Source organism: Drosophila suzukii, unplaced genomic scaffold (assembly GCF_043229965.1).
Source record: "Drosophila suzukii unplaced genomic scaffold, CBGP_Dsuzu_IsoJpt1.0 scf_4, whole genome shotgun sequence".
Taxonomy (NCBI): domain Eukaryota; kingdom Metazoa; phylum Arthropoda; class Insecta; order Diptera; family Drosophilidae; genus Drosophila; species Drosophila suzukii.
In genome coordinates, this window is record NW_027255927.1 from 4,619,268 (window position 1) to 4,691,356 (window position 72,089).

At 45.4% G+C, this 72,089-nt stretch overlaps 2 protein-coding genes across 2 annotated transcripts; both read left to right on the forward strand.

Annotated features, from left to right (window-relative positions):
* Positions 1-35,032: 35,032 nt before the first annotated feature.
* On the forward strand, positions 35,033-35,734 carry LOC139354921 (uncharacterized). Its single transcript, XM_070999170.1, has one exon. It carries the CDS (start codon positions 35,033-35,035, stop codon positions 35,732-35,734), a length of 702 nt encoding a protein of 233 aa, XP_070855271.1.
* Positions 35,735-41,997: 6,263 nt separating this feature from the next.
* LOC139354922 (uncharacterized) lies at positions 41,998-43,083 on the forward strand. The gene has a single exon (XM_070999171.1). The coding sequence runs from the start codon at positions 41,998-42,000 to the stop codon at positions 43,081-43,083; it is 1,086 nt and encodes a 361-aa protein (XP_070855272.1).
* Positions 43,084-72,089: the final 29,006 nt, after the last annotated feature.

Consider the following 72,089-nt stretch of genomic DNA (forward strand, 5'->3'; position numbering starts at 1 on the left):
GCAGATCGACAGGAAGGCCAAAATTGCCCTATTTGTTGTCGCGATCAAGGGCTAAGAGAAGAGCATTTAATCAAATCCACGGCTGGAAATATTAAATAATAAATAAATTCACCTAGTGTGGGTACGCGTAAGGGCGGTAACATGTAAAAAACAAGGTAGAACGCTATCGTCGAGTACCTCGACTATCAGATACCCGTTACTCAGCTAAAATGACCACAGGGAAATGGAGATATGCAAGCAGCAAAGCGAGATTAAAATGCGCCACCTACCGGCGGTAGACAGATTGAAGCGTTATGGGCGGTAGAGTGGGCGTGGTAAATTTTTTTTTGGATCAATCGATAGGTATTGACGAGACCAATACATTTCAGTTAATATTTTATATCTAGCAAGCAAATTGTGGGCGTCACAGGTTTATGCGGTTTGTGGGCGTAAAAGTGGGCGTGGCAGACATTTTTTTTGGGTCAATCGACAGGTATTAATAAGAATAATGCATTTGAGTTAAAATTTTTATTCTAGCATCAAAACAGTTTTGAGCGGTTTGTGGGCGTTAGAGTGGGCGTGGCACTCTGCTGAAACAAACTTGCGTAAGAAGCTCAGGAATCTGCACGCCAAGTCTCAATAGCCTAGGTCTTATAGTTTCCGAGATCTCAGCGTTCATCCGGATTACAGACAGACGGACAGACGGACATGGCTAGATCGACTCGGCTAGTGATCCTGATCAAGAATATATATACTTTATGGGGTCGGAAACGCTTCCTTCTGTTACAAACTTTCCGACGAATCTAGTATACCCTTTTACTCTAAGAATAACGGGTATAATTAGTTGATGTCAAATATATTCCAATAAATTTGTTATATAAATTTTAAGTTTAAGTGAAATTTGGAATTTTGCCAACAATTAACACATTATATCGTTGTGACTAGAGCTGTAGTAATTAGTTTTATATTTGTACCACTAAGGATGTCGGCCAATAAAAAAATTAAATAAATCATCAATGATGTGATTGGTGTGTTGCCCGAGTATGTTAGTTAGAGGCAAAGTAACCTCACAACAGTTTATAAGCAAAACCTAGCAGTTGCAAAGCGTTTACGAATGATGGGACAATACTGCAAAGCATAAAATTAGAGGTGTCGCCAAGGAATGGTTAGATGCACAGACTGTACTTACAGCGCCCATTTAAAAGATTGTCTAAGCGTGGTAAACCCAACACATGTTCATGATGTTAAGGCGACATGACAGAAAACTCATCGAATTACTCGAATATTTATACATTATGATGGCAATCGGATGACGAGCATATATCGATGAGCCATCTATGAATTCTTACATTATTAAAGCTATGTAGCTATGAACCAACAAACTTGTTCAGAACTATTCAGGTCTCTGGAAAATACGAAAACGGTGCAAGCACTGCAGCAAGAAAGGGCCTCTTCTCAGTCTGTTTGCACGAAAGAAGAGGATTAGCCCAAAGGACTAACTAGCTTAAATTATAGCCCAATGGGTCACATATCTGCTAAGTGTAAGTATATTTACCTACGCACTTATGAACGCATTCACATTGTATTTTATGCCATACTTCCTTTCGACTTACTCATGGGCAGAGATTGGGAGATCTGGATCGATAATGATAGTAGAGTAAGAAGAAATCAATTTTAATATAAGCGCTGATGTCAGTAGCAATGAGGCTGTACCGAACCCACTCTATGATCGTTGTCCACCTTCCCCACTCTGTCTTCGTTTTGACCGGTATGCTCAGGGAGATGGGTGTGGGTTTGTGTTAAGAGGGAACCAAAGTCTCACAGAACTAACAGCGGTAGACAGAGAAACATGGCTCAGACAGGAGGAACGTGGAGGCCCAGATGCTAATTGCCTCCTTTTATACCCACCCTACCTGTGAAGTCGGCGCCGGTGATATATTCGGCCGAGCTCCAACTTGAAACATCACGCGGGGTAACGCCGGCGATCCTTGGGGCAGCTTGTGGCTTGACGCTGATGAAACAAATCCAGGCGTGGCAAGGATGACAGATCCACCTCACGGGTTGTGTGGTATGGTAATCTTTAATGCAGATTCTTATTGGACGCTGAAGAAACGTGTGATCCAGGCGTAGCACTGATGAAATATTCTTTCGGAATTTATGTTTCGCTAATTAACCGCGATACCAACTTCTTGGTGTGCGCAGAGGGAGGACTCTAAATACTTCCGACAATTCCAAGAATTCGCAAGTGGTCGCTGGTTACTGCTATTTTCCGGAAATTACGGTTCGATATTGTCAATATTCCGTTCCAATTATCTTACCCCCAATATTAGGAATATTATTGTATTGGGTCGTACTGATCCACAAAATTCCTAGAAATTCCAACGTAGCCGAAAAATATACTGTCTCTCTCAACCACAGTTTTGATGCGTGACTAACAATAAAAGCTGAAAAGCAGATGTCCCTGGCATGGAATTTACCAAGCTCTTTGCCGTCCATGTCTTCCAGGACATTGATTGATTATTGATTGACAAAGTTTCTCCTTAACTTGCGCTTTTGTTCCGACTGGGGCCTGCTTCGATTTGCTTAGATTATTGTCTATGCTTGCACGAATTTTCGGAAACTTGTCAGTCCTTGGAAGGTTGATATCATTCTCGGCGAGTAAGCCTAACTTGCGCAACAAAGATCATATGTTGCCAAAGACAATCTGGTTAGGTAATATACTAATAGACTGATGGATGGAGTTTCGAAGTGAGCAATTGATGCTGTTGAGGAAAACATCCCATTCGCGCTGGTCCGAGCGGATGTAGGCTCGGGCACGTTTCGCAGTTGCGCACGTTGATTACCATGTGTGACCAGTAAAAACGACACCGAATGCGCTCTAGGCACTTAGTCATTCCACTATGCGCAGATGATGGTTGATCATGAGCGGCTTACATGACGCTTTGGCGCAACGACTCGGGTACGATCAATTTCCAACAATCTTCTGGTGAAGTGTGGATCCAATTGGGAAATGCTGCATGGTGATAGATGAAGTCATCGACTACTTGAAAGTAGGGTAGCTATGAGGACGAGAATTTTTTCCGGAGTGCAGAATATTCTTCCGATTGGAATTCGAGTTCTGTTATTGTATAGTAACGTTGGGCATTTTTGAGCTTCTTGGACATGAACGCCGTTGGTCGTTCACAACCGGTGTATTGATTGCTATTAGTTGTGTTAATTGGCCTCCTTGTAGTTAGTATAATCCATGTTGAACCCGTAGAGAAAAATGCATTGTTTTAGTCTCCGTGGCCAACGGCCGCGTGAAGATCTTTTTTGTATTGTTGTCAAATCGAGAATAACCTACAGCTAGCTATTCGCGGCTGCACTGCCTGCAAACATTGGCAGCGGCCGTCTGGAAGTATATGCTCACAATTGTATTTGGGCTGGTAGCACCGAGAGCGCGAGAGAAGTTGTATATGTATGCCTTGTATGTGTCTGCACTCAGGCCATGGGAATATGCTGACGCTAGCACTTCCCATAAGTTGGGCTCTGAGGCGTATTCATATATCGGCTGGCCGCACAAGTTTAGCGGTCGGCACTTTTGTATTTTTTTAAGTACACTGTAACACAATGTTCGTGTCGGTACAGTGGGTACTCGATACAATGATACATGCATATTACATCTCCCTCCGTTTGAAAAATAACGTAATATAATGAAGTTATTTTCTAAAGAATATGTTTTTTTTTTTTAACGTAATAAAATGAAATTATTTCTAGTTATGAAATTATCTTCTAGAACTTATATATTTGAAAATGTAAAAATTATAGAAATTATCTTGTATCGTAGAGGAAATATATAAAGTTGGAAAACATTAATTATTCAAAACAAAATTTTGGTATAATCAGAAAATATTGACATCTTGTTTTTTGTTTTTTATTTTTTTTTTTAAAGTAAGTCTATGAATTTATTTTCTTATTTTCTTAAGTGAACATTATATTTGATAATAATATTTTTTTTTTTTTAGGTGTTATTTAATTTTTTCTTTTCGAATCAGAAAGTATTATTATTTATTTTCTTTTCTTTTTAAGGTTGGTATTGTATTTTTAATTTATGTATGGCCATACGTGATATATATAAGAGAATTAAAGTGATTAAGAATTACAAATTTTTAGTCCATCCTTATGTACTGTTTGTTTCTTATTTTTATTGTTTGAAATTACTATGTTATCTCTTTCTTCTATACTTTCAACCTGATACGGTCCAGTATACTTAAAGTCTAACTTATGCCCTTATTGCCCCCTTGAAATCACTCACTGTGCGCAAGCTGGAACGGAGTGGGACTGAACTCCTGTCTAGGCTCATCTTGGAAGTGGCTGGGACGAGTGCATTTGAGGGAAAGTTTAACTGCTGGAGAGACTCTGCTGTTGGGCTTTCATAGATCCGAGACGAGCCGTCCAGACTCAATATTTTTGTAGCGAGCCGAGTAGCTGCCATTCAAGAGCAAACTGAGTCAGTGGAGTGGCGATATGTTCCAACTTCTTTTAATCCAGCTGACACTCTCTCCCGATGTGCTTTCCTGCTGAGCTCAACGGGTCTCCTCTCTGGGCTCATGGACTAAAATTTCTTTGTGGCCTCAAAGTTGACTGGCCGACCCCAATCATTGCTGAAAAGCCACCGCTTGAGGTTCGCCGGAGGATTCTACTAATAAAATCTCCATACGAAGACATAGTGGCCAGTTCAAAATTTGCCAATTCCTTTGCTGCCCTTCACAGAATTTTCGGATAAGTTTAGTAATCGTATCCGTCACCCTACGCTCACGGTGTATGACCTTCAGGCGGTACTCTCCTGTTGCTTTGTATTGTTCAGCGCTCACATTTATGGGGTGACATCAAATCATTGCAATCAAAGGGATTGGTTCACTCCTCCAGCTCGCTCGCATCTCTTTCGCCATTCATTGATCAATTTGGGTTTCTTATAGTGGATGGCCGGCTAAGAAATACTTCGCTGGATTTTATTGGGCATCATCCAATTATATTACCACGGAGTCATTCGGCCACTATTGCCATTCTTGCTCACTTTCATGAACGGCATAATTCGATCCCAGTATTGGCCTATTGGGGGAGGAAGACGGTGATGAAGGCGGTAAACAAATGTATTAGATGCTTTCGAATGAAGCCTCGAGTAGTGGAGCATATAGTAGCGGATCTCCCAAAGGAACGACTTGATGGATCTCAAGCATTCAAAGTCACTGGCATTGACTTTTGCGGGCCATTTCTCTACAAGTCATGCTACGTTTGTGTCTTCATTTGTTTCGACACAAAGGCTATTCATTTGGAGTTGATCAAGGATCTCTCTACAATATTGTTTCTACATGGCCTCAAACGATTTATATGCACTAGAAGAAGGCCGCGGCAGATTTGGTCTGATAATGCACCAACTTTGTTGGCGCTCGCAATAAGCTGCTCGAAGTAAGGCGCCTATTCCTCTGCAGTGATCATCAGAGAGCTACATTGGACTTTTGCCTAGCGGAGGCTATTGATTTCTGTTTCATTCCTCCTAGGTCGCCACACTTTGGCGGTCTTTGGAAAACGGCTGTGAAGATCGCTAAGCATCATTTCTACCTCGCTGTTGGCACTGCTGTTTTAGCTTTTGAGGAGTTGTGTCATATTTCGGCGGTTGTTAGTTCATGACCATTAGTCTCGATTTCAGAAAACCCCGCTGATCTGGATGTATTAACCCCAGCACATTTTTTGAATGGTGGTTCGCCTCCCTCTCGTAGAGCCGGATGTGACCATTCTTAGCTTCAATCGCTTGGATGAATGGCAACGCGCGGCTTACTTGCAGCAGATCTTTTGGTCCCGATGGAAGGAAGAATACTTAACACTACTGCAGCAGCGCTCCAAGTGGCGCATCCCAAAACCTGGACTGTTTGTCGATGACTTAGTTCTGGTCAAGGACGAAAACTTGCCTCTCATGATGTGGCCCTCGCCAGAGTGATCGAGCTTCTGTTCGGTGGAGATGGTGTTTCTCGAGTTGCCGTTCTGAAGACAGCATCAGGAGTGACAAAGCGAGCAGTAATCAAGCTGTGTCTGCTACCCCTTAAGGATGATGTTGAAACCCAGGCTTTCAACGGGGGGAGTATGTCGGGTCACGCAGCCGTAGCTGCTAATTAACGTCTTAATTCGATCTCTTAAATTAATTACATCGCGAAAGGTATCTATCTCTATCTAGCTCTCTCATTTTTGTGTACTTGCATTCTTGGGCCTAGCATTCCACTGGCTGTCCCTTTGTAAAATCAGTACGAATTCTGATCTCTACTTTAAACGCATTCTCGTCTCGCCTGCTGTACTCTCTTTCGCTAATAAATTGTTAACAAGCATAAAGCAACCCGAAATTTCGTATTTTAATTTTGCAATGACTAACAAAAAGCTTATTAGTTCAACAGCCGCCTTAACATTATTTAGGTACTTGGCCATTGGGCCGCTTTCTCCGTTTGACCGTGATCCACGTGCTTGATCTTATAGTTCTATAAGTCTCGCTTAGGATTGCCACGTAAGTATGTTATTGTGAGGAGATCCTGGGACACTTTGCAGTGACTAAACCTTAGCATCTAATTTTTTTAGCCGGGCATTCAAGGGTGCCAGACGAGTGGTTTGTTGGGCGATCCTATGTTCTGCGATTGGATGTGTATCGAGCTATGTTATGGAGAGCTACTTTGAGTTTCTGTGGAGTGGTGGCATCACACTATGCTGAAATTTCAATACATAACTTAAGCTCGTTTATAAAAAATAAAATTTTTTGTTATGACTAATAACCTTAACACACCGCAAGTTTTGCCAACATGAACAGAACATGATAACTTACAATGTGGGGTTTTTCCCAGATTGTGGACAATTGACACAAATTTAATGGGGCAGTCAAAGATCTTTATAAGAGGAAGACTGTATGTTGAAATATTCTTTTTGTAAGTCATTAAACATTTCGGTTTATTTGGATTTAGTCCCAAACGATTCTGTTTAAATTTCGCGATCTTGGTTAGTTCGATATTACACAGATCAGTGCACTTAAGAACACAGTTTAATGGTCGACTCAACTATAGTTTAACATCGACAGCAAACATGTGGATTATACACAACGATAGCTTCTCTGTGAGATCATTCATGCAGATTGCAAACAGCAGGCCAAAGACTGATCGTTAAGTGACTCCACGTTTAACAGGCAAAAGGATGAGGACTTAGAAGGTGCTTACTAAAGTGTGAGGTCAAAAGTTTTTAGAGGTCGAAAAAAAACCTCGACTATCAGATAACCGTTACTCAGCTAAAGGGTCCAAAGGGAAATGGAGATATGCCACCGAGCTGACATGCGCCACCTACCCGTGATCTCAATATGTGAGCGGTAGACAGATTTAAGCGTTATGGGCGTTAGATTTGGCGTTGCAAACTTTTTTTGGATCAATCGATAGGTATTGACGAGACCAATACATTTCAGTTACAATTTTTTATATAGCATGAAAATTGTGGGCGCCACAGGTTTGGTCGGTTTGTGGGCGTTAGAGTGGTCGTGGCAATCTTTTTTTGGATCAATCGATAGGTATTGACGATACCAATACATTTCAGTTAAAATTTTTTATCTTGCACGAAAGTTTTGGGCGCCAGGCTTGGGCGGCTTGTGGGCTTTAACGTAGGGGTGGCATATTTGCGTAACAAACTTGCGCTGCGTACAAGGCTACGGAATCTAAATCTGAGATTTCAATCCTCTCTGTGATAGTTTCCGAGATATCCGCGTTCATATTTACGATTTTTTGAAGTTTGTGGGCGATTTGTGGGCGTTAAAGTGGGCGTGGCACGCTACAGAAACAAACTTGCGCTGCCTAAGAAGCTCAGGAATCTGCATGCCTAGTCCCAATAGCCTAGCTCTTATCGTTTCCGAGATCCCAGCGTTCCGGACAGACGGACATTGCTAGATCGACTCGGTTAGTGATCCTGATCATATATATACTTTTCGACGAATCTAGTATACCCTTTTACTCTACGAGTAACGGGTATAATTATACAATCTTGTCAATTTGGTGCAAAGATTGTCATGGCTTACACTGTCAAGAGCTTTGCTAAAATCAAGATGAGTTAGAAAAGTCAAATTGCTGTCGTCCAGTTATTGTCTGATGTCTTCAATGATTTTAATAAAGGCCGATGTGGAACTTCTTTATTTTTAAATTCTGACTGTTCCTGCAAATACTTGTTTTTTTGATCCGCTATACGGTCTTCAAAATCTTTCGATAGAAGTTGTAATAGTCGTGTTCATACATGTTAGGTTAGGTTAGGTTAGGTTAGAGCGGCTGTCGGACTACAGTCTGACACCTCTGACCTCTGACAATGGACCCATCGTGATACTGCATGATCTCGATTTTCCTCCTCTAGGGTCCCATATCTTATATGTTTCAACCATTGTTAAGTTAATCAGCATGTCTTCCACCCTGAAGATTTTATAAAACCGCTTATGTTTTTAAGATTGATCTCCGATATTTCGGTAAGATCGTCGATGAAGAGGTTTCCTAAGTGTTTCAGTCTGAGTCTACATAGGGCTGGGCGGTAGGTGTTCTACCGTTTCCTCTTCTTCTTCATCCCTGTAGCTTCTACAGAAGTCACACAGTTGGCATGTCTGTCTCACACGAGCCAGTGGTCTGTAAGAGCTCGAACTAGCATGCCACACTCTGTGCGGCTGAATTTGAGCAGTTCCGAGGTTTCCTTACCGTTTATCACAGGCCGTGTCTGGTGAGAGATACGACACTGTGGTGCGTTTTCCCAATGAGTGTTGGCTAGATAAAATAGTTTTTTATATTTAGCTTGCAAGTTGCCATGGGCATGATGACATTTTCCTTTCCTGGGAGGAGAGGCAGGATGGTGCCCTGCCTGGCTAACTCGTCCGCCGACGATATCCCGGTGACCCGGAACCCATACTAGGCTAATAGTAAATTGACTAGCCATCTCGTGGAGAGATCTGCGACAGTCTGCTATTGTTCGCGAGTTGGTGCTTGTCGAGTATATCGATTTAATAGCCGCTTAGCTGTCACTATATATATTTAGGTGTCCTCTTTGGAGGCTTATGTTCCCTAAACAGTAAAATGTTTCCTTTATAGCGTGGACCTCCGCTTGGAAGACGCTACTGTGGTCCGGGAGCCTGAAAGACTTCCTGATATTTAATTCTTCCGAGTATACACCTCCGCCAACGTGTCCATCTAATTTCGAGCCAGCTGTATTGCGTCCGTCGTGAACGGTCGACCCTGCTCCCATTCCTCTCTATCTGGAATCAGGGCTTCAAAGGGTGTGTTATTGTATTCAAGAGATTTGCATAGATCAGCATAGCATGACCATAAAATTGGGATTTATACTGCCCGGTATCCCTCAGTCAAATGGCTGCCGATTTGGCCCTTTCCATGCTTGTTAAGTCCAGGCTAGGGATCAAGATCGCATTCAGCGCTTCATTCGGGGTAGTTCGAAGGGCTCCACTAATATACCATGCCGCCATTCGCTGTACTTTGTTTAGGGGAGTCGAGATGCATTAATTATGTGGAGTGGTCCACCACAGAGCCACTCCATATAGTAGGATTGCCTTGACTACCGATGTGTATATCCAGTTGACTATTCTATTAGACATGCCCAATCTTAGCACAATTGCTTTTTTACAAGAGTAAAGGGCAATGGTCGCTCCCTTGCTTCTCTCCTGGTTATTTAAGCCCCATTTGAGATGCTTATCTAATACCAACCCCAAGTATCTGGTGTGATCGCTAAATAAGAGATTACAATTGTTTCAAATACGTGAGTTAAGTTGTGGCCTTTTGTATATATTTGAAAATAGAACAAGTTCCGTTTTCGAGGGACTTACCCCGAGTCCGTTCTTTTTCGTCCATTCCGATAGTATTTTCATACCCGTTACTCGTAGAGTAAAAGGGTATACTAGATTCGTCGGAAAGTATGTAACAGGCAGAAGGAAGCAAAAGTGCAGCAGACGCTTCTTTGCTGTGGTGTTGGTAGATTTGTGGAACTCTTTTGACATCTACAGCTGCAACCTCCACCACAGTAATGCCGCGTTTATGCAGCAGGGCGATGAGCCTCGCTTTTCTCGCACCATGCGAAGGCATAAGAGGGAAAGCTGGGACTCCACTGCTTTTCACTTGTTCCTGGAAATCCTGCGCTCCGGATTTCCCCTGTGGATGAGACCGAGTAAGACTCGGTCCTTGGTGATCTCGACGAAAGAGACCGATGGCTGGATCTTGGATCGAGGGATCGCTGCCTTTTCGCCTCAGCCCCTTCTTGGGTGGGCTTATCCTGACCGTAGTTAGGAATTCCTTGCCCTTCCTTACTCATTCTACCTTCTTTAGCAAATCAGGCGAAGGAGTGGCAATGTTGCTCCTATCATGAGAGCGCAGAGTCTGGGCGGCAGTCCGCCTTTCCGCTTATGTGTAATTGTTTGCGCTATGCCTACCGTTATTTTAGGCGCAGAAGCGCCCGTGGTGGAGGCATTCGCAGCTGGACTTCTGCCACCCAACAGCCCCAATTTGGGATGCGGCCCTTTCGGGACAGTGCTGGTGCGGATGTTGGAACCAGTGTTCAGCGTTATCGTCCGTATTACACCGTAGTCCGGCCCGGAGTGAGATGTTGTTTTGGGAGGGGAGGTGGGTAGGTGTTGTGTTAGGTATGGATTTGTGTAAAGCAACTATTTAGATCCAGCTGAACAATTCGCATCGTCGGTATTGCTTCGTTGCAGGATTCCCGCTGGCTGTCCGGGACTGTTTATTCACTGGGGTTTCCGTTTAAGATTACCTGTTTGACTTCCCCCACCAGCTTATTCACAGTTGGCCTCGAGAAAGGTCGTCCGCTATCCGCAACCTACGACCCGTTCGGTTACCCCAGCTAGGCGGCTTTAGAACCATCTCACAAGTTCCTTGGTCCGAGTTCCTACAGGTTATGGGAGTCAAAATTGAGGGAGCAACATTTTAAGATATTTTGGATCTATTTGATCTAGATCTATGGTATGAACTTATTTTTTTTGACAGAACCCCAAAACATCACATTCACAAGCACAGACAAAGTTAAAACAACACTCACAGTTGGAGTGTTGGTGTGCTCGGCTACAAATCGTAAAGTACTTCAGGTACATTTGATTGCATACATTTAGTGTTGGTATCGTCTACGTCAACTTTTTATCCACTTAGTTCTTATCATCCTTGATCTTTCCACATTATGTTGCCCGTTATTGCACAAATAATCTTAAAACAATAAAAAGCTTGCTCGGGGAGTTTATGACCTCACCCATTATTTTTCAACATTTTTTGAAAGTCCTGAACGGGTGTTTCTGTCGATTAGGAGAAGCTGGACAGCTGTTTTCTGGCGACTCTGAGAAGCAGTGGACGACAGCAGTTTTAACAGCGAATGTTAGATTTCTGCTGCTAAGACGCTTCTTTGCTGTGGTGTTGGTAGATTTGTGGAACTCTTTTGACATCTACAGCTGCAACCTCCACCACAGTAATGCCGGCCTGCTCAGTATCACTTAGGTCCACGTCCTCGATTGCAGGTCCATGCGCTCGCATCTCTCTGCTCAGCGAAGAATCGGTGGAGTAGCCGTCCCTGGCCCACCGGGGCCTTCAACTCCTCAGCAATAACCTGCTCGGCTGGGTTGCCGGCAGAGCTTCCAGCGGCGGAGTCGCCCTTGTAAATTATTATGTGTATGGCATTAAAACCGATGTTCAGCACTCCTGGAGCAGTCTCGATTGGAGCAACTGACTCCTTATTTAGGACCAACACCGCCTGGTTGACATCCCCTTCATGCTCCTCCACCTTGACGACTTTTTAGTCCTTCGTGGGGAGGTGCGGGTTGCATTCCTGCAACATGTAGAGGATGTCCTCCGGCGCCATGATCGCCGCTGGGAGCCAAATCCGAGCTGTCCGTCGCAGGCCACCACCTTGACGCTTCCCTGGTACCAGCCCGCGTCTATGCAGCAGGGCGATGAGCCTCGCTTTTCTCGCACCATGCGAAGGCATAAGAGGGAAAGCTGGGACTCCACTGCTTTTCACTTATTCCTGGAAATCCTGCGCTCCGGATTTCCCCTGTGGATGAGACCGAGTAAGACTCGGTCCTTGGTGATCTCGACGAAAGAGACCGATGGCTGGATCTTGGATCGAGGGATCGCTGCCTTTTCGCCTCAGCCCCTTCTTGGGTGGGCTTATCCTGACCGTAGTTAGGAATTCCTTGCCCTTCCTTACTCATTCTACCTTCTTTAGCAAATCAGGCGAAGGAGTGGCAATGTTGCTCCTATCATGAGAGCGCAGAGTCTGGGCGGCAGTCCGCCTTTCCGCTTATGTGTAATTATTTGCGCTATGCCTACCGTTATTTTAGGCGCAGAAGCGCCCGTGGTGGAGGCATTCGCAGCTGGACTTCTGCCACCCAACAACCCCAATTTGGGATGCGGCCCTTTCGGGACAGTGCTGGTGCGGATGTTGGAACCAGTGCTCAGCGCTATCGTCCGTATTACACCGTAGTCCGGCCCGGAGTGAGATCTATTTGATCTAGATCTATGGTATGAACTTATTTTTTTTGACAGAACCCTAAAACATCACATTCACAAGCACAGACAAAGTTAAAACAACACTTACAGTTGGAGTGTTGGTGTGCTCGGCTACAAATCGTAAAGTACTTCAGGTACATTTATTGCATACATTTAGTGTTGGTATCGTCTACGTCAACTTTTTATCCACTTAGTTCTTATCATCTTAGATCTTTCCACATTATGTTGCCCGTTATTGCACAAATAATCTTAAAACAATAAAAAGCTTGCTCGGGGAGTTTATGACCTCACCCATTATTTTTCAACATTTTTTGAAAGTCCTGAACGGGTGTTTCTGTCGATTAGGAGAAGCTGGACAGCTGTTTCCTGGCGACTCTGAGAAGCAGTGGACGACAGCAGTTTTAACAGCGAATGTTAGATTTCTGCTGCTAATGTTAGCAGCACGACACTACGAAGAAGACATAAGGAGAAGCTGGTCGCGTTTATAACCGAGCTTTATATTTCCTAATTTGTAAATCAAAGTTAGCAATTAAGTCAAAGATTGAAAGTATACAAATGAATACAACTGGTGAAGTTCAACATATTTCCGAGTTTTTATTACAAAGTGTGTGAAAGACCCCCAGAGTAGACTTCTGCTCAACTTTGACGATCGGGTGCGAATCGTCACAACATTTTGGTGGCCCATGAGGGGATCATACACTCATAACTTCATCAGCTTCCAATATTTGTAAACATACTTCAATCTTTGTGCTTACTTGTTTGCAAATCTATTATTAATTTAAACCAGCAAAGTTACGCAACCTTTGCCACGTACATCGCCATAACGGAGCCTCGAATAACGGAGGAATCAAGAAGTCGAGGAGAATAGCTGATTCAACCCATGCCTATTGCCATCTCATGCGACACACTAGTCTCGTGAAGTTTGCCGTCCCCTTCCTTCAAAGCTTAATCGCAACACGAGCGGAACGGCTGAAACAGGTGAGTGTGTTTGTGAGAGTATTTGAGCGTGGTTTTTCAAAGCAGAGTGCAATAGGAAAACATTAAAATGGGTAAAAATGAAAGTAATGGTAGTGATTTGGCACAACAGAGCTCGGCACCTTTGGCTGTGGTCGAGACTTTTGCAGACATGTACGCAATGCAGATGGACTTATCTTCCAGGTTGACCCAACTAATTAAAAATGCTAAAAAGGACGGTCAAATAAAGAAAACTAAATCCTACTATGAGTTTCGCCTCAACAAGCTCAACGAGCTTTCAAAACAATTTTACACAAATCATCAAGCGCTTATTTTACAGCAATGTCCACGATCGCATCCATATTTTGCGGATGCTGTTGAAGACAATTTTGAGCAAGCATACAGCCACATTTATTGTTCTTTCGCCGATGAATACGAAACCAAGTTTCCAGTCCCAATACAGGTATCAGGTGATCAATCCATAAACAACATTCTTGTGCCCATTCCGGTTTCCACAATTCAGCTGCCCAAATTGCCCGTACCCCACTTTTCAGGAAATTTTGCAGATTGGCCATCTTTTTATGACAGCATTACGCAGCTAATACATGAAAATCAATCTCTTTCAAACATTCAAAAATTTCATTTCTTGAAGCAAGCACTACCGCACGGACGAGACCAGGATATAAACCATATGGCATTAACAGAAACCAACTATTCAGTGGCATGGAACCTTGTGGTAAAACGATACAACAACCCTCGACTGCAGTTCATGTACAATATGAATGCACTGTACGGAATCGAGCCACTGTCCAAGGAGATCGCGGTGGACCTTAGGAATTTGTTAAACTTGGCAAATGTATGTATTAGTGAATTCCGACGACTACACATTGCCATTAATTCCTGTGATCATTGGCTGGCACATCACTTACTCACAAAGCTGCCTATCAGCACAACACAGGCCTGGGAACTTCCCTGGGCAACAACGTGGAAATTCCCACCTTCACAAAGCTGGAGGTGTTTCTTCACAATCGATTTGTCAGCATCGACCTAATCGAGAGTAGGAAACCAGCCGTTCCAGTTAGATCATCTATACAATCGACCAACCATCGCCAGACAACCAGACCATCGGGAAACTCCACTGTTAGGGGACACAGCTTCCACAGTACTCTTGAGTCTGGATCCATCAGGTGCTCGCTCTGCGACGGTGCCCGGACTTCCTTGCCAAGGATTGTTTCGCGCGAAAGGTTATAGTCGACCGCTCGAAGGCATGCATCAACTGCCTTAGTGCTTCCCATTCTCTCAGTCAATGCAGCAGCAACCGAAACTGCTCGCAATGTGGTCAACGGCACCACACTTTGTTACATTTCCCGAATGCTCAACAAAGTTCTTCATTGACTCCTGAAGTATCCCGACAGCATGCTTCAGACTCTGGTCGGAGCGCAGACGCGGTACAAAATGCAGCATCAACGCAACTCTTCAGCGCAGTTGCCTCCCATCTGAACTCAACGACCCTTCTTGCTACTGCACTGGTTCGGATCGTAAATAACTCCACTGGGCAGTCAGCTTTAGTTCGAGCTCTCATCGACCATGGCTCGGAAGGCACCCTCATCTCGGAAAACATCGTTCAAGCGCTTAGACTCAAACGGCATACGTCGCATAATCAGTGCAGGCACAGCACCGACTTCACTATAATCTCATGTTCAGGATCGGATTTTAATGCCTACGTATCCTCAGCCTTCATCCTTCGGTCACTAACAGGTCATTTACCAAAACAAAATGTAAACATTAAGTCCTGTAAACATCTCCAAGGGTTATCCTTTGCAGATCCTAATTTCATCAAGTCGGGTCGCATTGACCTACTTATCGGTGTCGACATTATCCCGCAATTAATGCTTCCGGACATACGCAAAAGGACGGTTGCAGAACCAATTGCACAAAACACACAGCTGGGCTGGATAGTTTTTGGACCAGCTGAAGCAGCCCAGACGACATCAATCTCCATTCGTTGTAATTTGGCAAACCTAAACAACATGGTACAGAGGTTTTTCGAATTGGATCATGTCTCCACAACAAGACAACTCAACGCAGAGGAAAAATGGTGTGAAGACCATTTTCAACAAACTCATGTCCGTCAGCCGAATGGGAAATATCTAGTTCGTTTGCCTTTAAAAACGTTGTTTGACCCCACACAGGTGATCGGCCGGTCAAGGCAAACCGCATTAAGCCGTTTCCACGCTCTGGAAAGGAAACTTAATCATCGGCCAGATTTCAGTCAACAGTATGTCAGTCAACAGTATGTTCAAGAGTACTTTGATCTCAATCAGATAAAAGAGGTAAAATGCAGTGAGGAAGAACACACTAGGATCAACTCTCAAAGGCAACTCTCAATCTCTGCGTGCACCGTTCCACATCATGCTGTGATCAAAGACGACAGTTTAACTACAAAGATGCGCGTCGTATACGACGCTTCGTGCAAAACGTCTAACGGGAGGTCTTTGAATGATATTTTATGCACGGGTCCCGCCCTACAAAACGATCTTGGAGGAGTTATACTCAACTGGCGTCTCCATCGGTATGTCTTCGTGGCCGATATAACGAAAATGTATCGCTGCATAGATATGCATGAAGAAGATGCCCAGTATCAGCGAATTTTCTGGCGCGATGAAAAGGGACTCATCCATGGCGTATGCAGCATGCGCTTATCTTCGAGCTAGTTGTACGGATGGTTCCGTGCAGGTTAACTTATTAGCCGCCCGCAGTCGAGTCACACCTGTTAAGCCGCTAACAATTCCGAGAGTTGAGTTATCCGGAGCCCTGCTGTATACACAATTAGCCGATTGGATTGTCAATCAACTTCAAGCATCACATCACACCATATCCGTACACTACTGGTCGGATGCAATGATAGTGCTGTATTGGATCAGCGGTGACCCTAGGTGTTGGAAGACATTTGTGTCGAATAGAATTGGAGCAATCCTGGAGGCAAGCTCGCCATCGCAGTGGAGACATGTTCTTACGCAAGAAAACCCAGTAGATTGTGCTACACGCGGACTCACCCCTTCCCAGCTGAAACACCACACGCTTTGGTGGAACGGACCACATTGGCTGCATCTTTCAGAGGAGCATTGGCCAGTCAATCCAGTTCAGTCCCCAAAATCAGAACTTATTTCAAGAGAGCAATCCTTAAAGCACATCGGAGCCCACATTTGTATAGAAGTGCAACCATTTATCGAATCATATTCCTCCTATAATAAACTCTTATTCGTTACAGCCTGCGTCAAAAGATTCATTTATAATACTCGTCACAAAAAAGCGGATAGACTCACCGGCCCTATTCAGGTATCTGAATTTCAACAGGCTTTGTTCGCACTGGTGCGGATGGTTCAACAAGAAGTCTATACGGAAGAATTATCAAGACTACGATCCAACAAATTTCTATCCAAACACAACAAACTCAGCCAGCTATCACCGTTTCTCGACGATGAGGGGCTCATGAGAGTTAAAGGCAGACTTAAGAATGCTTTGCAGCTCTCCATGTCTCAACGCACACCAATAATCCTTCCAAAGGCCCACCACCTGACGATTTTGGTTATAAGGAACGCTCATCACAACACCTTACATGGCGGTGTGCAACTAACTTTATCTACAATTCATCAAGTTTTCTGTATCGTCAACGGTAAACAGGCAGTAAAAAGGATTCTGCGACAGTGCGTAACCTGTTTCAAACACCGGCCGTCACCATCAAGCCAACTGATGGGAGATTTACCAGCGCACCGTGTCAATCCGCCCAAACGGGCGTTCGAAGCAACTGGAGTTGATTACACTGGTGCGATTAAGATAAAGTCATCCAGATTAAGAGGTCACACTTGCTATAAAGCATACATTGCAGTTTTCATTTGCTTAGCGAGCAAAGCGATTCATTTGGAAGCAGTCACGGGAATGTCGGCACAGCATTTTCTGTGGGCGCTGCAGCGCTTTATCGGACGTAGGGGTTTTTGTCAACATCTATACAGCGACTGTGGAACCAACTTTATCTCATCCGACAAGTCTCTAAAGCTGTGGACCAATGAATTCTATAAAGGAATTGAAGAGACAGTAGTTCCTGAACTTACTCGTCGAAACATTCAGTGGCATTTCAATCCTCCACATAGTCCAAACTTTGGAGGACTCTGGGAATCCAACGTAAAAGCTGTTAAAACCCATCTTTATCGATCGTTTAATGGGATTCGAATGACGTACGAGCAGCTGTCTACCATTCTTGTCCAGATAGAAGCGTGCTTGAACTCTCGGCCATTATGCCCCTTAACGTCTGACTTAGATGATTTGCAAGCTCTCACCCCTGCACATTTTTTAATCGGTGATTCGATGATGTCACTCCCTGAGCCTAGCCTAAAGGATTCTTCATTAAACACAGAGTTCCTGAATGGTCAAAGGATGCTTCGCCTCTTTTGGAGAAAATGGAGTGCAGATTGGCTATCTCATCTGCAGGCGCGCCCCAAGTGGCGCCACGAAACTGACAATCTTCAGCGTAACGACATGATCATCATCAAGGATGATCGAACTGGTCCTTCTGACTGGAAATTAGGGCGAATCATCGACTTACATCCTGGGGCCGATGGGCTCGTTCGAGTAGCTACAATTAAGACCTCAACGGGTATTTACAAGAGGTCTGTGTCAAAGATTTGTCGTTTACCCTTGCCAAGATTTACTGAAGAGTCTAGCCCAAGTACACAACCCATGCTCCTTTGAATATACCCGCATTCACTCCATAACACACTTTAACCCTTTCAGAGTTAAGCATGGTCTAAGGCTTTGAATACTGGGTCCAGTATTGGGGGCGGCATGAACGGGTGTTTCTGTCGATTAGGAGAAGCTGGACAGCTGTTTTCTGGCGACTCTGAGAAGCAGTGGACGACAGCAGTTTTAACAGCGAATGTTAGATTTCTGCTGCTAATGTTAGCAGCACGACACTACGAAGAAGACATAAGGAGAAGCTGGTCGCGTTTATAACCGAGCTTTATATTTCCTAATTTGAAATCAAAGTTAGCAATTAAGTCAAAGATTGAAAGTATACAAATGAATACAACTGGTGAAGTTCAACATATTTCCGAGTTTTTACTACAAAGTGTGTGAAAGACCCCCAGAGTAGACTTCTGCTCAACTTTGACGATCGGGTGCGAATCGTCACAACAAGTCCTTTATTCCGTTCCGTGCAAAATCTTAGTAAATCCATTTGCAATTTAAATTTTATGTTCTGTTTTTGTGACTAACAGAACATTATCTCTCTTAACTTTGTTTTTGTAATATCTATAGTTTTCTTTTGTGCGTTGTTCGACGAAGCTACAGTGTTGCTTTGTGTTCTTGTTTTTGCATACGCATTAACTGCATTCCCGCTCTCTCGCATTCTCTCCCAAATTTTTTTTTTCTCTTTTAATCGAAAGCTTAAGCGTGCAGAGTTTATGCTCTTTCCGCACCTTTAATTGCTCGATTGCAAATTTTGAAACTTTACATTCCGCTAGGTACAGTGGTCTGAATTAAACAAATACTTTTGTCTGCTTCATTAAAAAATGCTATCAATTAATCTGAGCTGACCAGTCAAAACTGACGTGTTGGCTTTGTGCAAAAATGGCTCATACCAAGTGTGCTGGGTATACCGGTAAGTAAGTAAGTAAACTTACTATATTGTTTTGACCCTTGTCTTGAAATTAAATGAAATCAGATCCTTTATGCGCCAAACTAAAGGTGGTCTGCAATTGACCTACCAATTCCTCTTTCCTTAAATAACCTGACACCTTCAGTAAATACTGGGCCGATTCTACCGGAACAAGTTGGCTCTGCAGAAACACCATCTGCGAAAGCAAAGCCCCTATCAGTGGTTCTGCCAAAAAACAAATATTTCTTTCTCGGCCTTCCCCTGTCCAAACGGCCTCAGAGGTGTTGATTCGTAGTTCCGTAGTTGGCTCGGCGGACACTGCTAAATGTTCTGACTGTATTGGCGGGTCAGCGTAACGTTGAGTCGGTGAGACGATGAGTTAGTGAGGCATATAATATGCTGATCAGTAATTCTCATCTGCAGTGGGTGCTACTGAGCGCCTGGTACTATTCCCAACTTGGCTACTGCTTGATTTGTTGGGTGCTGGCACCTTTGGGTACGAACAACCAGACTTCCCAGCAAATACCAGACTACTGCCGCACCTTCACCTTCTACCGTAGCACTTCAAGAACCTAAAAGCCAGCTTAAGTTTTTTTATCAGAACATTTTTTTTTTGGATCTGATATTATTTTTTGTCACTGAGACCTGGTTTTAACCGGAACTCCGAAATTTTTCCTGGTAGTACACCGTTTGCAGCACTTAACTATTTAGGGAACATAAGCCTCCAAGGAGGACACCTAAATATACATAGTGACAGCCAATCGGCTATTAAATCAATATATTCGATAAGCATCAACTCCCGAACAATCAACGTGTCGCAGATCTCTAGTCTAGTTTACTATCAGCCTAATACGGATTCCAGGTCACCGCTCATTGGCACACATGCCGGCAGGCTAAAAGCCCAAAAAAATTACTTCTTAGAACCTGCAGGGATGAAGAAAAGGAGGAAACGGTAGAGCACCTTCCCTGCTTCTGCCCAGCCCTATGCAGACTCTGACTAAAGCACTTAGAAAACCCCTTCATCGACGATCTTACCGAAATATCGGAGATTAATCCTAAAAACATAAGCGGTTTTATAAAATCATCCGGGTGGAAGACATGCTGATCAACTTTACACAGGTTAAAACATAATAGATATGGGACCCTAGAGAAGGAAAAGCGAGATCATGCGGTATCAAAATAGACCCATGGAGGTCTATGTGCGTCAAACTATAGTCCGGCAGCCGCTCTTACCTAGCCTTCACCGTTTGTAGGCATGGTCGACCATCCAGGCGAGGAGGTGGAGTTTTTATTGCCGAGGACTCCACTCTGAAGTCGGAATATTCTATAATATTGAATTCATATGTAAAAGGCAATCGTTTCCTGGTACTCGTATATATATATATCACCTGCGCGTACATTCCGCCTGCATCTGAATTTCCGGAGTATTTAAATCATCTTTTCCTCTACAGTCAGTCTTATACAAGCTGAATAATAGATTTCAACTTGTGGTTCTAGGAGATTTTAATTTACCTGGAACTGAAAAAACGAATGTCTTGCTTCCATTGGCTCATCATGCTTGACATATCTTTGTCTGAAGTTTACTACATTAGAAACTCTTTTGGCCATTTACAGGGCCTGCGCTTTGTAACTAATCCGGACTGCGGATTTCTGTCCTCTTACTTTACCCGAAGACCCATAACATCCTGCTTTCGAGGTCTCAATCGACACTGGTGCTGTGTTAGTAGAAAAATCAGAGAAGTTAACCTAGCGAGTACATTGTTTTCGCAAGGCTGACTTTCAGAGGCTGAACTTTTATATAATAAATTAGGCTTTGATTGGTCCGAACTCTACTCATCCCAAAATAGGGATGATGCTATGAACATTTTCTATAGTACGGTAAATTCGTTTTTCAATTCTTGTGTTCCGTTATACTATCCGTCAGTCTCCAACAAGCCACCTTGATTCAGCAAAGAGCTGAAAAACCTAAGAAATAAGAAATCCAGACTTTATAGGAAATTCAAAGATACCGATTTTCAATATATTTTTATACCCGTTACTCGTAGAGTAAAAGGGTATACTAGATTCGTCGGAAAGTATGTAACAGGCAGAAGGAAGCGTTTCCGACCCCATAAAGCATATATATTCTTGATCAGGATCACTAGCCGAGTCGATTTAGCCATGTCCGTCTGTCCGTCTGTCCGCATGAACGCTGAGATCTCGGAAACTATGAGAGTTACAATGCTGGGATTAGGCACGCAGATTCCTGAGATTCCTGCGCAGCGCAAGTTTGTTTCAGTACAGTGCCACGCCCACTCTAACGCCCACAAACCGCCCAAAACTGTGGCTCCTACAGTTTTGATGCTAGATAGAAAATTTTAACTGAAATGTATTGCTCTCATCAATACCTATCGATTGACCTAAAAAAAGTTTCCCACGCCCACTTAAACGCCCACAAACCGCGAAAACCTGTGACGCCCACAATTTTCATGCTAGATAAAAAAATGTAACTGAAATGCATTGGTCTCGTCAATACCTATCGCCCACTCTAACGCCCATAACGCTTAAATCTGTATACCGCCGGTAGGTGGCGCATTTTTATCTCGCTTTGCTACTTGCATATCTCTATTTAGCTGAGTAACGGGTATCTGATAGTCGAGGTACTCGACTATAGCTTTCTTCCTTGATTCTAGATATTTAAGTACTCGGTCAAGTTTTACCGTGCTAAACTCTCCGTATTAAAAAACTATTTAAGTCGTTGTAAAGCTTAATACTCTCAGAATCCAAAAAAGTTTCATAATTTTGTTAGCACTGAGCGTAAAGCCACCAACTATCCTTCCTCGCTACTGATCAGGCAATAGCCGAACTATTTGTTACGTTTTTTACAAATGACATATTCTACTTTACCCCATTCTTCACAGCCTTATTCTTACACTGTATCCAAGCCGAATATATTATTCTGTCCCACCTTAAAAAAAAAACTTTCTGCTAGTTGGAGTAATTTTTTGTTTTTAAGATATTACATTTTTTTCAACGAGACCGGTGATTTCTACTACGAACGCATGATGCAGCAAGTAGTGTTTCTCGCTCACTTTTACTCGCTATAATAAAAAATGACCGAGCGGCTAGAAGCTTTAATATTTGTATACATATGACCGACAATATATGGGGACGACTTCAAGTCATGGTATTGGGGTGTACTAAAACTTAAACTTACACTGTGAAACTAATTGACTTTTCAAAAACGTCTGATATTAAAAAACTAGTGTCGATCGCATCTTCAACATACAAAAGTTCTTATAACAACTTTGGTGACGAAAATGTGTTTTACGGTCTACGTTATAAATACACTTTCTTAATTTTTCTCATTCGGCTCGCTGCAATACAGTATACATGTCTACGCAAAAAGAATTAATCGATTAATCGACATTTTGGTCAGCAACTGACTCTTTAAACTGTAAGAGGGTCCCACAAAAATTGCGCAGCGCTAAGAGTGGCCTGAAATGTTTATTAAAGCTTAAGAATAAGTGGTAAATTCGATACTCTACGCTAATAAAAATAATTGTCAACTAAATTAATTTCATATGCATTAGCCAATACTATATTATTCATCTACGACGCTCGCCGATATATTACTCAATAAATTTATAATGTGTAAAAGAATTCAAAACCGTGGTGTGCTAGATATTTAACAGGGGATGTGTGCTGACGCGAGAAGTGAAATAAGTCAAGAACCATGACATAATTTTCTGAGGACAACCGTGACAATAGGGGATGCATTTGTGTAGACTGACGATGCTTTTTAAATATTTATTCTCGTTATGTTGGATGGGAGATAGGCTTACCAAGGACCCACGATCGAAATACGACGTATCTTATGCCGGCAAATGGTGCTGAACATCGGACGCCTCTCCCTCCCACTCACATGCCTATGTAACAAGGTAATAAAAATATAAAACTGTTTCAGAGAAGGAAACAAAATATGTAGTCCGAATTTCGTCAAAAAAAGGGTCTTATTGTCGATAAATCAAAAACAGGTGGTTGTGGAAATAAAAACGATGACATCACTGCAAGAAAATTGTTTAATAATTCTTAATTATATGCAGAAATAACTGGAATAAAACAACTGTTTATTGAAATTTGTGCAACAGTACTGCAGGCATTGTCCTCCGAATATAAAATTAAAATAGAAAAATTTCAAAAACTACCGCTAGATACTGCAAAAGAACTGACATCAATATATCCTGGCATTATTTCCTTTCCTCAGTGCATAAAATATTAATACATGCTCCACATGTTATTAAATATGTATTAGTTTCAATTCTAGTTTTATCAGAAGAAGCTGCGGAGTCAAGGAACAAGGACGTTAAGATGTATAGCCTCAATCATATACGTAAAACCTCACGTTAAAATTTGCCACGCCCACTCTAACGCCCATAACGCTTAAATCTGTATACCGCCGGTAGGTGGCGCATTTTAATCTCGCTTTGCTACTTGCATATCTCTATTTAGCTGAGTAACGGGTATCTGATAGTCGAGGTACTCGACTATAGCGTTCTTCCTTGTTTCTAGATATTTAAGTACTCGGTCAAGTTTTACCGTGCTAAACTCTCCTTATTAAAAAACTATTTAAGTCGTTGTAAAGCTTAATACTCTCAGAATCCAAAAAAGTTTCATAATTTTGTTAGCACTGAGCGTAAAGCCACCAACTATCCTTCCTCGCTACTGATCAGGCAATAGCCGAACTATTTGTTACGTTTTTTACAAATGACATATTCTACTTTACCCCATTCTTCACAGCCTTATTCTTACACTGTATCCAAGCCGAATATATTATTCTGTCCCACCTTAAAAAAAAAACTTTCTGCTAGTTGGAGTAATTTTTTGTTTTTAAGATATTACATTTTTTTCAACGAGACCGGTGATTTCTACTACGAACGCATGATGCAGCAAGTAGTGTTTCTCGCTCACTTTTACTCGCTATAATAAAAAATGACCGAGTGGCTAGAAGCTTTAATATTTGTATACATATGACCGACAATATATGGGGACGACTTCAAGTCATGGTATTGGGGTGTACTAAAACTTAAACTTACACTGTGAAACTAATTGACTTTTCAAAAACGTCTGATATTAAAAAACTAGTGTCGATCGCATCTTCAACATACAAAAGTTCTTATAACAACTTTGGTGACGAAAATGTGTTTTACGGTCTACGTTATAAATAAACTTCCTTAATTTTTCTCATTCGGCTCGCTGCAATACAGTATACATGTCTACGCAAAAAGAATTAATCGATTAATCGACATTTTGGTCAGCGACTGACTCTTTAAACTGTAAGAGGGTCCCACAAAAATTGCGCAGCGCTAAGAGTGGCCTGAAATGTTTATTAAAGCTTAAGAATAAGTGGTAAATTCGATACTCTACGCTAATAAAAATGATTGTCAACTAAATTAATTTCATATGCATTAGCCAATACTATATTATTCATCTACGACGCTCGCCGATATATTACTCAATAAATTTATAATGTGTAAAAGAATTCAAAACCGTGGTGTGCTAGATATTTAACAGGGTATGTGTGCTGACGCGAGAAGTGAAATAAGTCAAGAACCATGACATAATTTTCTGCGGACAACCGTGACAATAGGGGATGCATTTGTGTAGACTGACGATGCTCTTTAAATATTTATTCTCGTTATGTTGGATAGGAGATAGGCTTACCAAGGACCCACGATCGAAATACGACGTATCTTATGCCGGCAAATGGTGCTGAACATCGGACGCCTCTCCCTCGGCCCAAGTCCCTTTCAGGACTCGGGCACTCACATGCCTATGTAACAAGGTAATAAAAATATAAAACTGTTTCAGAGAAGGAAACAAAATATGTAGTCCGAATTTCGTCAAAAAAAGGGTCTTATTGTCGATAAATCAAAAACAGGTGGTTGTGGAAATAAAAACGATGACATCACTGCAGGAAAATTGTTTAATAATTCTTAATTATATGCAGAAATAACTGGAATAAAACAACTGTTTATTGAAATTTGTGCAACAGTACTGCAGGCATTGTCCTCCGAATATAAAATTAAAATAGAAAAATTTCGAAAACTACCGCTAGATACTGCAAAAGAACTGACATCAATATATCCTGGCATTATTTCCTTTCCTCAGTGCATAAAATATTAATACATGCTCCACATGTTATTAAATATGTATTAGTTTCAATTCTAGTTTTATCAGAAGAAGCTGCGGAGTCAAGGAACAAGGACGTTAAGATGTATAGCCTCAATCATATACGTAAAACCTCACGTTAAGACCTTATAAATCGGTTGTTATTTACTTCCGATCCTTTCATAACCGGGCAACGTAATTTACCTTACAAGTGTAAAACGATTCTTTCGAAACGTGTTTTTGATTGGTTAGAATAATATATTGAATACATTTTTTTGCTTTGTTTTATTAAGAGCTACTATATATTTGAACAACCTGTTTTTAATATAAAAATATTAAAATAATATGTCTTCTGAGATTTCCTTACCCTGAAAAAATGCAAAAAAAAATGTTATTTTCTAATATTTTCTTTCGATGCATCGAAGTTTTCAACCCATTCCTTTATTTTTCGTTAATTAAGAATTGAACCCTTTAAAGTTGTTATTGAGATTTTTTCATAAATTAAATGAAATGGAAATAAGACTACAAAAATAAATGCTTTCTCCGTTTTTTTTTATTTTTTAATTGAGCGGTTTAGTCAAAAATATAATAAACAGTACCTACAACTATATCAATTCATGTTTCATCATCATGAGTTAATAACTAAATAACAATATAACAATAATTGCTTTCCTAGCCTACTTTTTCATGACTTTGAGAATCAAAAATAATAATATAACAATATATTATTCCTTAGCAGTCTTTGTATTGTCAAACATCGGTGCATCGATAAACATCTGTATGACACAGAAAATCGGAAAACATCGAACAACATCGCCGAAAAATGATCGACGCTCGATACATCGATGTTTTTTAAATCACTAAGTCATAAACAAAACAGAAGGGCAATTAAAAAAGCCAACCAATTAAAAGCTAAAACCAAAGTCCACTCATTAGAAAAGTTTAAAAGCATAAAGCCGTGGTATGATTCTAGAAGAAAATTAAGTAAGGAGTTGGGCTTAGTTTGAGATTTGTTACCACCAAGTCGCGTTCTACCAAAATTAAATAATACTGTAACCAGTCCTAGAAAAAAGTTATTAAATTTTGTTACATCTAAGCAATTGTGATAACTTGTAATTACATATACACTTTATGAGGTCGCAAACGCTTTCTTTATTTATTCTTTTGGTTTCATTTTTTTTAACGCTACAAGTACGATAAAAACTTATTAATTAGTGAGCTAATTTAATTCGTTCGGGAACATAGTTCAATTTGTGAACTAAATTGTTTTATTTAGAAGACCTTAAGACTAGATGACCTTCATAGCTCACATTATTTGAAAAATTAAAATCTAATTGACGTAAGGTTTAGTTTCAAATTAATTACTGTTTCGAAGTGTGCGTGTATTTTTCTTTAAATTAGGTGACATATTTAATTGCATGCATGTGGTAGCTCTAATAATGTACAGCACAGATAAAAAAGTGTTTTTGTCAACAGAAGAATTTTTCACTTCTTTTCTGTTAAACGCGCTGAAGACAAAAAGATATTTTAGCTCAACAGTCGTAATAACAGTGTGCAACAGTAATAGAGTTTTGAAGCGGTAAATCAACATTTCTAATAATTGCATTTAGATTTGATCTGTGCGCTTGCGGTTGAAAATATGTATATCTCGCTACGTTCTTGAAGGCAGCAAGCAGTAGTATGGAAATGCGGATTCTGAGACAATTACCATATTAATGGCCCCCGCCCCCCCTACCACCCCATCAATTAGGTGTGATCACGTACCCTTTTGCCTCATTCTCACAGGTGTTGCTGTGCACGTGTGAAAGGTCGCACACCCAAAGTATTCAAAGATGGTTATCTTAGAGGAACATGTCCGATCATGTTGGAGAATAATGTTTCCTATGTTTGTAAAACTAATTTAGGAATCAGATGTGGAATATTTTCAAATACACATTTTTGTTTCCGCCCCAGAACGTTTAACTGATAAATTGTCTAGGATTCTCTCCTTTCCACAAATGGGTCATAAACATGGCATTAAATAGATTCAAGCAAGAGCTACACGATCATGCGCACCTGTCAATTACCTGACCGCAATAAAAGGGACACATGCACAAGTCTGAAGGCGCACATTCATTGACAAGATCATGGGCCTCACGCCAACGACCTCACGGCTAACTGCTAGTTCTAATACGTTCCCATAATAGGGGTTGAAATCACGACCGCGCAACAACTCGCAAGTAGCCAAAATATTTTCCATTCTCCGTACCTGTAATTTTAACTCGACATAAAAAGTCAGAAGTTTATTTTGTAGCATCATAATATATTTATTCATTTATTTTGGTATTGCAAACATTTTTATTATATATAGAAATTAATTTTCTGCTTTGATATCGGCGATATGCATAGAAGAAGCAGGCTCACGTTTCCGATGTCACTTCTGGATTACAAAATGTAAAGTGTTCCCCATAATTCGTAGTTTTGAGATCATGTCCACCTCGATTCATGAAAATAGTTTTTGTGTTTAAAAGGTATTGAAAATGCTGACCCATTATCTGTCCGTTAAATTGTTCAATAAATTGGTCAATTTCCTCATGAAATTTCATTTTGTTAATTTTATTTTCATGTAGGTCATTACACATCTTGTCTCAACTTTAAAATGTTGTATACAATTAATTTTATTGTTTTGGAGCTACTTTTAAAAAATGTCAAAGTAATATATACATTGTTAAGAGCACAAACCCCGCCCTTAAGGTGTGTTTCACAATAGGGAAACCGGTTTCCTTTAAACCTGTTTAATGACGGACAGCCCATTTCCTTGATATTAATGAGCTGACGACTCCCAAAAAACTTCTGTAGAAATCGTTTCTTTTCCACACCTTTACAAATAATTTGTTTTCCGCTTGTAATTGTCCTTAGATATTTTCGAGTTTGTGGAAAACTGTTTTCTCCATCGTCCCAAAAAATGTTGTGATGTGTATTGGTTAACAAAATTGCAGTCATTCGAGATTTTGTATTTAGCAAAGTAGAATCATATGGTGGTTCTATTAAAAAACTATTATTCAAGTTTGGATCTTTTTCGAATACAATTCCTATTTCCCTTAGAATAAAATTATTATTATTAAAGAAACCTTGAACATCAATCGAAACAGTATCTTTCAACATTTTTCTAATGCTAAACAACACGTTGTACTAGTCCTTTTAATGGGTTATATTCAACTAAACCGTCATGTATGAGGAGACAGTAAACTTGTTTATTTTCATGACTTGGTGTCTTCAGGTCTATTGAAATTCTCACATCAATAGGACCAGCTTTCACTGATTCGATTTGATATGAAAGATCAACCACAATAGGGGCCTTCAATTTAAATTCATTTGGGGTCGAAAATGGTTGTGAGTCACGATTATAGTAACTAGATTGAAATCTTGTATACATTTCATATAGGTGAGCAAACTGATTCTTACTAAAATCAACATTCAGATTATCATATGGATATGACTCAGAATTCAAGTGAACTTTCAAGTTTGTTAAGTTATTTGTGATAAGTTCTCCATTTAGTGTAAATCCAATTATGGCAAATCTTGGTTTTTCGCGGTTAGCCGACAATTTCACATTCCAGCTGTGTTGACTCCCATACCCCAATTTGGGGTTAACATATGAATCCCAACTCCGGAATGCGATTGGTAGGCCTACACCACTTTTAATAATATCGTACATCTTTGTTTTTGCCAAATCGCTCGGAGTTATATGTGGAATTTCCCAGGTTATATTCGTCATTTCCACCTTAAAAGTTTGTTCATTTCTGGTTTGTTCAAACACATCACCAAGATCCTTAGTTAGCATCAACACTAGTTCGTGTTTACATTTTAACAAATATTTTCATGACTTGGTGTCTTCAATTCTATTAAAATTCTCTCATCAATAGGACCAGTACTCACTGATTTGTTTTGAAATGAAAGATCAACCACAATAATAGGGGCCGTCAACTTAAATTTATTTGGGGTCAAAAATGGTTGTGATTCACGATTATAGTAAGTAGATTAAGATCTTGTAAACATTTCATATAGGTGAGCGTACTGATTCTTACTTAAATCAACATTCAGTTTATCATATGGATATGATTCAGAATTCAAATGAACTTACAAGTTTAATAAATTATTTTTGATAAGTTCTCCATTTAGTGTAAATCCAATTATTACAAATCTTGGTTTTTTCGCGGTTAGCCGACAATTTCAAATTCCATCTGTGTTGACTCCCATACCCCTATTTGGGGTTAACATATGAATACCAACTCCGGAATGCGATTGGTAGGCTTACACCACTTTTAGTAACACCATACATCTTAATATTTGCAAAATCGCTCGGAGTTACATGGAAAATTTTCCAGGCTATATTCGTCATTTCCAGTTTAAAAGATTGTTCATTTCTGGTTTGTTCAAACACATCACCAAGATCCTTAGTTAGCATCAACACTAGTTCGTGTTTACATTTTAACAAATATTTTCATGACTTGGTGTCTTCAATTTTATTGAAATTCTCTCATCAATAGGACCAGTACTCACTGATTTGTTTTGAAATGAAAGATCAACCACAATAATAGGGGCCGTCAACTTAAATTTATTTGGGGTCAAAAATGGTTGTAATTCACGATTATGGTAACTAAATTGAAATCTTGTATACATTTCATATAGGTAAGCATACTGATTCTTACTAAAATCAACATTCATATTATCATATGGATATGACTCAGAATTCAAGTGATTTTTCAAGTTTGATAAGTTATTTGTGATAAGTTCTCCATTTAGTGTAAATCCAATTATGGCAAATCTTGGTTTTTCGCGGTTAGCCGAAAATTTCACATTCCAGCTGTGTTGACTCCCATACCCCAATTTGGGGTAACATATGAATCCCAACTCCGGAATGCGATTGGTAGTTTTACACCACTTTTAATAATATCGTACAGCTAAATTTTTTTCAAATCGCTCGGAGTTATTTGAGGAATTTTCCAGGTTATATTCATCGGTTCCACCTTAAAAGTTTGTTCATTTTTCGTTTGTTCAAACGCATCACCAAGATTCTTAGTTAGCATCAACACTTGTTCGTGTTTACATTTTAACAAAAATTTTCATGACTTGGTGTCTTCAATTCTACTGAAATTCTCTCATCAATAGGACCAGTATTCACTGATTCGTTTTGAAATGAAAGACCAACATTTCATAGAGGTGAGAATACTGATTCTTACTAAAATCAACATTCAGATTATCATATGGATATGATTCAGAATTCAAATGAACTTTTAAGTTTGATAAATTATTTGTAATAAGTTATCCATTTAGTGTAAATCCAATTATTACAAATCTAGGTTTTTTCGCGGTTAGCCGACAATTTCACATTCCAGCTGTGTTGACTCCCATACCCCTATTTGGGGTTAACATATTGTGAGGAGTTGAATAACTCCCCACAAATATAAGCAGCAGCAGCAGCAGGAGCAGATGGGCGGCCGCTTACCAGATTCGCGGCGAATGCGCGTAGTAACGGCGCGGCGAGGAGAGGATGGAGAACGAGATAGCTTGGAGACCAAGGATGGAGAGCGAGAGAGTTTGGAGACCAAGGACGGAGAAGGAGAGAGTTTGGAGACCAAGGACGGAGATCCAGAGAGTTTGGAGACCAAGGCGCGGATAAGGAGAAAGTGGAGACTTGCCGGGCAGAGCAAGAGTACCATGTGGGGATAACGGGACTCTAGCGTACTTTGGACTCTCCCGTGAACTTTGGACCGGGAGAAGAAGTCCATCTCGGCCGTAGAGCGGCACACAGGCGTGCCACAAGCAACACGGGAATGAGCGGGACGGCAGCAGTGGGCAGAACTTCGGTTGGAAGCGGAACGTGAAGGACAAGTGGGTCAACCAGGAGTCACGGACTTTGGAGCGGGCCGTGCGCTAATGAAAAATAACGGTTCCCGGAAGCCCTATATAAGGCCGCTGAGCGCTGGCAGCTGGATCAGTCGATCAAAAGGAGTCAAACCATCAAGAACCGTGAGAGCCTACGAGGAGCAAGATTGCTACGTCGCGACGTTCGGGATTGGGATGCCAGGAATCTCCGAATTGGGACGCAGGAAGCTGAGGTCCAGAGGGCATCACAGGGCTAGGTCAAGGCGGTCGGTTTAACCCTATCAACAAAGTCCTGGCGTTACGCCTGGAGGATATCGAGTACAACAAGCCAGAAGGGAGAGCGGTGGATCGGTCCAGGAGAGCCGTACTGTTTCGATTTGCAAGGTCCCGGAGCGGCGTACGCCCGAACCCCGAGCACCAAAAGCCACGCTACGTCCAGCCGCGCAGCCAGCACCACCAGAAGCGGCACGCAAGATAGAGTGAGCCACGCGGAAACGTCCCGGACCACACGCAGAAGGGTGGGGCTAGGGTGGAACGTTCGGTTACACTAGGCGTAGAAGCAAAATAAAGCGAGAGGCAGCTTCCTGGTGTTCCGCCTTGACGGTCCGCGCGGGCTGAGCAGAAACCCCAGTGGGACCATCCGGGACAGAGCGAGGGTAAGGCGACGGTGTATCGAAAGTAGTGATCCTGGAAAGTGCAGCTTCTGTTCACCCTAGTCTGAGAACTGTGACGCTTCCTTAAGCCCGTACGGCTGATCCCCCTCGCGAATCCGAGTCGTTACCAGCAGTCACCAAGTCAACGCGTCAGGAGCGAGCAGCGAGCGCAGGGAGCTGCGAGGATCTTCAGGGAGCTACAGGACTGGAGCACCGAGTCATCAAGGTGAGAGGTCGTCGAGTCAATCAGGACCGTCGGAAGTACCGAAGGTCACAAGCGACGAGTCAAGGCCAAACAAGCTACCAAGACATTTGTAATAATATACCTGTTCGTACCCAAAGGTGCTCAACATGACCACACCCAACAAATCAAGCAGTAGCCAAGTTGGGAACAGTACCAGGCGCTCAGTAGCACCCACTGCATATGAGAATTGCTGATCAGCATATTATATGTCTCACTAACTCACCGACTCAACGGCACACTGACCCGCCAATGCAGTCAGCACATTTTGCAGTGTCAGCCAACTACGCAAGGCCAACTACGCAAACTGCTACCATAATCATAATTGCCTGACCTACTTTAGAAGATAGCTTACTTCACTAATCATTACACTAAACTTCCGTGTTCCAATTAGTATATAAACATGTTCCAAATGAAGAATAAAACAGTTACCAACGCATCTCATAACTATGCGGTTCTACTACCTACCTCTGGGAATAGGGCTCGTAATACACTATTTCCACTAGCAGCTAACCTACGTTAGCTTAACCTCAGCGCAGTTCATTATCGCCTGTGGTCCGGCATCGCAGTAACTATCGTTACCATTGCCGCGACGCTATCGTCCTGCCAGCAAAGCGTCCCCTTGCCAGCGACAAGTGCTCATTACCCCCTTGTCCCGCGGTGTGACCCGGAAGTGTCTACTTCGGTTAGGCACAAACATTGGTGACCCCGACGTGATCCTTTAACAACAAAGGATCACACTCAAGCAACCCCCTTCCCACTAAAAGATCGTTAGCTTTATCGAGCTTCACAGGATACGCTTCTTCATCCAGCGTCACAGGATCTTTAGCTTTTATCCAGCTTCACAGGATACGCTTCTTCTTCCAGCGTCACAGGAACTCAGCTTAATCCAGCTTCACAGGATTCGCTTCTTCTTCCAGCGTCACAGGAACTCAGCTTAATCCAGCTTCACTGGATTCGCTTCTTCTTCCAGCGTCACAGGAACTTCAGCTTAATCCAGCTTCACAAGATACGCTTCTTCTTCCAGCGTCACAGGAACTTCAGCTTAATCCAGCTTCACAGGATACGCTTCTTCTTCCAGCGTCACAGGAACTCAGCTTAATCCTGCTACACAGGATTCGTTTCTTCTTCCAGCGTCACAGGAACTTCAGCTTAATCCAGCTTTACAGAATACGCTTCTTCTTCCAGCGTCACAGGAACTCAGCTTAGTCCAGCTTCACAGGATACGCTTCTTCTTCCAGCGTCACAGGAACTTCAGCTTCATCCAGCTTTACAGGATACGCTTCGTCTTCCAGCGCCTCAGGAACTCAGCTTAATCCAGCTTCACAGGATACGCTTCTTCTTCCAGCGTCACAGGAACTTCAGCTTCATCCAGCTTCACAGGATACGCTTCGTCTTCCAGCGTCACAGGAACTTCAGCTTAATCCAGCTTCACAGGATACGCTTCTTCTTCCAGCGTCACAGGAACTTCAGCTTCATCCAGCTTCACAGGATTCGCTTCTTCTTCCAGCGTCACAGGAACTTCAGCTTAATCCAGCTTCACATGATTCGCTTCATCTTCCAGCGTCACAGGAACTTCAGCTTCATCCAGCTTCACAGGATACGCTTCTTCTTCCAGCGTCACAGGAACTTCAGCTTCATCCAGCTTCACAGGATACGCTTCTTCTTCCAGCGTCACAGGAACTTCAGCTTCATCCAGCTTCACAGGATTCGCTTCTTCTTCCAGTGTCACAGGAACTTCAGCTTAATCCAGCTTCACAGGATTCGCTTCTTCTTCCAGCGTCACAGGAACTCAGCTTAATCCAGCTTCACAGGATTCGCTTCTTCTTCCAGCGTCACAGGAACTTCAGCTTAATCCAGCTTCACAGGATACGCTTCTTCTTTCAGCGTCACAGGAACTTCAGCTTAATCCAGCTTCACAGAATACGCTTCTTCTTCCAGCGTCACAGAAACTCAGCTTAATCCAGCTACACAGGATTCGTTTCTTCTTCCAGCGTCACAGGAACTTTAGCTTAATCCAGCTTCACAGGATACGCTTCTTCTTCCAGCGTCACAGGAACTCAGCTTAGTCCAGCTTCACAGGATACGCTTTTTCTTCCAGCGTCACAGGAACTTCAGCTTAATCCAGCTTCACAGGATACGCATCTTCTTCCAGCATCACAGGAACTTCAGCTTAATCCAGCTTCACAGGATTCGCCTCTTCTTCCAGCGTCATAGGAACTTCAGCTTCATCCAGCTTCACAGGATACGCTTCGTCTTCCAGCGTCACAGCAACTCAGCTTAATCCAGCTTCACAGGATTCGCTTCTTCCAGCGTCACAGAAACTTCAGCTTAATCCAGCTTCACAGGATACGCTTCTTCTTCCAGCGTCACAGGAACTTCAGCTTCATCCAGCTTCACAGGATTCGCTTCTTCTTCCAGTGTCACAGGAACTTCAGCTTAATCCAGCTTCACAGGATTCGCTTCTTCTTCCAACGTCACAGGAACTTCAGCTTTATCCAGCTTCACAGGATACGCTTCTTCTTCCAGCGTCACAGGAACTTCAGCTTCATCCAGCTTCACAGGATACGCTTCTTCTTCCAGCGTCACAGGAACGTCAGCCTCATCCAGCTTCACAGGATACTCAGCTTCATCCAGCTTCACAGGATTCTTTGTTTCCAAGACACAAGACACACAATATGTCTACTTCATTCATAGAGGAAACAGTCACACAAGAATCGAGTTACACAATCGATTACTAGACACCCAAAACGAGCTGCAGGGGAAAATCCAACAGCTCATTAAGAATTATGGCAAGGATTCTGCAGACCGACGCCACCGAGACGGCTATTATTCCGGTAAGCTAAATCAATTAAACGATCTCTGGCAGCAGTTTTGCGACCTAGATGAAGAAGTCCAGCAAGCGGCATTACCCACTGGAAGTCAGTACTGTTCACGAGTAGTAGCACTTAAGGAGCTGGTCGAAAAATATCAGAATATCTTTCTGGACAACATGCCGACTGGAAGCGGGCTTCCGAAGGCCCCGAGACGAACTTCGGCCAACATTAAGATCACAACAAGAGATCAAGTCAAAGAAGATTCCACAATTGACACGGTGATCCGACAGTTGCAGAGAAGATGCAACGAATTGGAGTCAGCCCTACAAAGGCACCTGGATCTCCATTGGGCGTTGCTGAGGCAAGCCCACGATGAATTGGTTAACACACCTGGGGCCGCAGCCCTGACAGAAGCAGAGCTTGCTCAATTCCACACATTATACGAGGAATACGAAATGAACCTGCTTCGAGAAAACGACTCGCCAATGAGCCTAAACTTGGCACTTCCGCCAATTAGCGTTCCGGAGTTCAACGGCGAGTATCTAGGCTGGCCACAGTTCCATGATCTCTTTGTGGAATTGGTACATAATAAACCATATTCGGCCAGTCAAAAACTACATATTCTACAGAGTTCGCTTCGTGGTGAAGCGAGAAACGTCTTGACAGACACAGCCTTCTCACAGGGTGGCTATGACAACACCTGGTTACGTTTAAAGGCCAGGTACCAGAACGTAAAAATACTAGTATTCGCCGCCATAGCAAAAATTATTGACCATAAGCCGATAGACGGCTCCTCGCGCCAACTAAGGACCTTACCTGACACTATAAAAGACTCAATGAGTACTCTTAAAAACCTCGATATCAGCACAAAATCCTAGGATCCAATCCTGTGTTTTCTTATCAGAAGACAACTAGACCAGCAGTCTCTAGCTGCTCTAGAAAATTCAGCGGATGCACCAACGGAAATTCCAACGTTATGGAGTGTACTGACGTTTATTGAGCGGTGCGCTTGCATGCTGGAGACGATAAGCGCTCGACCTACAGCAACACTCCGCCATCAGTCAGTTCACAACGAAGAGAGCTGTAAGATTTGTCACCTAGGACAACATAATCTTAGAGCATATAGCCGTATCCAGCAAATGGACCCCAAGGCACGGCGCCAAGCCATTATTCAAGTAGAAGCATGCAGAAATTGTTTGTCTACAGCTCATAAGGTTAAAAACTGCGGATCACCGACCACTTGTCGAGTCTGCCAGCAACGGCATCATTCACTGTTACACCAAGGAACGACTAGCAATCCAGTGGCCGGCGCAGTAACCATTGCAGGCCACGACGACGTAGGAGGACATACTCTGCTCGCGACCGCCAAGGTCTCATTACAAGGGCCAAACGGTCAATTACAAACATGTCGCGCTGTAATAGATGGTGGATCACAGGTGAATCTTTTCTCAAGGAGAATGGCAGATCTGCTATCTCTTAAGGAAAGGTCACCGATTGAGATATCTGGAATCGGAGGAAAAATATCAACAGCAATTAGATCAACACTAAAGCTCTCATCAGTTACATCAGGGTTTGAAAGACTAATAGAGGTATTTATTATTCCCACAGTCATTGCAGACCAACCGTCAGTACATATTGATACCTTAATATTCCCGATGGACTGCCGTTAGCAGATCCTGACTTTCGGCAACCTGGACCCATTAACCTAACCTTAGGGGTTGACCTGTATTCTCATGTAATAACCGGTGAACTTCTTGAACTAGGACCTAATAAACCTTTGGCACAAGGCACTAGGCTTGGTTATGTAACCACAGGTTATCTCAATAAAGAAACCTTATCTGATACGGAAATCAACCCTATTCTGGTAGAAGACAGAGATGATCTTACAGGACCAAATGCTGCATATGAGCCAACGAAAGATAGGAAACGGCAGAACGCACTGCATATGAGTATTGCTGATCAGCATATTATATGTCTCACTAACTCACCGACTCAACGGCACACTGACCCGCCAATGCAGTCAGCACATTTTGCAGTGTCAGCCAACTACGCAAGGCCAACTACGCAAACTGCTACCATAATCATAATTGCCTGACCTACTTTAGAAGATAGCTTACTTCACTAATCATTACACTAAACTTCCGTGTTCCAATTAGTATATAAACATGTTCCAAATGAAGAATAAAACAGTTATCAACGCATCTCATAACTCCGCGGTTCTACTTCCTACCTCTGAGAATAGGGCTCGTAATACACTATTTCCACTAGCAGCTAACCTACTTTAGCTTAACCTCAGCGCAGTTCAGTATCGCCTGTGGTCCGGCATCGCAGTAACTATCGTTACCATTGCCGCGACGCGATCGTCCTGCCAGCAAAGCGTCCCCGTGCCAGCGACAAGTGCTCATTACCCCCTTGTCCCGCGGTGTGACCCGGAAGTGTCTACTCGGCACTTAGGCACAAACAATACCCGCAATTAACCCACTACGCACACGTGAATTCTGTGCTTTCTCACTCAGCTACTGGGCGGTCACGTTAATGTGAATTTGGTGGGACGAACACACAATGTACTGAGCTAGCCGCACGAGTCTCGAAGCGAGCAGACCACAAAAATCAGTTTGTTACATCTGGCGCTCAACGTGATTGTCCCAGCAGTGAAAGAAACTTAAACAGAATGGGAAAGAAGTGGATCTACCGGCTTAAAAAGGAGGACTTCGCCAATGTCGCACAGAGGCTTAATGTCACCCTGGACGGGAGATTAGAGGACATGAGAAAGGCATTATCCGAGTATTACTCAGAAACGGATAATGACCCACAACTCGTTGCCATCTGGGCCGAGTTGGAAACTACATACCACGACAAAGCCGGCCCGAGCATCACGTTAACGAACGCCGAAGGGGGCAACTTAGTGGCAAGCCTGAGCGTTGGCAACCTACAAAAGGAGGCAAACAGGAGAGAATCAAGCCAAGACAGGAAAATAACAGCGCTGATCTCGAGACCGAGTCAGTCAGACTATGCAAGGATCGCCAAACAGGTCCGCGAATGGTCGTTCAGGTTCAACGGGGCGGAAAAACCGATTGAGTTCCTGGAGCAGGTGGAATGGTCTGCCAACACATACGGCTTGGAGTTAGACATGGTTCCCCGAGCGATGCCTGAATTGCTTAAGGGAAGGGCTCTGAAGTGGTTTATCGCCAACAACAAACAATGGAAAACCTGGGCGGAGTTCATAGATAGTTTCAGCACATACTTTCTGCCGAGAGACTTCTTCACCAGGCTGGCGATCTTCCCCCCCCAAGTCTAAGGATTTTCCTAAGGGCGTACAAAGTGTCGGACCTGGACGCGCTGATGATTATATTAGCAGATGAGTACGAAGAACTCGAAAAGAAACGGGAAGCGTTCGCGCAAGAAAGCAAATTCTCGAAGTCCAAGTCGGCATCACCAACGCAGGTAACATGCAGAAGATGCGAAGAGACAGGCACCCAGGAGACATGGGGAAACGACCAATGGTCGCCACCTTACCGAGTCACACGGCAGCAGGTAACAAAAGCACCACGCGGAGGCCAATGAACACCACCACAACAGCAACAGAGGCAGCCAGCAAACACTGTTTGGAGTACAACACAAAGGCCTCGTGAAACGACACAAATCACAGACCCCCACGAGGCCTGCCGAAAGTGCGGTGGTCATGGACACTGGGCGCGGGGGTGTCGGCACCAACGCTTGTTGTTCTGCTGGGTGTGCGGGAAAGTAGGCGTCAGGAGCGTCGAATGCTGCCAGCAGACGGGAAATGCCCAGCGATCTCAGCCGCAGAGAGGCGAGCGGGGGTCGCAATATGCTACCTCTCCCAGCTAACGGGAAATCTGATCGAGAAGGAACAGCAGTTGTCCGCAGCGGTGACGATTGGGGGGCACATACAAGGCCACAATCGACACCGGGGCAACAGCAAAGAACTGGCGGACAACCTGGCTGCCCTCGGGAAGATTACGAGTATACAACGGCAAGTAAGGCAGACGGGAGATGTGGCGGTATCGATAAGCAGCTGGAGGTGGAAATCGCGTTCGGGAACAAGCGACTAAGCATGAGCCTACTGATACTACCAGGGGTAGTGGATTCATTAGTGTTGGGATGAAACTTTCTAACACAAGTCGGTACCGAGATTAAGTGCGCTGGACACGCAGTGATAATACCGGCCAGGAATCGACACAAGGGATGGGGCAAGCGAAGATGACGACACGACGAAATTTCTGGAAGCAGAGCTATCGAGTCTCAGCAGAATGAAGGGAACATCGAACATGGCAGAGTATCAGATCACGATGAAAGACGACAAACCAATAAAGCAGCGATACTACCCCAAGAATCCGAAAGTTCAAGGGGAGATCAATTCGAAGGTGGACGAGCTTCTCCAGATGGGATACCTAGAACATTCAACAAGCCCATACAGCTCTCCCATCGTGATGGTTATAAAAAAGACGGGCAAATGGAGACTGTGCGTCGACTTTAGGCAAATCAACGCCTAGTCGATAAAGGATGCATACCCGATGCCCCGAATAAATTATATTCTCGACCAACTGAGGGAAGCACGGTACATCAGCAGCTTGGACCTAAAGGATGGGTACTGGCAAGTCCCACTGAAAGCAGACAGCAGGCAGTACACGGCGTTTACAGTGCCGGGGAAAGGCTTATTCCACTGGAGAGTAATGCCCTTCGGACTTCATTCGGCGTCTGCGACCTTTCAACGGGTGCTGGACCGGGTGATCGGTCCCGAAATGTCGCCGCACGCATTTGCTTACCAGGATGACATCATAGTGATCGGGCGCTCGCTGGAAGAGCACAAGGCTAACCTGAAGGAAGTGTTCCGACGGCTAAAGGAGGCAAATCTAAGGTTAATCCCGGAGAAGTGCCACTTTTTCAAGAAAGAGCTGTTGTATCTTGGTCATCGAGTGACTAGCGAAGGAATAGGCACGGATCCGGAAAAGGTAGCAGCCATCGCCGAACTAGAACCACCATCGACAGTAAGAGATCTCCGACAGTCCCTGGGCGTAGCATCATGGTACCGCCGGTTTGTACCTGACTTCGCAAAAACAGTCAAACCTCTCAACGATCTGCTACGCAAGGGCAATAAGTGGGTGTGGACACAGGAACATCAGACGGGATTCAAAGAGGTGAAGGCAAGACTCGTCGCAGACCCCGTACTGGCATACCCGGATTTCGACAAACCATTCATCTTGCAAACTGACGCGAGCGACTACGGCATCGGGGCAATCGTGACCCAGGAAACTGAACGAGGCGAAAAGGTAATCTCTTACTCAAGCCGAACGCTCAACGGCGCTGAGAAGAATTACTCAACGACCGAGAAGGAGTGCTTGGCAATCGTCTCGGCGATCCGAAAGCTCAAGCCGTATCTGCAAGGTTACCACTTTAAAGTAGTAACCAACCACATGGCGCTGAAGTGGCTCAAGAGCATAGAAAGACCTTCAGGGAGGATCGCCAGATGGGCCGTGGAGTTGCAGCAGTACGACTTCGAAATAGCGTACAGGAAAGGACAACTCAACGTGGTGGCCGACGCTTTGTTAAGGCAGCCACTGCCGGAAACACTTCGAGGGATCAAGGAGACGGCGGCGGCGGAAGCTTCTGCAGCATGCAGCTGTATTCTGGAAATGCGCGAAAAGATAAGGACCCAGCCGCAAAAGTATCCGGACTACGTGATGGAGGGTAACACCCTGTACAGGAATATACCTCATAGAGCGGGCAGCGAAGATGTCGCAACATGAAAGATGTGCGTTCCGAAAGCTCTACGGGAAACGGTGCTGAAGGAGAGCCACGACTCACCGGCGGCTGGCCATATAGGAAGCCGAAAGACAATAGCACGTCTGGCAGCCCGGTATTACTGGCCAGGAATGCACAGAGACGACCGAGCCCACGTGCGAGGATGCGAGACATGCATGAGATTCAAGCCGAATCAGATGCGAATGGCTGGGAAAATGCTGACGCAGGTGTCAGAGGAACCATGGTCTACGGTATGTGCGGACTTCGTCGGACCCCTGCCGCGTTCGAAGCACGGCAACCAAATGCTGCTGGTATTGATAGACCGGTTCTCCAAGTGGACTGATTTGGTGCCTCTGCGAAGCGCGACGGCCGAATCCCTAAAGAAAGCTTTTAAAGAACGCATAATCGCGAGGTATGGGGTCCCCAAAATAGTCATAACGGACAACGGAGTACAGTTTGCCAGCAAAACTTTCAAAAGTTTCCTGGCCGAAATGGGAGCCAAGCAACACTTCACAGCTCCATGCTAGGCATTATAACCTAAGGAGGAGGCAATGGACGCCAAAGGTGGGTGACGTCGTGTGGGCCAAGGAACACCACTTATCAAAAGCGGCCGAGTGGCTCGCAGCAAAATTGGCCCCAAGATACGACGGACCTTACCAAGTCATGGGTCTTGCGTCACCAGTAATCTGCAAAATACGACACATAAACACAAAGAAAGAGCGGACCTTCCACGTAAGCGAGCTGAAACAGCAAAAAACGGAAAACACAAGCGAGCGGCTACAGCAAGCAGACGCAACAGACGCAAAACAACATTGAAAGTCCAAGGATACCTCCAAGGATTCCCAAAGGATAATACGGAAAAAAAACGTCCAAGGACATCTCGAAGAATTCCCAAAGGATACTACGAAAAGAGTCCAAGGATACCTCCAAGGATTCCCAAAGGAATCCGAAAAGAGTCCAAGGATACCTCCAAGGATTCCCAAAGGATACTACGAATACACTCCAAGTATACCTCCAAGGATTCGAAAGGGATACTACGAACCGACTCAAAGGATACTGCAGGGCAACTACAAAGGTGCAATGAAGTACATAAAGGACATCAGGAGAACGTTAAGAACACAAAGGGAGCCAACCAGAACGTCTAAAGACTCGATTGGGACTGATTTTAGGAAAGAAAAAACACGCATCAACAGTCTGCCGAAGGAAGGGGGAATAGAGAGCTGTACCGTAGATCTGGGTAGTAAGAAGGAGAAGCCGAAAGAAATAGCGGGATTGAGCAAAGAGGAAGGCTCGGAACCGAGGTGTCGTTGAAGGAAGCCCAGGCTTCAGATGAACAATCAAAATGAGCACACGTGTGACGAGGAGCGAAGCGCGCAAGATGTTGGCTGCCCACCAGCCGTCCGGAGGATCCAGCCCGGGGCAAGGATGGTCGACAGCCCGGCCTACCCGAACCTCGCGGCGGATCTCCAGGCGGGGCGTTCCCGAGCCGGTCATCAGCTCTGACAGCGACGTCGAGTTGATGGAAGACCCGCGGGTGGAGCAGCGGCGATGGCGGCTTCGCAAAGCGGTCAACCGGGCCGACGGCCGCATCCCGATTGGGGCGACGGAGGTCGAATGGGCCAGCGAGGAGCTGCCCCAGGACCAGCAGGCTTCCGGTAGCCCTGCCGAGTCTGTGGCAGCGGCTACGTGGGATTATCGCTGGAAGTTCGAGGAGCGACGGCGGAGCGAGGAGCGTCGGTTAAAGGCGATGAAGGAATCGCCGGAGTGGCAGGCCCAACTGCGGGCGGCCGAGGAGGAAGAGCGGCAGCTGTGGAAGAACACGGGGAACCCACCCACACAGAGGTATGCGCCCGAGCCCTGCAGCCCGCCACCAGAAGTGGCAGAAGACTGGGCGCCCTCACCTCCGCAGTGGCTGCCCGAAATCCCACCCACACCGCGGTACGAGGAATCACCGCAGTGGACGCCAACACGAGCACCCACGCCGAGGTTCGAGCAGCCACCACCGCAGCAGCAACCGGAACAACTCGAGCAGTCACCACCGCAGCAGCAGCCACAACGCGTGCGACGCCAGCAGCAACAACCCGATCCGCCGCAGCAACAGCAAGGGGACCCGATGGGACACCACATCCGGACGGACATACCGGCGGCACACGTGAGCCACAGTACCCGGACGTTTGTGGCCGAAGGGGTAAGGTGGCGGCAACAGGCGGTCGTCTGGACTTGGCTGGAGGGACCCGCGGAGGAGACGGCGGGGACGGAGGAGCCCCGAATCTGGGAGGAGAGTGGTCCCCGGGGGAGCCCGCTGGACACCAGGACCCGAGGCAGACCGGAGCATTGTGCCCCACCGACACCGAGTACCGGACCGACGACGACGAGGACAGGGCCGTCGACGCCAGCGCCAACAGGGAGCGCGACGGTAACCGCGGAGCCAGATGAGCTGCTGGAACGAGGACCCTGGGTGTAGCCTGAACCCGGTGGCCGACCCCCGCTCAAGCGGCAGCACTCGGCGCTCGAAATGTACGAGGTGGTGGCACGCCCGAAATTGTCGCGGACGGTGTCGGCGCTGGAGGGCCAGCGATGGCGAGAGATCGCGGAACACGAGTGGCCCGAAGGGATCGAGGAGGCACCGGCGGTGAAGGAGGCCCGCATCCTGGGCGGCAGGCGCAGCGTGCGCGTATGGAGAGAGGGGCGCACTTTCCGAGTCCGGTTGGGGATCGCGGGCACGAGAGTGTTTAAGGAGCAGCCGAATAAAGTTTAAAAAATAAAATAAAACGAAACGAGGTTTGAAACCGGCATAGGTCGGGAAACGCGGCTGAAACAGGGGCCAGAAGAAAGGGGCATACATGGCAGATCCGGCATCCTGAAATTTACATTGGTTTAATACAGGAAGCAGCCAAACGAATACCAAAATACTCACCTGCTGCGAAGCAAATGCGAAGTCTTTTCCGCACCCGCTCTCGAGTGTTGCGAGCGTGGAGCCAGGCTCAGCCGGCTGGAGAACGAGAGAGCTTGGAGACCAAGGATGGAGAGCGAGACAGTTTGGAGACCAAGAACGGAGAAGAAGAGAAGGAGAGAGAAACAGGGGCCAGAAGAAAGGGGCATACATGGCAGCTCCGGCATCCTGAAATTCACCTTAGTTAATACAGGAAGCAGCCAAACGAATACCAAAACACTCACCTGCTGCGAAGCAAATGCGAAGTCTTCTCCGCACCCGCTCTCTAGTGTTGCCAGCGTGGAGCCAGGCTCAGCCGGCTGAAGACGACTAAAGGGCGAGAGAAAGAGATGAAAGGCGAGAGAGGTCGTATTGAGAGAGAAAGGATGAAATAGAAAAGAGTGAGGAAATGCGAAAACTTACCTAGAAAGTTGCAAAATCACCATGAGCCAGGGAAGGGGGCGCCTCGATAGGCGATCGATTGGCACTGGACGATAGTGCGATCGATGGGCACACGAAAATGGAAATATCGGCAGAGGTGGAAATATCGCAACCGTCGCTATCGATAGTCGCAGAAACATCGATAACGCACGGATGGAGTGACCATTGCTACGTCGAGACGTTCGGGATTGGGATACCAGGAATCTCCGAATTGAGACGCAGGTAGCTGAGGTCCAGAGGGCATCAAACGGCTAGGTCAAGGCGGTCGGTTTAACCCTATCAACAAAGTCCTGGCGTTACGCCTGGAGGATAACGAGTACAACAAGCCAGAGGAGAGCGGTCGATCGGTACGGTCTCGAGTGGAGTTGTCCAGGAGAGCCATACGGTTTCGACTTGCGAGGTCCCGGAGCGGCGGGTCCGAATCCCAAGTACAACAAGCCAGAAGGGAGAGCGGTCGTCCAGGTTGTCCAGGAGAGCCCTACGGTTTCGATTTGCGAGGTCCCGGAGCCGCGCAGCCAGCACCACCAGGAGCAGCGCGCAAGATAGAGCGAGCCACGCGGAAACGTCCCGGACCACACGCAGAACGGTGAGGCTAGGGTGGAACGTTCGGTTAAACTAGGCGTAGAGGCAAAGTAAAGCGAGAGGCAGCTTCCTGGCGTTCCGCCTTGACTGTCCGCGCGTGCTGAGCAGAAACCCCAGTGGGTCCATCCGGGTCATAGCAAGGGACAGGCGGCGGTGTATCGAAAAAAGTGATCCAGGAGAGCGCGGCATCTGTTCACCCTAGTATAAAAACGGCGACGCTTCCCTAAGCCCGTACGGCGAGCGTCGTAGCGAGCAGACCACAAAAATCAGTTTATTACAATATGAATACCAACTCCGGAATACGATTGGTAGGCTTACACCACTTTTAATAATATCATACCCTTTATACCCGTTACTCGTAGAGTAAAAGGTATACAGAAGGAAGCATTTCCGACCCCATAAAGAATATATATTATTGATCAGGATCACTAGCCGAGTCGATCTAGCCATGTCCGTCTGTCCGTCTGTCTGTCTGTCCGGATGAACGCTGAGATCTCGGAAACTATGGGAGCTAGGAAACTATGGCGTGCAGATTCCTGAGCTTCTTATGCAGCGCAAGTTTGTTTCAGTAGAGCGCCACGCCCACTCTAACGTCCACAAACCGCCCAAAACTGTGGCTCCTACAGTTTTGATGCTAGAATAAAAATTTTAACTGAAATGTAATGTTCTCATCAATACCTATCAGTTAGCTGCAATGAACTATTATGTATAGCGGTTGATCCTCGATCGGACGAGTCAGTGTCGTTGATTCTTATTTTATGATCCATCAATGCTAAGTTTGTTAAATGACTCCTTTCTTCATCGAGTGAAATCTCATTCTGCCGATTGCTATCTTTCGTTGGCTCATATGCAGCATTTGGTCCTGTAAGATCATCTCTGTCTTCTACCAGAATAGGGTTGATTTCCGAATCAGTTCAAGAAGTTCACCGGTTATTACACGAGAATACACCTCAACCCCTAAGGTTAGGTCAATGGGTCCAGGTTGCCGAAAGTCAGGATCTGCTAACGGCAGTCCATCGGGAATATTAAGGTATCAATATGTACTGCCGGTTGGTCTGCAATGACTGTGGGAATAATAAATACCTTTAGTGTTGATCTAATTGCTGTTGATATTTTTCCTCCGATTCCAGATATCTCAATCGGTGACCTTTCCTTAAGAGATAGCAGATGTGCCATTTTCCTTGAGAAAAGATTCACCTGTGATCCACCATCTATGACATGTTTGTAATTGACCGTTTGGCTCTTGTAATGAGACCTTGGCGGTCGCGAACAGAGTATGTCCTCCTACGTCGTCGTGGCCTGCAATGGTTACTGCGCCGGCCACTGGATTGCTAGTCGTTCCTTGGTGTAACAGTGAATGATGCCGTTGCTGGCAGACTCGACAAGTGGTCGGTGATCCGCAGTTTTCAACCTTATGAGCTGTAGACAAACAATTTGTGCATGCTCCTACTTGAATAATGGCCTGGCGCCGTGCCTTGGGTTTATTAGGTCCTAGTTCAAGAAGTTCACCGGTTATTACACGAGAATACACCTCAACCCCTAAGGTTAGGTCAATGGGTCCAGGTTGCCGAAAGTCAGGATCTGCTAACGGCAGTCCATCGGGAATATTAAGGTATCAATATGTACTGCCGGTTGGTCTGCAATGACTGTGGGAATAATAAGTACCTCTATTAGTCTTTCAAACCCTGATGTAACTGATAAGAGCTTTAGTGTTGATCTAATTGCTGTTGATATTTTTCCTCCGATTCCAGATATCTCAATCGGTGACCTTTCCTTAAGAGATAGCAGATCTGCCATTTTCCTTGAGAAAAGATTCACCTGTGATCCACCATCTATGACATGTTTGTAATTGACCGTTTGGCCCTTGTAATGAGACCTTGGCGGTCGCGAACAGAGTATGTCCTCCTACGTCGTCGTGGCCTGCAATGGTTACTGCGCCGGCCACTGGATTGCTAGTCGTTCCTTGGTGTAACAGTGAACGATGCCGTTGCTGGCAGACTCGACAAGTGGTCGGTGATCCGCAGTTTTCAACCTTATGAGCTGTAGACAAACAATTTGTGCATGCTCCTACATGAATAATGGCTTGGCGCCGTGCCTTGGGGTCCATTTGCTGGATATAGCCGTATGCTCTAAGATTATGTTGTCCTAGGTGACAAATCTTACAGCTCTCTTCGTTGTGAACTGACTGATGGCGGAGTGTTGCTGTAGGTCGAGCGCTTATCGTCTCCAGCATGCAAGCGCACCGCTCAATAAACGTCAGTACACTCCATAACGTTGGAATTTCCGTTGGTGCATCCGCTGAATTTTCTAGAGCAGCTAGAGACTGCTGGTCTAGTTTTCTTCTGATAAGAAAACATAGGATTGGATCCAAGGATTTTGTGCTGATATCGAGGTTTTTAAGAGTACTCATTGAGTTTTTTATAGTGTCAGGTAAGGCCCTTAGTTGGCGCGAGGAGCCGTCTATCGGCTTATGGTCAATAACTTTTGCAATGGCGGCGAATACTAGTATTTTTACGTTCTGGTACCTGGCCTTTAAACGTAACCAGGTGTCGTCATAGCCACCCTGTGAGAAGGCTGTGTCTGTCAAGACGTTTCTCGCTTCACCACGAAGCGAACTCTGTAGAATATGTAGTTTTTGACTGGCCGAATATGGTTTATTATGTACCAATTCCACAAAGAGATCATGGAACTGTGGACAGCCTAGATACTGGCCGTTGAACTCCGGAACGCTAATTGGCGGAAGTGCCAAGTTTAGGCTCATTGGCGAGTCGTTTTCTCGAAGCAGGTTCATTTCGTATTCCTCGTATAATGTGTGGAATTGAGCAAGCTCTGCTTCTGTCAGGGCTGCGGCCCCAGGTGTGTTGACCAATTCATCGTGGACTTGCCTCAGCAACGCCCAATGGAGATCCAGGTGCCTTTGTAGGGCTGACTCCAATTCGTTGCATCTTCTCTGCAACTGTCGGATCACCGTGTCAATTGTGGAATCTTCTTTGACTTGATCTCTTGTTGTGATCTTACTGTTGGCCGAAGTTCGTCTCGGGGCCTTCGGTAGCCCGCTTCCAGTCGGCATGTTGTCCAGAAAGATATTCTGATATTTTTCGACCAGCTCCTTAAGTGCTACTACTCGTGAACAGAACTCACTTCCAGTGGGTAATGCCGCTTGCTGGACTTCTTCATCTAGGTCGCAAAACTGCTGCCAGAGATCGTTTAATTGATTTAGCTTACCGGAATAATAGCCGTCTCGGTGGCGTCGGTCTGCAGAATCCTTGCCATAATTCTTAATGAGCTGTTGGATTTTCCCCTGCAGCTCGTTTTGGGTGTCTAGTAATCGATTGTGTAACTCGATTCTTGTGTGACTGTTTCCTCTATGAATGAAGTAGACATATTGTGTGTCTTGTGTCTTGGAAACAAAGAATCCTGTGAAGCTGGATGAAGCTGAGTATCCTGTGAAGCTGGATGAGGCTGACGTTCCTGTGACGCTGGAAGAAGAAGCGTATCCTGTGAAGCTGGATGAAGCTGAAGTTCCTGTGACGCTGGAAGAAGAAGCGTATCCTGTGAAGCTGGATGAAGCTGAAGTTCCTGTGACGTTGGAAGAAGAAGCGAATCCTGCGAAGCTGGATTAAGCTGAAGTTCCTGTGACACTGGAAGAAGCGAATCCTGTGAAGCTGGATGAAGCTGAAGTTCCTGTGACGCTGGAAGAAGAAGCGTATCCTGTGAAGCTGGATTAAGCTGAAGTTCCTGTGACGCTGGAAGACGAAGCGTATCCTGTGAAGCTGGACTAAGCTGAAGTTCCTGTGACGCTGGAAGAAGAAGCGTATCCTGTGAAGCTGGATTAAGCTGAAGTTCCTGTGACGCTGGAAGAAGAAGCGAATCCTGTGAAGCTGGATTAAGCTGAGTTCCTGTGACGCTGGAAGAAGAAGCGAATCCTGTGAAGCTGGATTAAGCTGAAGTTCCTGTGACGCTGGAAGAAGAAGCGTATCCTGTGAAGCTGGATAAAAGCTAAAGATCCTGTGACGCTGAATGAAGAAGCGTATCCTGTGAAGCTGGATAAAGCTAACGATCTTTTAGTGGGAAGGGGGTTGCTTGAGTGTGATCCTTTGTTGTTAAAGGATCACGTCGGGGTCACCAATGTTTGTGCCTAACCGAAGTAGACACTTCCGGGTTACACCGCAGGACAATGGGGTAATGAGCACTTGTCGCTGGCAAGGGGACGCTTTGCTGACAGGACGATCGCGTCTCGGCAATGGTAACGATAGTTACTGCGATGCCGGAGCACAGGCGATACTGAACTGCGCTGAGGTTAAGCTAACGTAGGTTAGCTGCTAGTGGAGATAGTGTATTTCGAGCCCTATTCCCAGAGGTAGGTAGTAGAACCGCATAGTTATGAGAAGCGTTGGTAACTGTTTTATTCTTCATTTAGAACATGTTTATATACTACTTGGAACACGGAAGTTTAGTGTAATGATTAGTGAAGTAAGCTATCTTCTGAAGTAGGTCAGGCAATTATGATTATGGTAGCAGTTTGCGTAGTAGGCCTTGCGTAGTTAGCTGACACTGCAAAATGTGCTGACTGCATTGGCGGGTCAGTGTGCCGTTGAGTCGGTGAGTTAGTGAGACATATAATATGCTGATCAGAAATTCTCATATGCAGTGGGTGCTACTGAGCGCCTGGTACTGTTCCCAACTTGGCTACTGCTTGATTTGTTGGGTGTGGTCATGTTGAGCACCTTTGGGTACGAACAGGTATATTATTACAAATGTCTTGGTAGCTTGTTTGGCCTTGACTCGTCGCTTGTGACCTTCGGTACTTCCGACGGTCCTGATTGACTCGACGACCTCTCACCTTGATGACTCGGTGCTCCAGTTCTGTAGCTCCCTGAAGATCCTCGCAGCTCCCTGCGCTCGCTGCTCGCTCCTGACGCGTTGACTTGGTGACTGCTGGTAACGACTCGGACTCGCGAGGGGGATCAGCCGTACGGGCTTAGGGAAGCGTCACAGTTCTCAGACTAGGGTGAACAGAAGCTGCGCTCTCCAGGATCACTCCTTTCGACACACCGCCGCCTTAAGCTCGCTCTGTCCCGGATGGTCCCACTGGGGTTTCTGCTCAGCCCGCGTGGACCGTCAAGGCGGAACGCCAGGAAGCTGCCTCGCGCTTTATTTTGCCTCTACGCCTAGTGTAACCGAACGTTCCACCCTAGCCCCACCCTTCTGCGTGTGGTCCGGGACGTTTCCGCGTGGATCACTCTATCTTGCGCGCTGCTCCTGGTGGTGCTGGCTGCGCGGCTGGACGTATCGTGGCTTTTGGTGCTCGGGGCTAGGGCGTACGCCGCTCCGGGACCTCGCAAATCGAAACAGTACGGCTCTCCTGGACCGATCCACCGCTCTCCCTTCTGGCTTATTGTACTCGATATCCGATAAACCGACCGCCTTGACCTAGCCATGTGATGCCCTCTGGACCTCAGCTACCTGCGTCCCAATTCGGAGATTCCTGGCATCCCAATCCCGAACGTCGCGACGTAGCAATCTTGCTCCTCGTAGGCTCCCACGGTTCTTGATGGTTTGACTCCTTTTGATCGACTGATCCAGCTGCCAGCGCTCAGCGGCCTTATATAGGGCCTCCGGGAACCGTTATTTTTCATTAACGCACGGCCCGCTCCAAAGTCCGTTACTCCTGGTTGACCCACTTGTCCTTCACCTTCCGCTTCCAACCGAAGTTCTGCCCACTGCTGCCGTCCCGCTGATTCCCGTGATGCTTGTGGCACGCCTATGTGCCGCTCCACCGCCGAGATGTGGCACTTCTTCTCCCGGTCCAAAGTTCACGGGAGAGTCCAAAGTACGCTAGAGTCCCGTTATCCCCACATGGTACTCTTGCTCTGCCCGGCAAGTCTCCACTTTCTCCTTATCCGCGCCTTGGTCTCCAAACTCTCTGGATCTCCGTCCTTGGTCTCCAAACTCTCTCCTTCTCCGTCCTTGGTCTCCAAACTCTCTCGCTCTCCATCCTTGGTCTCCAAGCTATCTCGTTCTCCATCCTCTCCTCGCCGCGCCGTTACTACGCGCATTCGCCGCGTATCTGGTAAGCGGCCGCCCATCTGCTGCTGCTGCTGCTGATGCTTATATTTGTGGGGAGTTATTCAACTCCTCACAATATGTTAACCCCAAATAGGGGTATGGGAGTCAACACAGCTGGAATGTGAAATTGTCGGCTAACCGCGAAAAAACCTAGATTTGTAATAATTGGATTTACACTAAATGGATAACTTATTACAAATAATTTATCAAACTTAAAAGTTCATTTGAATTCTGAATCATATCCATATGATAATCTGCATGTTGATTTTAGTAAGAATCATTATTCTCACCTCTATGAAATGTTGGTCTTTCATTTCAAAACTAATCAGTGAATACTGGTCCTATTGATGAGAGAATTTCAGTAGAATTGAAGACACCAAGTCATGAAAATTTTTGTTAAAATATAAACACGAACTAGTGTTGATGCTAACTAAGAATCTTGGTGATGTGTTTGACCAAACGAAAAATGAACAAACTTTTAAGGTGGAACCGACGAATATAACCTGGAAAATTCCTCAAATAACTCCGAGCGATTTGGCAAAAATTAAGCTGTACGATATTATTAAAAGTGGTGTAAACCTACCAATCGCATTCCGGAGTTGGGATTCATATGTTAACCCCAAATTGGGTTATGGGAGTCAACAAAGCTGGAATGTGAAATTGTCGGCTAACCGCGAAAACCCAAGATTTGCCATAATTGGATTTACACTAAATGGAGAACTTATCACAAATAACTTATCAAACTTGAAAGTTCACTTGAATTCTGAGTCAGATCCATATGATAATCTGAATGTTGATTTCAGTAAGAATCAGTATGCTTACCTATATGAAATGTATACAAGATTTCAATTTAGTTACTATAATCGTGAGTCACAACCATTTTCGACCACAAATGAATTTAAATTGAAGGCCCCTATTATTGTGGTTGATCTTTCATATCAAATCGAATCAGTAAAAACTTGTCCTATTGATGTGAGAACTTCAATAGACCTGAAGACACCAAGTCATGAAAATACCCAAGCTTACTGTCTCCTCATACATGACCGTTTAGTTGATAATTAAACGGACTAGTACAACGAGTTATTTAACATTAGAAAAATGTTGACACTGTTCCGATTGATGTTCAAGGTTTCTTTGATAATAATAATAATTTTATTCTAAAGGAAATTGGAGTTGTATTCGAAAAAGATCCAAACTTGAATAATAGTTTTTTAATAGAATCACCATATGATTCTACTTTGCTAAATACCAAATCTCGAAAGACTGCAATTTGGTATACCAATACACATCACAAAATTTTTTGGGACGATGGAGAAAACAGTTTTCCACAAACTCGAAAGTATGTAAGGGCAATTCCAAGCGAAAAACAAATTATTTGTAAAGGAGTGGAAAAGAAACGATTTCTACAGAAGTTTTTTGGGAGTCGTCAGCTCATTAATATCAAGGAAATTGGCTGTCCGTCATTAAACAGGTTTAAAGGAAACCGGTTTCCCTATTGTGAAACACACCTTAAGGGCGGGGTTTGTGCTCTTAACAATGTATACATTACTTTGACATTTTTTAAAAGTAGCTCCAAAACAATAAAATTAATTGTAAACAAAATTTTAAAGTTGAGACAAGATGTGTAAAGACCTACAAGAAAATAAAATTAACAAAATGAAATTTCATGAGGAACAATTTAACGGACAGATAATGGGTCAGCATTTTCAATACCTTCTAAACACAAAAACTATTTTCATGAATCGAGGTGGACATGATCTCAAAACTACGAATTATGGGGAACACTTTACATTTTGTAATCCAGAAATGACGTCGGAAACGTGAGCCTGCTTCTTCTATGCATATCGCCGATATCAAAGCAGAAAATTAATTTCTATATATAATAAAAATGTTTGCAATACCAAAATAAATGAATAAATATATTATGATGCTACAAAATAAACTTCTGACTTTTTATTTCGAGTTAAAATTACAGGTACGGAGAATGGAAAATATTTTGGCTACTTGCGAGTTGTTGCGCGGTCGTGATTTCAACCCCTATTATGGGAACGTATTAGAACTAGCAGTCAGCCGTGAGGTCGTTGGCGTGAGGCCCATGATCTTGTCAATGAATGTGCGCCTTCAGACTTGAGCATGTGTCCCTTTTATTGCGGTCAGGTAATTGACATGCGCATCGTGTAGCTCTTGCTTGAATCTATTTTATGACATGTTTATCGCGTCGCGGCAATGGTAACGATAGTTACTGCGATGCCGGACCACGGGCGATACTGAACTGCGCTGAGGTTAAGCTAACGTAGGTTAGCTGCTAGTGGAAATAGTGTATTACGAGCCCTATTCTCAGAGGTAGGAAGTAGAACCGCAGAGTTATGAGATGCGTTGATAACTGTTTTATTCTTCATTTGGAACATGTTTATATACTACTTGGAACACGGAAGTTTAGTGTAATTATTAGTGAAGAAAGCTATCTTCTAAAGTAGGTCAGGCAATTATGATTATGGTAGCAGTTTGCGTAGTTGGCCTTGCGTAGTTGGCTGACACTGCAAAATGTGCTGACTGCATTGGCGGGTCAGTGTGCCGTTGAGTCGGTGAGTTAGTGAGACATATAATATGCTGATCAGCATTTCTCATATGCAGTGGGTGCTACTGAGTGCCTGGTACTGTTCCCAACTTGGCTACTGCTTGATTTGTTGGGTGTGGTCATGTTGAGCACCTTTGGGTACGAACATTCTCCCCCCCATTGAGGGGTACCCTCAATTAAGTCGTGATGTCGGTCAGCCCTTGGCCGAATTGTATAGGAAACACCTAACAAATCAGTGACCGAGGTGGATCCTTCCTTCAACTGCGGCGGTTCATGTTTGTGATTAAGGTCACTCATACCTTCTTGATGCTGCTTAACACTCCCCGTTGCGATAAAATTGACATTACCGTGGGGACGGAAATTGTGCCCTCGTAGAACTTGATTATTTGGCACGTCTGTGGTATGTGGACTTTCTGCAACAACACTTAGGTATTTCTTGGTTAAATTTAGAAATGTTGAACAAAGGTCGGGCTTCTTATTGATTTTAAGCTGATGAGAAGTCGGTTCTGTATCAATTTGTTTTTCTTTTGTATTATAAAGTTCAGTTAGCTGCAATGAACTATTATGTATAGCGGTTGATCCTCGATCGGACGAGTCAGTGTCGCTGATTCTTATTTTATGATCCATCAATGCTAAGTTCGTTAAATGACTCCTTTCTTCATCGAGTGAAATCTCATTCTGCCGTTTGCTATCTTTCGTTGGCTCATATGCAGCATTTGGTCCTGTAAGATCATCTCTGTCTTCTACCAGAATAGGGTTGATTTCCGTATCAGATGAGGTTTCTTTATTGAGATAACCTGTGGTTACATAACCAAGCCTAGTACCTTGTGCCAAAGGTTTATTAGGTCCTAGTTCAAGAAGTTCACCGGTTATTACACGAGAATACACCTCAACCCCTAAGGTTAAGTCAATGGGTCCAGGTTGCCGAAAGTCAGGATCTGCTAACGGCAGTCCCTCGGGAATATTAAGGTCGGTATCAATATGTACTGACGGTTGGTCTGCAATGACTGTGAGAATAATAAATACCTCTATTAGTCTTTCAAACCCTGATGTAACTGATGAGAGCTTTAGTGTTGATCTAATTGCTGTTGATATTTTTCCTCCGATTCCAGATATCTCAAGCGGTGACCTTTCCTTAAGAGATAGCAGATCTGCCATTCTCCTTGAGAAAATATTCACCTGTGATCCACCATCTATTACAGCGCGACATGTTTGTAATTGACCGTTTGGCCCTTGTAATGAGACCTTGGCGGTCGCGAGCAGAGTATGTCCTCCTACGTCGTCGTGGCCTGCAATGGTTACTGCGCCGGCCACTGGATTGCTAGTCGGTCCTTGGTGTAACAGTGAATGATGCCGTTGCTGGCAGACTCGACAAGTGGTCGGTGATCCGCAGTTTTCAACCTTATGAGCTGTAGACAAACAATTTGTGCATGCTCCTACTTGAATAATGGCTTGGCGCCGTGCCTTGGGGTCCATTTGCTGGATACGGCTACATGCTCTAAGATTATGTTGTCCTAGGTGACAAATCTTACAGCTCTCTTCGTTGTGAACTGTAGGTTGAGCGCTTATCGTCTCCAGCATGCAAGCGCGCCGCTCAATAAACGTCAGTACACTCCATAACGTTGGAATTTCCGTAGAGCAGCTAGAGACTGCAGGTCTAGTTTTCTTCTGATAAGAAAACACAAGATTGGATCCTAGGATTTTGTGCTGATATCGAGGTTTTTAAGAGTACTCATTGAGTTTTTTATAGTGTTAGGTAAGGCCCTTAGTTGGCGCGAGGAGCCGTCTATCGGCTTATGGTCAATAATTTTTGCAATGGCGGCGAATAATAGTATGTTTCCGTTCTGGTACCTGGCCTTTAAACGTAACCAGGTGTCGTCATAGCCACCCTGTGAGAAGGCTGTGTCTGTCAAGACGTTTCTCGCTTCACCACGAAGCGAACTCTGTAGAATATGTAGTTTTTGACTGGCCGAATATGGTTTATTATGTACCAATTCCACAAAGAGATCATGGAACTGTGGCCAGTCTAGATACTCGCCGTTGAACTCCGGAACGCTAATTGGCGGAAGTGCCAAGTTTAGGCTCATTGGCGAGTCGTTTTCTCGAAGCAGGTTCATTTCGTATTCCTATAATGTGTGGAATTGAGCAAGCTCTGCTTCTGTCAGGGCTGCGGCCCCAGGTGTGTTGTCCAATTCATCGTGGGCTTGCCTCAGCAACGCCCAATGGCGACTCCAATTCGTTGCATCTTCTCTGCAACTGTCGGATCACCGTGTCAATTGTGGAATCTTCTTTGACTTGATCTCTTGTTGTGATCTTGATGTTGGCCGAAGTTCGTCTCGGGGCCTTCGGAAGCCCGCTTTCAGTCGGCATGTTGTCCAGAAAGATATTCTGATATTTTTCGACCAGCTCCTTAAGTGCTACTACTCGTGAACAGTACTCACTTCCAGTGGGTAATGCCACTTGCTGGACTTCTTCATCTACGTCGCAAAACTGCTGCCAGAGATCGTTTAATTGATTTAGCTTACCGGAATAATAGCCGTCTCGGTGGCGTCGGTCTGCAGAATCCTTGCCATAATTCTTAATGAGCTGTTGGATTTTCCCCTGCAGCTCGTTTTGGGTGTCTAGTAATCGATTGTGTAACTCGATTCTTGTGTGACTTGTTTTCTCTATGAATGAAGTAGACATATTGTGTGTCTTGTGTCTTGGAAACAAAGAATCCTGTGAAGCTGGATGAAGCTGAGTATCCTGTGAAGCTGGATGAGGCTGACGTTCCTGTGACGCTGGAAGAAGAAGCGTATCCTGTGAAGCAGGATGAAGCTGAAGTTCCTGTGACGCTGGAAGAAGAAGCGTATCCTGTGAAGCTGGATGAAGCTGAAGTTCCTGTGACGCTGGAAGAAAAAGCGAATCCTGTGAAGCTGGATTAAGCTGAAGTTCCTGTGACGCTGGAAGAAGAAGCTAATCCTGTGAAGCTGGATGAAGCTGAAGTTCCAGTGACGCTGGAAGAAGAAGCGTATGATGTGAAGCTGGATTAAGCTGAGTTCCTGTGACGCTGGAAGACGAAGCGTATCCTGTGAAGCTGGATGAAGCTGAAGTTCCTGTGACGCTGGAAGAAGAAGCGAATCCTGTGAAGCTGGACTAAGCTAAAGTTCCTGTGATGCTGGAAGAAGATGCGTATCCTGTGAAGCTGGATTAAGCTGAAGTTCCTGTGACGCTGGAAGAAAAAGCGTATCCTGTGAAGCTGGACTAAGCTGAGTTCCTGTGACGCTGAAAGAAGAAGCGTATCCTGTGAAGCTGGATTAAGCTGAAGTTCCTGTGACGCTGGAAGAAGAAACGAATCCTGTGTAACTGGAATAAGCTGAGTTCCAGTGCCGCTGGAACAAGAAGAAGCGTAAGCTGTGAAGCTGGATTAAGCTGAAGTTCCTGTGACGCTGGAAGAAGAAGCGTATCCTGTGAAGCTGGATTAAGCTGAAGTTCCTGTGACGCTGGAAGAAGAAGCGAATCCTGTGAAGCTGGATTAAGCTGAGTTCCTGTGACGCTGGAAGAAGAAGCGTATCCTGTGAAGCTGGATAAAAGCTAAAGATCCTGTGACGCTGGATGAAGAAGCGTATCCTGTGAAGCTGGATAAAGCTAACGATCTTTTAGTGGGAAGGGGGTTGCTTGAGTGTGATCCTTTGTTGTTAAAGGATCACGTCGGGGTCACCAATGTTTGTCACTTCCGGGTCACTCCGCGGTACAAGGGGGTTATGAGCACATGTCGCTGGCAAGGGGACGCTTTGCTGACAGGACGATCGCGTCGCGGCAATGGTAACGATAGTTACTGCGATGCCGGACCACAGGCGATACTGAACTGCGCTGAGGTTAAGCTAACGTAGGTTAGCTGCTAGTGGAAATAGTGTATTACGAGCCCTATTCCCAGAGGTAGGTAGTAGAACCGCAAAGTTATGAGATGCGTTGGTAACTGTTTTATTCTTCATTTGGAACATGTTTATATACTACTTGGAACACGGAATTTTAGTGTAATGATTAGTGAAGTAAGCTATCTTCTAAAGTAGGTCAGGCAATTATGATTATGGTAGCAGTTTGCGTAGTTGGCCTTGCGTAGTTGGCTGACACTGCAAAATGTGCTGACTGCATTGGCGGGTCAGTGTGCCGTTGAGTCGGTGAGTTAGTGATACATATAATATGCTGATCAGCAATTCTCATATGCAGTGGGTGCTACTGAGCGCCTGGTACTGTTCCCAACTTGGCTACTGCTTGATTTGTTGGGTGTGGTCATGTTGAGCACCTTTGGGTACGAACAGGTATATTATTACAAATGTCTTGGTAGCTTGTTTGGCCTTGACTCGTCGCTTGTGACCTTCGGTACTTCCGACGGTCCTGATTGACTCGACGACCTCTCACCTTGATGACTCGGTGCTCCAGTCCTGTAGCTCCCTGAAGATCCTCGCAGCTCCCTGCGCTCGCTGCTCGCTCCTGACGCGTTGACTTGGTGACTGCTGGTAACGACTCGGACTCGCGAGGGGGATCAGCCGTACGGGCTTAGGGAAGCGTCACAGTTCTCAGACTAGGGTGAACAGAAGCTGCGCTCTCCAGGATCACTCCTTTCGACACACCGCCGCCTTACCCTCGTCAAGGCGGAACGCCAGGAAGCTGCCTCGCGCTTTATTTTGCTTCTACGCCTAGCCCCACCCTTCTGCGTGTGGTCCGGGACGTTTCCGCGTGGCTCACTCTATCTTGCGCGCCGCTCCTGGTGGTGCTGGCTGCGCGGCTGGACGTAGCGTGGCTTTTGGTGCTCGGGGTTCGGAAACAGTACGGCTCTCCTGGACCGATCCACCGCTCTCCCTTCTGGCTTGTTGTACTCGATATCCTCCAGGCGTAACGCCAGGACTTTGTTGATAGGGTTAAACCGACCGCCTTGACCTAGCCCTGTGATGCCCTCTGGACCTCAGCTACCTGCGTCCCAATTCGGAGATTCCTGGCATCCCAATCCCGAACGTCGCAACGTAGCAATCTTGCTCCTCGTAGGCTCCCACGGTTCTTGATGGTTTGACTCCTTTTGATCGACTGATACAGCTGCCAGCGCTCAGCGGCCTTATATAGGGCCTCCGGGAACCGTTATTTTTCATTAGCGCACGGCCCGCTCCAAAGTCCGTGACTCCTGGTTGACCCACTTGTCCTTCACGTTCCGCTTCCAAACGAAGTTCGACCCACTGCTGCCGTCCCGCTGATTCCCGTGATGCTTGTGGCACGCCTGTGTGCCGCTCCACCGCCGAGATGTGGCACTTCTTCTCCCGGTCCAAAGTTTACGGGAGAGTCCAAAGTACGCTAGAGTTCCGTTATCCCCACATGGTACTCTTGCTCTGCCCGGCAAGTCTCCACTTTCTCCTTATCCGCGCCTTGGTCTCCAAACTCTCTGGATCTCCGTCCTTGGTCTCCAAACTCTCTCCTTCTCCGTCCGTGGTCCCCAAGCTCTCTCGCTCTCCATCCTTGGTCTCCAAGCTATCTCGTTCTCCATCCTCTCCTCGCCGCGCCGTTACTACGCGCATTCGCCGCGTATCTGGTAAGCGGCCGCCCTACTGCTGCTGCTGCTGCTTATATTTGTGGGGAGTTATTCAACTCTTCACAATACGTTAACCCCAAACAGGGGTATGGGAGTCAACACAGCTGGAATGTGAAATTGTCGGCTAACCGCGAAAAAACCTAGATTTGTAATAATTGGATTTACACTAAATGGATAACTTATTACAAATAATTTATCAAACTTAAAAGTTCATTTGAATTCTGAATCATATCCATATGATAATCTGAATGTTGATTTTAGTAAGAATCAGTATTCTCACCTCTATGAAATGTTGGTCTTTCATTTCAAAACGAATCAGTGAATACTGGTCCTATTGATGAGAGAATTTCAGTAGAATTGAAGACACCAAGTCATGAAAATTTTTGTTAAAATGCAAACACAAGCTAGTGTTGATGCTAACTAAGAATCTTGGTGATGTGTTTGAACAAACGAAAAATGAACAAACTTTTAAGGTGGAACCGACAAATATAACCTGGAAAATTCCTCAAATAACTCCGAGCGATTTGGCAAAAATTAAGCTGTACGATATTATTAAAAGTGGTGTAAACCTACCAATCGCATTCCGGAGTTGGGATTCATATGTTAACCCCAAATTGGGTTATGGGAGTCAACACAGCTGGAATGTGAAATTGTCGGCTAACCGCGAAAACCCAAGATTTGCCATAATTGGATTTACACTAAATGGAGAACTTATCACAAATAACTTATCAAACTTGAAAGTTCACTTGAATTCTGAGTCATATCCATATGATAATCTGAATGTTGATTTTAGTAAGAATTAGTATGCTCACCTATATGAAATGTATACAAGATTTCAATCTAGTTACTATAATCGTGAATCACAACCATTTTTGACCCCAAAGGAATTTAAATTTAAGACCCCTATTATTGTGGTTGATCTTTCATATCAAAATGAATCAGTAAAAATTGGTCCTATTGAGGTGAGAATTTCAATAGAACTAAAGACACCAAGTCATGAAAATACCCAAGCTTACTGTCTCCTCATACAAGACCGTTTAGTTGAATATAACCCACTAAACGGACTAGTACAACGAGTTGTTTAACATTAGAAAAATGTTGAAAGATACTGTTTCGATTGATGTTCAAGGTTTCTTTGATAATAATAATAATTTTATTCTAAAGGAAATTGGAGTTGTATTCGAAAAAGATCCAAACTTGAATAATAGTTTTTTAATAGAACCTCCATATGATTTTACTTTGCTAAATACAAAATCTCGAAAGACTGCAATTTGGTTAACCAATACACATCACAAAATTTTTTGGAACGATGGAGAAAACAGCTTACCACAAACTCGAAAGTATCTCAGGACAATTACAAGCGGAAAACAAATTATTTGTAAAGGTGTTGAAAAGAAACGATTTCTGCATACGTTTTTTGGGAGTCATCAGCTCATTAATATCGAGGAAATGGGCTGTCCGTCATTAATTAGGCGTAAAGGAAACCAGTTTCCCTATTGTGAAATACAGCTTAAGGGCAGGGTTTGTGCTCTTAACAATGTATACATTATTTTGACATTCTTCGGCATACGTGGCCGAAGAATGGGGCTTGCGAGGCCAAAGTTTCCACGGGCTGGAACTTTGGGCGAGGCCGCAGCCAATGTTTGTCCTCCGAATCCCCTCCACTGTACCCTTCCGCGACCCACTCGTCGCGATCCGAAAGGTCGTGATGAAAAACCTCGGTATCGTCCGAACTATCCGACAACTCGATGACTTCATCCATCTGAAAGCGGAGACTAAACTTATAGATACAAGACCCTTATTGCTCAAGCTCCCTACCTATCGGTGCAGTGAAACCTCGACTTAGAGTACTTAGATACTAACATTGTGTGTTAGTACAATTCAACTTAGAAATTACCATGCGAACCTCTACCCTGCTTAACCTCTCGTGTCGCCTCCCAGGGCAGCCCCGTCGTCTTCTTCCGTGGCTGCATTCCCAAAGTCCTCAGAGTAATAGGGTTTCAGCTGACTGATGTTGGCAGGCGTCGCAACAGGACCAGGTTAGGGGATATGAACCTCGTTACGGTGGTGGGACCGTCATACTTGGGGGCCAATTTGGCGGCGAAACCTTCGGCCACCTTCGAGAGAGGATGTTGGCGTAGCCACACCTTATCACCGAGCTTCGGTCTCCACTCACGGCGTCGAAGGTTGTGATTGCGTGCTTGCTCTTGGGAAGCACGTTGGAGGTTGGATCTGACAATATCGAAGATTCCTCTGAGTTGAAGCGCTTTTCCTGCGGGGTCCTTAGATATCACCGCCGATCCAGGGGTGACCTCGTCGTATAACATAGTAGGGAGTCTGGGCTCGCGTCCTTGCGTCAGGAAGGCGGGACTATATCCCATAGAGTCCGATACACTTGCGTTTATGGCGAGCGCTATTTCCGGTAATAGCTCGTCCCAGGAACTTTGGTCTCCCTCGGTGAGTTGGGCTATCATCGTCTTGACCGTCCGATTCGATCAACTCCACCCATTTAGAAAAGACGTCATGAAATACGAGGAGCATGGTGTTTCCGTGTTTCGACTGGGGTATTGGGCCGACAAAGTCTGCGCATAAAACGTCAAATGGTTCGCTTGTCTTGTGGGTTACCATTTTGCCTGCCGCTTGCGTCTGGGGGGTTTTGAACTTCAGGCACGACTCGCAGCGCTGGACGTAACGCTTCGCGTCTCTTAACATGCCGGGCCAGAATTACCTCTGAGATAGTCGAGAAACGGTTTTTCGGATACCCAGATGTCCAGCCGTGGGCGCGTCATGGCGTTCTTGGAGGACACGGACTCTATTTGAACTAGAGGCACACAGTTTCCACGGGAAGTAGTCCTCGTCATCAGCTCTGTGTCCCAAATTCCGGTATAGTTGCCCATTTTCCATCATGTAGTCTGAGAACTTCTCTGGGTATTCTTTTATCTTAACTCGCATACCTTGGATCCATTTACAGGGTGTGTCCACTTCGGCCATCTGTTGCTGGTTGGTAATGGCCGTCACTTTCTCCGGGTCAGTCTGGACTCCTTCGGTGCTAATCACGTGGCCTAGGTAAACTAACCTTCGCTTGAAGAACGCGCATTTCTTCGGGTTCACCTTCAGGTTCGCCCTCCGTAGCCTACGGAAGACTTCGCCCAGATTGGCCAGATGTTGTTCCTCCGTGGCGCCTATAACGATGATATCGTCCAAATAGGCGAAGGCGAACGGCTCCATGTCCGCACCAATCACGCTATCCAAGGCGCGCTGGAAGGTTGCGCTGGCCGAGTGAAGCCCGAAGGGCATAACCTTCCATTGGCATAGGCCTCTGCCCGGAACGGTGAAGGCCGTGAACTGACGGCTATCCTTGGCCATGGGTATTTGCCAATAACCGTGCTTTAAGTCCAACGTCGAAATGTATCGGGCTTGACGTAGTTTTTCCAAGATGTGGTAGATCCTGGGGACGGGGTACGCGTCGGGCACTGAGTGAGCGTTCAATTGTCTATAATCAACGCACATGCGCCATTCACCCGTCTTCTTTTTGACCAACAATATGGGTGCGCTATGCGGGCTCCGTGAAGGTTCGATGGCGTCTTCTCGGAGTAGTTCATCCACTTGGGCGTCGATCACGCTCTGCATTCCCGGATTCCTTGGGTAGTACCTTTCTTTCAAGGGTTTATCGTCTCGCATTATAATCCGATGCTCCGCCACGTGTGATGCCCCTCGAAGCCCCTTGAAGAGCGTCAACTCTCGGGTGATGAATTCCCGCTGGTCGGGTCTTAGGTCATCCTCTTCCGTCATTGATTCTCCATCCTCTGCTTCTTCGATTTCTTCCGGCCGAAAGTCCTCCAAGACTCTTCCCGGTTCGTCGTACCTCCTGATCTCGTCTCGTCCGTGGTCGTCCTTTCGTTCTCCTGATGGGGCCATCTGGCGCATGATCCGGTTGTGCGCGGGGACCTCACTCTGCTCTGTATACATAGTGTCCTTGTCGTCGGATTCCTGCTTTCCTAGAACCGTCGTACTCCTTCCTTCGAGTACTTCCGGGCTCGTATCCTCTGAGGACATCCGATCGACTTTACTCGGCCGCAGTCGGGGGTCTTCCGCCGACGGGCTCAATTTTACCTTTAAGGTGGCTTCTCGGCACTGTACTTGTGTTCCCATCGCCGCCAAGAAGTCCATGCCTAATATCACGAGATCCAACATGTTTGGCATCACCAAGAATGGCATCCACACTCGCGTGCCAGCTAATTCCACGCGAGTGCGCCATAGCTTCTTCACTGCCAGGCTTGACCGATCAGCTAACGCTATCGTAGTGATGATCTCTTGCATCTCCTCCGGTCTCGCTACCATACGAACGTACCCTTCGCTCGCAAAGCTCCTCGACGCTCCCGTATCCACCGTGGCGTCCACCCATCGACCTCCGATCCGCACGGTAGCATTGATCAGGCCGTTGCTTATCCTTAGTGGTGGGTTCCTTGATGTCGGGCTGCGACTTCGCTCGTCTCCGCTGCGCCCGCATCTCGGTGGAGACGTCGTTCGTTTCCCGGGGTATCTCGGCGACAACAATCGACAGTCAATATATTCCTACGACCGCAATCCCAGCAAAAGGTCAGGCGCGCATTAGTACAACCCCGTCTAAAGTGGCCAACTTCTCCGCACCTGCTACAAGCTCGCTGTACGTCGATGTTTGATAGGGGCTGTCTGATCATTTGATGAATTGCATTCCCTCCTTGAATGGGTACCTCTGGGCTTCGAAAGGGGTTCGGCGTCCGACGAGGGTTGGTCCTGTCCCGGTCTGTAGTCCCCATCCTATGAGTGCCTGCGCGTCTCACCCTTTCGTATTCCGTCGCCATGCGGGTTAATTGTTCCAGCGTCTCGAACTCGTGGCGTCTTATATACAGACGGTATTCTGGTGCCATATTTTCATAGATCCGATAAAGTTCTTCCTCCTTTTGGTATCCGGCTTGTTGCATCTTGGTCCTTAACTCGACCAAGTACTCCTTGAATGTCTCGTCCACTCCCTGGATATGGGCTCGGATCTCGTCCTCTAGTCGCTCGAAGTAACGGCGGGGGGGCAAGAAGAAACCTAAGAACTCGGCCCGAAACTCCGCCCACGTAGCTGTCTGTAAGTGGCTCGTGCGGAACCATCGTGCTGCTCTACCTTCGAAAATCTCTGACATAGCGCGGGGTTCCTTCTCCTGATTAATTCCATATGTTGCTATTTTCTCCTCCAGCTCGGCGATCAAGGTCAGAGGGATATTCCAGGACCTATGAGGTTACGGTACCGTCAGAATACCAAGTCCTTTCGTGGCCAAAAATCCCACGGGCTGGACTTTCGGGCGAGGCCGCAGCCGGGTTCTATCATACGTAGCCGTGGGATAAGGCTTGCGAGGCCAAAGTTTCCACGGGCTGGACCTTCGGGCGAGGCCGCAGCCAGTGTTTGTCGTGTTTGGCCGGTTGAAAACAAGGTCGATTAGTCAAAGTCGGAAGGGTCTGCCCTTCCGCTACGGTGTGGGAGTTAACAGGACACGAAGGGATCTGCCGCCTCGTGGGGGGTTAATAGGGCACGAAGGGGTCTGCCACCTCGTGGGGGGGGGGGGTAAGAATTAATAGGGCACGAAGGGGTCTGCCACCTCGTGGGGAGTTAGTAGGACACGAAGGGATATACCACCTCGTGGGGAGTTAATAGGACACGAAGGGATTTGCCACCTCGTGGGGGGGGGGGGGGAGGAATTAATAGGGATCGAAGGGATATACCACCTCGTGGGGGGGTTCATGCGGGAATGTGAGGGGGTCTTCCGCCTCACTGTGCAGGTAGGTTAGTGGGTGAGTTTCACAAGATCGGGATGCTATATATATGTCCGACGTTACTAATTTACCGTGGGTCATCGATCGTTAGTAACCTGGCTCGCTCGGGGAACAACGGGTGCGAGAAGGGGGGGGGGGGGGGGGGAACAAAACCCAATATGTACATCAATACCGCTCGCCTTTCCTTTTGTATTAGTTCACTCAACTTTATTTGTCATGTTTAATCGTTCCTGGGTTTCACTGCGCTGATTACACTGATCCACTAACCTTACTTCCTACCGACCGGGCTTTCTTTTCTCCGCGTGTTTTCTTGCCTTTTCTTTTTCGCGTGCGCAACCGTACACCTTCCGATACCAGAGACCAGAGCCCGGAAACCGCCGTTTGCCCATTTCATCCTTCTTCCCTTTGCCTTGCCAGATCGGTTTGGTATTTTCTCTATTTTCTAGTATTTTTCCCTATGGTTGCCACCTCGGGCGGATGGTGCGGAACCAAACTTGACCTATTTTGTTTTTGCACCCCAAAAATCCATATGTTCGCTTTCCACTTAATAAATCATAATCCTTCATTTCATATCACTTACGTGCTAATAATAACAATGGCAAACTTAGTTAACTATTACTTATATCTATATATTGTGACGGTCTAGCCGCCGGGCAGGATCGTCACACCTCTAAGATGACAACCTTTGGATACTATGGTTTCTTTCTCACCTGACTATTAATTGCACATAATGAGGGGAAGGATACATGATCAATATTGTCACATGGTGATGAGGGGGCGATGGGGGCAATTAATTTTACTCTTCATAGACATGATCGTGACATTTTAATGACTTCAAGGCCCTTAAAATCAGATAATTTATTGGATTATGCTAATTGTCCCAGAACCCGCATACGTTAATGTAGTGGGGAGGGGGGCGGGGGCCATTAATATGTTAATTGTCCCCAGAATCCATGTTTCAATACTACTGCAAGCTGTTTGTGCAAGCCGGTAGAGTTGCAATTTCCGAATACTTCAAGATCTTAGAAATGTAATGGTTCAGCCATGTTTTCGCAACGGGCATTTTCAAATTTATCGGTAAAAAGTTTTTGTATCGATTTGTTATTTTAGTATCCCATCATTTTTCCAAATTGTACTGCCCACGGAGTCTACTACCCCCAGGACCAACTATACCATCCAACCGTCCTTAAGGAGGACCCGAATAGAAGCTCGAAAGAACCTTATGTGACTGACAGGGCGTGGAGGGGATCAACAATAAAAACGACATCCAACACAGTGTGATGCTTGTGGCCGCAATACTCGGGATTCTCAAGCTCCTGAAAATTTCTAGGATTCATAGCATACCATGAAAAAGGTAATGACGTGAGTCAAAGCTAAAGTGAACTTCTACATAACCAAAGCCCAATAGCACAATACATTTTAATTGGAGAACAAGTGAAAATTAAAACATTCGAAGTATGTAATTAACCTTCGAAAATATGATATTATTGAAGTATTCATTTAAATGCAGTCAGTTAAACCGTTTCGAAAGAGAATACGAGTATCTCCATCAACCATTTACTTCTTTTTTGTGTTGAAGTAAATTAGTGTACTTAAGAATAGCAGTATATTTGGTGCACGAATAAAAATAATATCTTCCAAAGCTCTTTCTTTCACTTATAAACATATATATATATATATATATATATATATATATAGATCACCGGTCTTCACTTATAAACATATATATATATATATATATATATAGATCACCGGTCTCAGACTAGGGTGAACAGGTGCCTCGGTCTCCAGGGCAACGCCTTTCAAGACAATGACCGCCTGTCCCTAGCTCTGTCCCGGACGGTCCCACTAGGGTCTCGCTCAGTTCGCGCTGACAGTGAAGGCTAACGCCAGGAAGCTTCCTAGCAGTTCACTTCTCTTTACGCCTAGTGCAGACGAACGTTTCAACCTGGCCTCACCCTGTTGCTTGTCGTCCGTGACGGTCCTGCGCTACTCAATGAGTCCGCCGCGGCGGTCGTGACGTGGCTGCCATTTATATCGCTGCCGATGTCCCTTGCTCAGCTCCTTATCGTGTTCACTGCGAGGCTGGATATATATATATATATTCCAGAATCTCGCCGGTTATCGCTGGGCTCTCCAGGACAACGCCTCTTGAAACCACGAATCTATCGACTGCTCCTCCTTAGCGCCAGGTCCTGCTCAGTTGGGAAAGGCACATTGGGGTTCACGGTTTCTCGTCGCAGGACTCTATTGTTCGACTCTGACGGACCCGCCAGCCATGTGCCAGGGTGTGGGCGTCTCGACGTAGCGACATTGCTGCTTTTAGGCTTCACACGGCTCTGCTTACGACGACTTGACTTGTTGTTGACTGACTGATCTTGTTGGATTGACTCCTCGTGATCGACTGATGATGCTCCCAGAGCTCTGCGGCCTTATTTAGGGCATCCGGGAACCGTTATTTCCCTTTTTTGTACGGCCGCTGGTACTCTCCACACCAGGTTCAAGGTTCACGGATCCAGTATGGCCTCTTTGTCCTAGACCCACGGCTACCACCTGGAGTCCGATGTCTTGGCGCTATCCTGCCGTTCTGCTGCTGAAATGTGGCACTTCTTCTCCTGGTCCAAAGTCCACGGCAGAGACCAAAATCCGGTCCGATCCGTTATTTCCTTTTGCACACGACACCTTCACTCTGCCATCTAAGTCTACACTCTCCATCTCTCTCCATCCTCTAGTTCTCAAAACTTTCTCCAACTCTCTTTTTCCAAACTCTCTTTCTCAAAGTTCTCTTTCACAAAACTCTGATCTTCCCCGTGCCGTTACTACGCGCTAATTCGCCACGTAGCGGGTAGGCGGCTGGTCACCATTTATAATTGCCGATGCAATTTTTGCGGAGTTATTCAAATCCTCACAAAGGGTATACTAAGATATATATATATGTTTAACTATATATTACATAAATATATATGTACAAGTATATATATATATATATATGTACATATATATAGTAAACGCGTCGACGAGCCAAGACCAGCGCCATTGAAACCAGCGCGAGACGACACCAAGACCAACCGAGCCACTCACCGCTGTAATAAGTAATACGAAAATAAACCCACTGATATCCTTTGAATTCTGTGCTTTCTCACTGATATACGGGCAGTCACGTTATATAAGTTTGGTGGGATAAACACACAATCTACTGAGCTAGCTGCACGAATCTCGTAGCGAGCACACCAACAAAAATCAGTTCGTTATATCTGGCTCCTAACGTGATTGTCCCAACATTGAAAGCAACAGAAGCAGAATGGGAAAGAAGTGTCGAGGCTTAATAGCACTCTGGATGGCGGATTGGACGACTTAAAAAAGGCATTGTCTGAGTATTATTCAGAGACGGAGAACGACCGACAACACCTTGTTATCTGTGCCGAGCTTTAAGCAGCATACCATGACAGAGCCGGCCTGAGCATCACATTAACAGACGCCGAAGGGGACAACCTAGTGGCAATTTTGAGCTTCGACAATCTACAAATAGTGGCCCTTAGGAAAGAAATAAGCCAGGATAGGAAAACAAATGTGCTAACCTCGAGACCCAGCCAGACATAGTATGCAAAGGTCGCTAAATAACTCCGCGAGTGTTCGTTCAGGTTCGACGGTGCGAAAGTCCAAACCGATTCTAGGGATCTTCCTAAGATCGTACAAGGTATCGGAGCTGGATACGCTAATTACCAATGGTCACCACCTCACCAAGTCCGACGGGAGCAGTCAACCGAAGCACCACGAGGAGGTCTATGGACACCACCCTAACAGCAACAGAGACAGTCAAACAATACCTTGTGGAGGCCGCTTAGAACCACACAGAGGCCACAAGAAACAACCCATGTCACAGAACTGCAGGAGGCATGTCGAAAATGTGGTGGGAACGGACACTGGGCTCGAAGATGTCGGAACCAACGTCTGTTGTTCTGCTGGGTATGCGGCAAAGTGGGTGTCAGGAGCGTCGAGTGTTGCCAACGAGCGGGAAATGGCCAGCGATCTCAGCCGCAGAGCGGGGGTCGCACAGTGCCACCTCTCCAAACTAACTGGCAAGGTAATCGAAGAAGATTAGCAGTTGTCCGCAGCGGTGATGTTTGGTGGGAATAGCTACAAAGCCAGTTGACACCGGGTCAACGGCAAGCTTCTTTAGCGAAGGTAGAATTACAAGGACGAGACGGCAAGTTAGGTTGGCAGACGGAAGATACGACGAATTCGGCAACAAACAACTGACCATGAACATGTTGATTTAACCAGGAAGAGTGGACCCGTTAGTCTTGGGATGGAACTTACACAAGTTGGACCGAAATAAAGTGTGCTGAACAGCCAGCCAGGATCTGACATAACGGATGGCTATCGGTAACAGTCGTTCAACAGACAAGCGAGGTGAACGATACTACAACGTTCCTGGAAACAGAGCTAGACGACTTTAACACCAGAACAAAATGAAGGAGGACAAGCCAATCAAGCAGAGATATTACCCCAAGAACCCAAAAATCCAAGGGGATATCACTGCAATTGTGGACGAGCTTCTCCAAATGGGGTTCATAGAGCATTCAGCCCATACAGCTCAGCAATTGGAGGCTGTGCGTCGACTTCAGACAGATCAACGCGAAGTGTGTAAAAAGATGCCTACCCGATACCCTGCATTAGCTACATCCTGGACCAACTAAGAAACGCGCGGTTAATCATCAGCTTGAACATGAAGGATGGATACTGGCAGATCCCACTGGAAGAGAATAGCAGGGAATACACGGCGTTCACGGTACCAGGCAAAGGTCCATTTCAGTGGAGGGCAACGTTTCAGCAGGCTTTGGTAATTGGCCCCGAAATGTCACCTCACGCATTCGCCTATCAGGATGACATAACAGTGATCGGACACACGCTAGAAGAACACAGGAAATCCTGAAAGATGTGTTCCGGCGTCTAAAGGAAGCAAACCTGAGGCTGAATCCGGGAAAATGCCAATTCTTAAGGGAGGAACTGCTGTACCTGGGACATCGAGTGTCTAGCGAAAGAATAGGAACAGATCCGGAAAAAGTAGCCGCCATCGCTAAACTATTACCACCCACCACGTCGTAGTACCGCCGATGTGTACCAGATTTTTGCAGAATCGTCAAACCCCTGAATGACTTGCTACGCAAAGACAGTAAGTGGGAGTGGACACCGGAGCACAAGGTGGCGTTAGAGGAAGTGAAGGCAAGACTCGTGGCAGACCCGGTGCGAGCATGCCCGGATTTCAGTGGAACTTTCACCCTTCAAACCGACGCCAGTGACTAACGCATCGGAGCAATACTGACCCAGGGCACAGAAAATGACGAAAAGGCAATCCTAGTCGGGCCGAACGTTAAACGGAGCGGAGAAAAACTATTCAACAACGGACAAGGAGTGCTGGGCAATTGTCTGGCCGATCAGAAAGCTCAAGCCGTATCTGGAAGGTTACCACTTGAAAGTAGTAACCGACCAATGGCTCTGAAGTGGCTCAACAGTATTGAAAGCCCTTCAGGAAGGATCGCAAGATAGGCCCTCGAGTGCAAAAAGACAAGGATCCGGCCGGCAAAATGCTAACCTAAGTACGCAGACTTCGTAGGACCGCTACCACGATCTAATCACGGCAACCAACTGCTGCCGGTCCTGATAGATAGATTTTCGAAATGGACGGAACTGTTGCGAAGGAGGCATTTAAGGAGGCATCGCAAGGTACGGGGTCACAAAGGTGGTCACAACGGACAACGGAGTGCAGCTTGCGAGCCGGACATCTTGGACGATAAGTGGCCGGTGATTTTGCTAGCAGTGAACACGGGCATATCGGAGTCCACAGGCTATACCCCGGCGTTTCTTACCCAAGGTGGGGAGCCGCGACTCCCCAGCAGCCTATATGACAGGGAAACTCTAGGCACTGGACGAGGTACGGAGACCCCGGAGGAAAACGCACACAAACTGAGGGAGGTCTTTGAGATCGTACGGCGAAATCTTGAAAAGGCATCCTAGGATCAGGCCAGTCACTACAATCTGAGGAGAAGGCAATGGACGCCAGCGGTGGGCGACGTAGTATGGGCCAAGGAACACCACCTGTCCAAAGCGGCCGGAGGATTCGCTGCGAAACTAGCCTCGAGGTCCGATGGTCCTTACCAGGTTGTGATCTGCAAAATACGCAAAAAAGAAAGAGCGGACTATCCACGTTGGTGAGCTTAAGCAACAACAATCACAAGAGCAAGTCCAAACCGCAGGCAACAGGATTCAGCGTCAGGCATTTGCAAGAGTCATCCGTGATCACGCTTGAAGGATAGGACATACATGGAATACGGCACAAGGACACGATCAGGATTTTACATTGATCCAGACTGCGAGGCAACAGGATTATGCGTCAGGCGTAAGCAAGAGTTATCCACGCAGAAGGGACAATCATAAGGATAAGGCGCAAGAACACGATAAAGGGTGTGCGCTGACCCCGACGACGAGTCAACGGTTTCAGGGTCGGGCGCAAATCAGAGTCAACCGATTACGCCACGTAGAAGGAAGTATGCGGGGAGAAATGCAAGCAACACAATTCGCGCAGTCCATACACACACCATAGCATCCGGCGATTCTATACGGAATGCGCCGGAAGAGCTCGTCTCGTTCTTACCCCAGGAAAGGGGGGACAATGCTGACTCAGATCTACACCGTATCCAACTGGCCACACAAGACAGAAGCACGCATCGCACCAACAATGAACAGAAAATAAAAACCCACGCGAAAACCCTAGAAGGAATGGAATGGAATGTGCAAGGCCCTGCTACAAACGAGGGCCAATCGGTGTTCAAAACCTGGGGCTATTGTACTTAAGAGTAAGGACAACGAACGGAAATATCGGCAAAGGGTGAAACATCGCAACGAGCAGGTGGCAACGTTCGCCATCGGTATCGATAGACGATTAACTATTGATGAAGCATTGATAGTGTGACCTGACGGAGAAACATCGAAAAGGAAGAGAACGCAGTAACGAGCAGCGAGCTTGGGATCGATAGCCGATGATTATCGATATCCTAGTGGAAGCACATGAAGTATAGGCGCGGGAGAATTTAAATTAGTCGAGGTAGGCGCACAAGAAGGGAATGCAAACTTGATCGAGACCAGACGCTGTGGAACTTAGGATATAGCTGTGAGCGTCGCGGGGCATCAATGAAGCAACGAGGGAGCATCGAGGGAGCGCCGAGGGAGTCATCTAGAGCGTTGCGGAGCATCAAGGAAGCAACATGGGAGCGTTGAGGGAACGCGAGAGAGTCATCGAGAGCCTCGCAAGGACTCAAAGGCTACAGGATACACGAGGATTAAAAGCTGGAGGGGACGAACGAATGTATTATGTTTCCTGAAGAAAGGGGAGAATGTGAGGAGCTAACTAACTCACCAAAAATTGCATCGGCCATTTCACATAGGGACTGCCGCCTAACAGATACGCGGCGAATTAGCGCGTAGTAACGGCATGGTGAAGATGAGAGT

Coding starts and splice junctions, on each gene's coding strand:
- LOC139354921 (XM_070999170.1), top strand. CDS start 35,033: ATGCCGACTGGAAGCGGGCTTCCGAAGGCCCCGAGACGAACTTCGGCC.
- LOC139354922 (XM_070999171.1), top strand. CDS start 41,998: ATGTTGGCTGCCCACCAGCCGTCCGGAGGATCCAGCCCGGGGCAAGGA.